This window comes from Polypterus senegalus, chromosome 16, assembly GCF_016835505.1.
Source record: "Polypterus senegalus isolate Bchr_013 chromosome 16, ASM1683550v1, whole genome shotgun sequence".
Lineage (NCBI taxonomy): Eukaryota > Metazoa > Chordata > Cladistia > Polypteriformes > Polypteridae > Polypterus > Polypterus senegalus.
Window position 1 is genome coordinate 101,863,316 of NC_053169.1, and position 72,089 is coordinate 101,935,404.

A 72,089-nucleotide genomic window follows, 5' to 3' on the forward strand; every position below is an offset into this window, starting at 1 on the left:
ATGGCTTTACCCTTAGGGATCCCTCTGGAGCTTCGGTATTTTGTGACTTCTTCTTGAAAGACACCGTCCACCACATCACTGATACTCCGCTTTACAACTGTGCCTGGCATTCAGTGAAGCGTCCGAGATTCCGGATTCAACAGTCAAGCAGCTTTGGATTTTTGATCAACAGCAATTCTCGATCCACCATCAGTAGCAGTCATGTGACACCCAAACCCACCACATACAAGCATGCAAATGAGATGTGAAAACACATGTTTCGGTTGAATGCAAAGCCAATTTGTTCTGCATCTCCTCTTTGTAACTTGAAAGAAAACGATGCTGGGCGATATTTGACAAGACCCTAACCATGATGTTTACCACTTTATGGGTGGTGAGACTGTGTCGATATACTTGGAGAAAACCAAAGGACTATGGGGTAATAGTACCACGAAGAGAGAGAGACCACCAAAGTAAACTGAGCCTCTTCTCTGTTCATCCCCGTTTTTCTTTTTGTCCCTTATGGGTCAGTTTTTTTTTGTTTTTTTTTTAAACTCCCAGCTCACTGGAAATGATGAGGAAAAAAATTATGTTGAGAATCAGACCTACGACCTATCAGATTACAAAAACTTCATCTCAGGACTTCACTGGTCTGCTTAAAAAAAGGTTTCGCCCTCCCTGGGCAGCCTAGCCCCAAACTCAAAAGGCAGGCCTTAACGTGGGGATCAGTCTTCAACAGTTCAAAAAATGCTTGGAATATTCAAAGTACACAAAAATACCCCTCAAGGGAACAGATAAGTGTAAACAGACCTCTAGCTTGAGAGGACAAAGTCACATAAAGAATCGAAATATAATAAACGAAACCAAAAAAAAGAAAAAATGGCAATGGGTGGTAAAAGGGTATTCTTAAAAGGCAACCCAAATTTACCAAATGCAAATACGATATGCAATTGCAACATCCATCAACTAAAGTAAAAATCAGTCACCAAAAATCCAATCAAAACGCACACGAGACTCGATCTGAACTCCTTAGCACTCCGTGAACCTCTGAGGGACGCGACTCCCCGGCCTGAACATAATTGGGGTGGATGGTCCATGCAGTGATGTCATAATGTGCCCCGCCTCCTGAGAGTTCCAAACGCAGGACACCAGGATAGTAGTCAGAAAACACAAATACTAAATAATATTGAACCACAACAATAATCACTAAGTACACGTTAAACGTAAGAAAAGACCAGAAAACTTCAGCTGGGGAATGTGGCTAATACGTCTGTTTCTGCTGCTTCACGCAGGACTTAGTTGGATTAATGCTATTGTAGAGTCGGGTCCTGGTCTGCGTGGCACTGCATGGCATCTCCAGCTGGAGACGTAGCCAAAATGGAACTTTACATCTGCAGAGTCTTTCCCTGGGCACATTGTGTATGCATTTTTGGAAAATGAACAATGGGCCTTAGATAAACTTTGACTCGGCTCCGCTTCACAAGGCTTGGCTTGTTTTGTTCCCATGTCACTGGAAGGCCGCCAGCCTCTGCTGGTTTGTGCCATCACATATTGCACCCCTGGAATCTTGGCAGGTTCAGCACATTTAAGGTGCGGCGTTTCTCATTTTTGTTTGTGATCAGACGTTCTGTTTGTTTTGTGTCACTGCACTGCCTTTTATTGAAATTTGTAAATGGATGGAAGATGGTGGTAGGACAAGCTGTGCTGCTTCTTGGTGTCCCTTATTTGTTTGTTTATTGGGGGGTGTTAGAGCCTTAAGGTTTGTAACACAATTAATCAAGAAGCCAAATATGCCTTAGACAGGATGTTTACCAGTCAGTTACAAGCTGAAGTATGTGGGAAGAAACCTGCATGAGCGCCATCACTGAGATAGATAGGAAAGGAACTTTTATTTAATCCTGCCAACCACAGTATCTCTCTCTCTAATCCTGCCAGCTATGCTCTCTATCTACCTATAACATTTATTTCTATAGCACTTTTTCATACAAATAATGTAGCTCAAAGTGCTGATGAAGAAAGAGGAAAAAAAAGGCAAAATCCATCCATCTATTATCCAGCCCCCTATATCCTAACTACAGGGTCATGGGGGTCTGCTGGAGCCAATCCCAGGGCGCAAGGCAGGAAACAAATCCTGGGCAGGGCGCCAGCCCACCACAGGGCACAGACACACAGCACACACTAGGGACAATTTAGAATCGCCAATACACCTAACCTGCATGTCTTTGGACTGTGGGAGGAAACCGGCACAGACACGGGGAGAACATGCAAACTCCACACAGGGAGGACCCGGGAAGCGAACCCTTAAGGGTCTCCTAACTGCGAGGCAGCAGCGCTACCCACTGCGCCACCATACTGCCCCAAAAGACAAAATAAGAATTAAAATAAGAGAAGACTAATTAACATGCAATAAAAGTAAGGTCCGATGACCAGGGAGGACGGAAAAAACTCCAGACTGCTGGAGAAAAAATAAAATCTGCAGGGGGTCCAGGCCACAAGACCACCCAGCCCCCTCTACCTAACATAAATGACCTCAATCAGTCATCATTGTATTCAGGGTTCTCATGGAAGGACTTGATGATGATGGTCATGTGGACTTCTGGCCTTTAATCCATCATTGTAGGGACATCACGGTGCTTTGATCAGGTGGTGGTGGCACAGAAAACCGGAAAGAACAGGAGAGAGTAGGGGTTAGGATGGATTATGGAGCCACCATGAATAGTAATGATAATTAATTGAATATTCAGAGCATCAGGATTAAACTAAGATGAAGCTATGAGAAAGCCATGTTAAAGTAATGAGTTTTTAGAAGTTTATTAAAGTGCTCCACCGGATTATCCTGGCAAATTCCTATCAGTAGACTCGCGTTCCAGATTTTAGGTGCCTAACAGCAGAAGGCCGCCTCACCACTTCTTTTAAGTTTATCTCTTGGAATTCTAAGCAGACACTCATTTGAAGATCTAAGGTTACGATTTGGAATATAAGGTGTCCGACTCTCCAATATATAAGATGGAGCAGATTATTTAAGGCTTTATAAACCATAAGCAGTATTTTAAAGTCAATTCTGAATGACACAGGTAACCAGTGTAGTGACATCAAAACTGGAGAGATGTGCTCGGATTTTCACTTCCTATTTAGGATTCTAGCAGCTCCATTCTGCACTCGTCGTAACTGATTGATGTCTTTTTTGGGTGGTCCTGAGAGGAGTGCGTTACAGTAATCTAGTCGACTAAAAACAAAAGCATCAACTCATTTCTCAGTATCTTTCAATGTTATAAGAGGTCTAACTTTTGTTATATTTCTTAAGTGAAACAATGCTGTCCTTGTGACCTGATTAATATGCAATTTAAAATTCATGTCTGAGTCAATAGTTACCCCTAAATTCTTTACCTCCGTCTTGACTTTTAATCCTAATGCATCAAGTTTATCTCTAATAACCTCATTATATCCATTATTGCTAATCACTGAAATTTCTGTTTTTCTTTATTTAGTTTGAGAAAATTACTATTCATCCATTCAGAAACACAAATAAGACATTGGGGTCAGTGAAACAACAGAGTCGGGGTCATCAGGCACTATTGATAAATACAGTTGTGTGTCATCAGCAGAGCTGTGGTAGCTCACGTTGTAACCTGAGATAATCTGACCTTACGGAAGCATGTAAATCGAAAAGAGCAGCGGACGCAGGATAGAGCCTTGTGGACCACCATATAGAATATCAGGGGTCTCTGAAGTATAATTACCACAACTTACAAAGAATTTTCTACCTGCCAGGTAGGATTCAAACCAATTTAAGACCCTGCCAGAGAGGCCCACCCACTGACTAAGGCGATTTCTAAGAATATTGTGATCAATGGTGTCAAATGCGGCACTCAGATCTCAGAGGATGAGAACAGATAAACGGCCTCCGTCTGCATTCACCCGCAAGTCATTTACTACTTTAACGAGTGCAGTTTCTGTTCTGTGATTTGTTCTGAAACAAGAATGAAACTTAGAAAGAATAGCAGGTTTATTGAGGTGGTCATTTAACTGCATAATGACTGCCTTCTCTAGAATTTTACTTAAGAAAGGCAGGTTAGAAATGGGGCTAAAATTGTCAAAGGCAGAGGGGTCGATTTTATTTTTCTTGAGCAGGGGTTTAATTACAGGAGTCTTAAGACAGTCTGGAACACCCCCGTATCTAATGACGAGTTTACGCCTGATACTTCTTTGAAAAAACATGTTGGTATTGGGGCAAGGACACAGGTGGAGGTTCTCAGTTGAGAAATTATTTTATGTAAATCAGGTAAATCTATCCTGGTGAAAGAATTTAATTTGTTTATAAATGACTACTGGGGCGTAAGATGATCAGTAATGGGGAGACGTTTCTAATATCATTCATTTTTTCATTAAAAATACTGTTTCTAATATCATTCATTTTTTCATTAAAAATACAGCAATAGCCCTATCTATCTATCTATCTATCTATCTATCTATCTATCTATCTATCTATCTATCTATCTATCTGTCGTCGGTTGAGGGTAAGGCAGGAGGCAATAAGAAATGCTGAGATGCCAACTGCGCTAACCCCACTTACTTGAATAATTAAGGGATTAAAATAGTAAGCATTTGATAGCGCATCAGAATAACAACGGCAAAGTTATCCATTGGCAGAGATTCTAAAGGCTGTCAGGAGCTCCATAGCGCGGGGGACTCGTCTTCCGAATGAGACGTCACCTTCCAGGAATGTGTTGCATTTATAGCTCCTGGATTGGAAAGGGTGGGATCGGTGAGTTGTGAGCACAAGAGAGACGGGCAAGTCAGCGATTGCACCCCCTTGTGTCCTGGGTTGGTAGTGCTTACCTCTGACGAGCATGTGTAGATGGGTAGATGAAAGGTGAACACTTCCACAATTTCACCCAACTTGACGCAATGCGAATTCAGCGGGGTTCAGTCATCGTGGTGTCACAGATGGCAACGTTCTGCATGCTGAGAATTTCCCTGCACTCTGAACACAGAACAATGATAGCCTGGTAAAGCTTTAATAAGGCCCCTCTAGCATGTGTGCCCATTTTTTACATAGCACCTTTCATGTCATGTTTCTATTCCTGTTGATTAGCACATCCCAGCTTCACCGGACTCTCTGCCTGGGACAGTAAAGACCCAGTGACTGATAAATTGCCCACCCAGATGACAAGTCATGACCTCGGCAGTGCCTTCCTGCTCAACAACATCTCTGTCTTTCTTTCTTTCTTTCTTTCTTTTTGTGTTTTCTCGTTTCCTTGCGGTACAATCTGCCTCACAATATGCCGCCGTTATTTTTAGCCTCGGATGCTAATTATAAGTTGAGATCATCAGCAGCGATTCAGGAAGCCACCTGGAATGACAGCAGCTGACATTTTTTTCCTAAGCCACTGAACGCTTGGCAACTGTTTCTCCGTCCTGGTAACCGTCTTGTTTCGGCTCCACTGTTTGACTTTGTTGAAATGAACATCGGCTTTTTATTCATACACTCGCCATGTTACCTTTTCAGTTTAAACCGCAGCAGCAGCAAAGCAAATTCTTTTTGTTCTTCATACACATCTGTTGCGTGGAGGTGCCAGCTGGACACTCTCATCGAGGATTTCGAGTAGCACGGATGGTACAGATGAGTTCTTGGGTGTTTTGTCTTCTCGTCTATGTGATATGGTGGCACAGCGGCTAACTTCACTGGCTTCAGATCGCTCACCCGACAGTACAGTGAGTGGTCAGTTTGGGTCTTCAGGCTACAAAACAAAAGACCAAACAGTGCAAGTGAGAATCTCTGGCCACTTTTAGAACATCTGGACGAGAACAGCCCAGTAGAGCTCGCCAATCTGGGCCACTTAATTCTTCTAAAATGACATCAAGTCGAGTTTTGAAGGTCCCTGAAGTCCTGCTGTCCGCCAGACTACTTGGTCACTCGTTCCTTGTCTCTGTGGTTTTCTGTCCTGACGTTTGTGTGAAATTTCCCCTTCACAAGTTTCCAACTGTGTCCCCGTGTTCTTGATAAACTCATTTTAAAGTCACCGTCTCGATCCGCTGCACTAACTCCCTTTATCATTTTAAACACTTCACTCAGGTCTCCTCTTCGTCACTGTGAAGGCTCAGCTCTTTTCACCTTTCCTCATAACTCACCCCCTGTAGTCCTCTAATCAGCCAAGTTGCTCTTCTCTGGACCTTCTCTTGTGCTGCTGTCTGGTGGGCCCAAAACTGCACCCAGGACTCCAGATGAGGCCTCACCAGTGTGTTATAAAGCTTGAGCAGGACCTCCTGTAAGGCGCTATATAACCTGGCAGTCTGTTAGCCTTCTTAATGGCTCCTGAACAGATTCTGTCAGATTCCAAATCCGAATCACTTTTAGATATTAAAAATAGCAGCGGCCCCAGCACTGCCCCCTGCTGGTCACCACTCTTAACGTCGCCCAATTCTGATGAGGTTCCTCACACCGTCTGCTTCCTGTGTCTGAGCCAATTCTGCCCCCTGAACTGCCACATCTTTTACTTTGATGCCCACCCACTCATGTGGCACCTTATGAAAAGCTTCCTGAAATTCCCAATAAATCGCATCATCGGCTCCACTTTGATCGTTCCCTTTGTTTCCGTCCTCATGCAATTCCAGCCTGTTAGTAAAACACGACCACCACCCAAATCTCCTGTTCTTGCCGTTCTGCTCCATCTCATCCCTCCTTTAGTTTTCTGTGATGCACGTTAAGCTTGCTGGCCTGAAGTTACTCTACTCAGATCTGGCCGGTCCCCCTTTTTTTATATAACAGTGTAATATTTGCCATTTTTCAGTCCTTTGGAATTTCCACCTTGTGCTGTACCTTTCTAAAGATGTGCGTCAAGCGTCTCCATCTGTCCTCCTGTACTCACTTCACTCCTCTTTGAGAAATGTTATCTCCTCGTTGTGATTTATTTGATCTCAGCCTATTTAATCCACACTACTCTTCTCTCTCTCTATCCGTTTCAAATCACTCAGGACCTCCTTAGTTAGACCCTTTCATCGCTAGGAGGTCATCCGCTTCCTCACATGTGAAGAACGCCCAAAGATGCAAGTTTGTGATTTCCACTAATTCCGACTATTTTAAACAACTGCTCGACCACAGGCTGACATGCCAATATCAGAAGATCCAAATTCAGTTTTGATCTTAAAAGCCTCCCAATGGCTCACATTAACTGCTAAGTTTGAAAGGGCAAAGTTCACATGACCCGGGATGGAGTTAATGAACGTCAAAATGAGAAGAAAAACCAAAGACATGCTGGTAGAAAATCAGGGTGGCCTGATTCTAACAGACACATGTCACGGAGGGCCTTAGGTAACTGCGGTCATGAAAGCTAAGCCGGTCAAGAGACTTCATCTCGTGATGGCAGCCACAACAGGCCGTGAGTCAGATGATTGTGCAAGTCGAACGTTTCTGCAGATAATGAGGATTATTGTTTGAGAGTGAACAGAAGAAACAACATGTCCCTGAGACCGGCCGAGGACATTCTGCAGCCAAGACTCAGACGCACTTTGTTCTGCCATTAGGGTCACAGGCTGGTCACACCGTCACCATGTCACCCTCTCTCTCTCGAGTGACTCTCATGGGCACAGTCTGGGTCACTTCACTCCTTCACGGATTTCCAGTTCAAGCTTGGCATCTCCTTTTGTTTGTTGTTTATAAACCGGGTTGTATGTAAAAAATAAAAGTAAGTTGGAAAATATCAGCAAAATACAAGCTAAGATCGCTCCTGTGACGGCTCAAATGGACGTCCTTTAGTCCACAGACGTGTAGAAGCCCTGAGATATCAAGAGATTGACGATACCAGTGTTAACTGGGAGAGGTTCCACAGACTGAGATCATTTGCTTTACGCCCCTGTAGAATCGTGTCATTATGTCTACCTTCTTTAGACTGAAGTGGTGATGGCAGCTTAAGAGTCGTCTTGTCATTGGATTGAAATTCCTTTGCATGGGTATGTCTGGGGGACCCGCGCCCTCTTTGGACAGGATCAACATTCAGGACAAATGTCTGTGAAGTCACTGTCACCATACAGACTCTGTGATTTTTACTGTGGATTTGCATGGAATAGGGTTGTTTTTGGGAAAATGACATTGGTAGATGGATGTGTCCACCAGGGTTACGCAGTGTCGTCATCTCAGAACTGATACACGGGTTGTACCCATTGTAGCCAAAGCTCTTAACAAGAAAACAATCATGGCGTTATCTGAGGTAATGCGGTGGGTCTGAAACTCCGTTCATCTCAGTTTACGGTGACCGGTGTCACCAAACCCACTTTGAGCAAATGGCGGACATCCATTCAGTTTTTGGAGGGCATATTTAAAGAGTTGTGCGAGAAAAGTCCTTCAGTCAGGGAGTCTTTCAGAGGTCGGGACAAAATGTCGTGAATGGATTGAACACCTGAAACGACAGTACATTCAGTGGCCATCGTGGTATGAGTCTGTTTGAAGAGGTCTGACGTCCGTCGCTTAGCGTGTGGACACGTTCTTCAACTGACTCCACTTTTTCAAGAACAGATGTTGCATTTTAAGAGGGATGATCTCAATGCCTAAGGAGTGTTTGGCTCACCATCTCCTTCCAGGTCCTGATTGATAGGTGGCACTGCAGTCCATGGCCTGAACAGGCAGCCCGCTAGAAGCCCCCTTCTCCACCTGCACTGCTGTAGTCGTCTTCTCAACTTTCTGACTTTTCTCATTTAGTCAACTTGACAAAGGAAAACCATGAATTCCCGGTGCCTGTCAGCTGAAACTCCAGTGCTGGGTGAAACCCCTGACACCCAACCCCCCACCCCTCCCTCCCCCCCAATCCTCTCTTTGACTTAAGTGGGACAAGCAAATGGAAACAGAGGGGCACCTCGGGTGGTATCCTAAGGACTTCAGGTCAGTTCCGAGAACTAAGGGCTGCTGCATCACATCTCTGTGATGCCAACTTACTGACCGCCTGTCAAAGGGCAAATGAGAGTCCATTCGGGCGAGTCCTGAAATGGGCTGGTGCTGCTGTGGACACCGATATGAGCAAACACTGAGTCGATGCATCTGCGTGCTCCACGTCTGGGTCTGGATGTAGGAGTGATTATATTATATCATTTTATATTATATACAAGCAAAATACCTGCGCTTTGCAGCGGAGAAGTTATACATATATATATACTTTGTATGTATATAATATATATATATATATATATATATATATATAAAAATTATACATACACACACATACATATACAATGATCCCTCTCTATATCACACTTCGACTTTCGCGACTTCACTCTATCGCGGATTTTAAATGTAAGCATATCTAAATATATATCACGGATTTTTCGCTGGTTCGCAGATTTCTGCGGACAATGGGTCTTTTAATTTAAAGTACACGCTTCCTCAGTTTGTTTGCCCAGTTGATTTCATACAAGGGACACTATTGGCGGATAGCTGAGAAGCTACCCAATCAGAGCACATATTACATATTAAATAAAACTCCTCAATGATATACGATATGCTTCCCGTGCAGTGCTTTGCACACTTAAATGCTCAAACAGCACGTATTGATTTTTCATTGTTTGCTTTTCTCTGTCTCTCTCACACTCTCTCTGACATCCTCTGCTCCTGACGCGCACTCCTTTGAAGAGGAAGATATGCTTGCATTCTTTTAATTGTGAGAAAGAACTGTCCTCTGTGTCTTGTCATGGAGCACAGTTTAAACTTTTGACTAAAGGGTGTTATTTCTTGTCTATAGGGCTCTAATAATGTTAAAAAATAAATGTATTTAGAAGGTCAAACAGGTTTTCTATGCTCTAACTGCAAAAATATTAGATTTATAAATAAAGAATCCTACTTCATGGAAATACATTTATTGCGGTAGAGTCTGGAACGGATTAATTGCAATAAACAAGGGTTTACTGTATAACTGTGCGGAGAATATTTATAAACAGTGTAGGAGAGTTTCTAAGGGCTTAAAATATATCAAAATAACCAAACAAACATATGGTTTCTACTTTGCGGATTTTCATCTATTGCGGGGGGGTCTGGAACGCAACCCCTGCGATCGAGGAGGGATTACTGTGTATATACATACACACATACTTAGATAGATGGATGTGTTATCTATCTATCTATCTATCTATCTATCTATCTATCTATCTATCTATCTATCTATCTATCTATATATATATATATATATATATATATATATATATATATATATATAAAAACTGTGTATGCTGTTAGCACTAGCAGTACCAGGTCGAGTACCAACAAAAGGTGTCGGCAGCCCAAACCTCATGAAATGATTGGCTTCAGTCAACATCGGTCAAACATACAAATTCTCTCGCAAAATGGATTGCTTTGGACTGTAAACCACTAACAGTGCTGGAGGATAGGGGCTTAGAAAATGTGCTACAGTTAGCGTCCGGTCATCCAACTTTTCAACTGCCGTGCCGAGAGACAATTTCAAGTAGAATTCAACAGCTTTATGATTTTATGAAAATTAGATGCATTACAGAAAGTGGACTTTGTGGCTCTTACTGGGGATCATTGGACTTCCGTGACCGTTAGTAATTCTAAATACATCTAATTACAAAATGTTCAATGATCACACTGTTTTAGCCTAATGTACAAAATAATTTTGGCTAAGGTTACTCAGAGTTTAAAGAGTAAGCTGGTCAAATTACCTTTTATGTTTCTGACTTATTTTTTTAAGAAGAAAAACTGCACTTTATGTTGACATTTTGGTTATTATTATTTAAAGACAATACTATTCTGAAAATCTACTTAAAGTAATTAAAATACCAGTTTATTTTTAAGTCCGCCCAATTTTAGCCAGGGATGATATTTTTGTTTCTGTTTTGAATTAAAATGCAGTTTAAATGCATTTTTTTTCCCAGAAATTAAAAGAGCTTCAGTTTACAATATTCATGTCCATGTCTATTATTTGATTCTGTCACCCACTAAAACCTTTTTAAATTAAAAAAAAATTTGCGCTTTGAGGCAAATTTACTTGTGCGATTACATGTGATGATTCAAGATTAATTAATTACAAAGCCTCTAATTAATTAGATTAATTTTTTTAATCGATTGCCACCTAATAATATATATATATATATATATATATATATATATATATATATATATATATATATATATATATATATATATATATATATATATATATATATATATAAAATATAATATGTGGATATGTGATATATATATATATATGTGTATATATGTACTTATATATATTGTGTGTGTGTGTGTGTGTGTGTGTATGTATGTATGTGTATATATATATATATATATATATATATATATATATATATATATATATATTGTGGACTTGGCCCGGACACAGACAGACGGACCTGTTGTAATCACCACCACACATTTTATTTTCACTATTTACAATAAATAAACTGGTCACACAGACCCAGTCATGTGCACAAACACCCCTCAATAACTCAGTCCTGCTTCCATGCCCTGAACCTGTGGCCCCCAAAGCAACCAGGAAGGTGGCCCCCACGTGATCCAGGGTGGGCTTTGACCCTCTTCCGGTCCCTCACGACATCCCAGCCGGGTCGCTGCCCCTGGCATCCCTGACAATATATATATATATATATATATATATATATATATATATATATATATATATAACACATATATATATATATATATATATATATATATATATATACACACACACACATATATATATATATATATATATATATATGTATGTATGTATGTATGTATATGTGTGTATATATATATATATGACAATGTCAATCATGTTACATTATTATTAAAATGTTTCCTTTTCTTTTTCATTACTTCTTTAACACACTACTTCTCCGCTGCAATGTAGGACCAACGGAGGTTGGGAGTTTCTAGAGCTTATCTTGACAGGAATGATCCCACGAGGCCAACGTGGAGTCGACATCACAGCAAGTGTGTGAAGATGTGGGAGCAAAACTGGAGGAGACACAGGAAGGACATGCAGACTCCCCACAAGCAATGATGGGCAGCAAGATTTGAACCGAGGATGTTGAATCTGTGTTACGTTATACATTCTGTAATCCACTCTTACAGCTGAGGGGCACAGATAGCCAACATCTACTCAAGCATCACTAAGCACAAGGTAGGAACCCACCCTGAAACTATCCATCCATCCATCCATTTTCCAAGCCGCTGAATCCGAACACAGGGATCTGCTGGAGCCACATGCAACATGCAAACTCCACGCACGGAGGATCCGGGAAGCGAACCCGGGTCTCCTAACTGCGAGGCAGCAGCACCCACTGTGCCGCCCTCCCTTGAACTATTATACTATATTCCATTATTTCTGTATCAGGCGCCGCCGTGACTGACAGCCTTTCCAGCTGCTCCGTGTATGACTTTATCTTTCTACCTTTTTTCTCTATTTCACTGATCACTCCTGAGACACTTTTTACTACTTTTTTACTTTTGTGAATTTCCCCTTGGGATTAATAAAGTATCTATCTATTATATTGAATTAAATTGTATTACTAGCTATGCTACTTGTCAAAGATGGGTTGACCTCTAAGTAATGTACACCTCCGTGCATTCAGTGTCAACGTTTGCAGTCCACCACATACAGGAATGTGTTTTATTCTACAGTATACGCATTAATAAAATGCCTTGCAAATGCCATTCCAACAGGTGGCACATCACAAACATTATCGCTGCCACACCAAATGGCACATGAGTCATGGCAGCCAAATGGACACACAGATCCTTTAATTAAGGTGCACATAATATTATATTTTAGATATTCATTTTCTCTTTCACTTTCTCAGTTTAGGGCCACAGCGAGCCAACTTCATTGAGATGAAGATGACAGCAGACCCTGGACAGAGACCCCTGCATTGTATTGTATATTATATTGTATATCACTCCTTTAATCAAACAGGCTCTATTTGGACGTGGACATAGAACCTCCTGCCCGGGGTTTGTTTCCTGCCTTGCGCCCTGTGCTGGCTGGGATTGGCTCCAGCAGACCCCCGCGATCCTGTAGTTAGGATATAGCGGGTTGGACAATGACTGACTGACTGGCTGACATAGAACCCCAGTCCAGCTGCATTGAATGCTTGGTTTATAATATAAATTCTCCATCCTTCCATTTTTCGGACATGTTGCAGGACACCTGGAGCCCACCCTGGCTGGGACATTTGTAATGAAACAAGTGAGTTTGGAAATGAAAGGGATGGAGGATTTAAATCACACCATTTCAAAATGGATCCTATCTTTTGCCAGCCACCTTACTTAGATGTCTAACTCTTTTCTAACGTAACTTTGTACTGTCGAGTGGAGTTCTTCGAGGATTGTCGTGACGCGCAAAGAGGATTCGCATGCAGTCGTTAGCCTTCATTTGCGGTTTTTGATTTTATTAAATTAAGGTGTGACCCCCCGATGTTCCTTCACGTTTTCTCCAGCGCACATCACGCTATCTCAGCTCGAGGGCCACACAGCGACTTGGCGATGACGAGTTGAGCCAAGGCACTCACTGATTATTTTGGGGAGTAGGGGCCTGAAGAAAACTTGGACATAAAACAGGATAAATCAATTCAAAGTAAATAAAAAGAACTTTTTATTTCTTACAGCTTTTATGTTTTTCTCAGACACAAACGAGCAAACATGCGTGAAACATTAAAATGCACTGAAAATCTTAAAAGACGCTACAACAACAAAACACGTGCGCTGATTCATTGAATCTGCACTGTGGCGACATCTTGTGGACAAAGTGATGTTTTACAGGAACTCAAAAGATGAAGCCATTTACAAATGGGGTGCATCGTAGGGTCGTTACGGTGCATTAAACAGAATTACATTAAAATCTCACCTGCATGTGCCAGTCTGAGGTTGCCACTCTCCGGCGTCATGATGACGGAGTAGAATCACTAAGCCTCAAAACGCCTGTCTTTGTTACATGAAAAATCTCATGCAATTTATATGATTTTGTTAAACCTCAAAAGCTGCTACCACTTCACCCACAGAGGTTTTCTCAAACTTGCCATTCTCATTGTAGCTTATTGCTGTATTTCTACTCTTTGCCACATGCTGTAGTAGTGTGGAAAAATAAAAATCAGTTATTGATCAAATCTGGTGTGCGTGACAAGGGCCACGAGAAGTCTGTCTTGCGACAAGTGCAGCTTCTGTTTTCTGTAACGAACAAGAAGTTACAAGTGCCCAACTGATGACCTTTAAAATTGTGTAACTACTGATCCAAACAAAATTATTGTAAAGATGTAATGTCTTGAAATTCTTGTGCAACTAAAGTCATAAGGTCAAATTTTGCGCTTAGCATTATAAAAGATTTAGGACACCGACACCTGGGCGGATGAAGGGCAGGTGTCCTAGGACTGTGCTTCTCTGTCATTCTTACCTTTGCCTGGTGTGTATTAATAAAATATTTTTTACTAACTTTAATTATATCTCTCTGTCTTCAGTCACAAGAAATGACACTAGAGAAAAAGTGTCCACAGTTTTCTGGCGCCACGTGGGGCAGGAGACGGCCGGCTGACTCCTCGAGCGGGACGATCTCAGCGATCTGTCTTCTTGAAGCAGACTGCCGCTACAGTGTACACCGGCAGCAGAGTAAGCAGCTCCGATAAAAGTTAGGACTGCCCTGTCCTGAGACGACTCCTGCGTGAGGAGTCCCCGGTCTCCTTCTGGTACAACCACGGTGACTGAGAAGGATTTTCCTGACAGAGCTGACTAACACCCAGGCTGGGGTAAGTAACCCGGAGGTTTCCGTAAAAAGATAAGCTGGGGGCGGGCTTGCTGTAGAGTATAAAAGTGACCGGGAATAGTAAATGGAAAAGAAATACCTTGTTTTAGGTCACTCCTGTTGGGAAAGATAGTATAGAACACTATCCTCTGGGAATTAAAAAAAGGGGGATTTAGGACGGGATCCGGTGCGTGGCACACCCATAAACCCGGACAAATCTATTGGACAGAGGATAGAGCATAGAATAGAAGAATAACAGGTTAAAAAACAAGGGAGTAATAAAAAGTACGTACTAGAAATAAATATTTGCTTTCACCGTGCACTGTGACAGTAACGTAGGAAATAGTGTAGTATACTTCCCCTGGGAATATTAAAGGGAACGTTGGGGCGGGTGAGTGGCACACTCAGCATTCCAATAGTTCATCGGACAGGGGACGAGTAGGACAAGGATAGAAAGATAAATCTGGCACAGGGCTCGGGGGGGAAAAGCAAAGGAAAAAATGGGAATACATAACAGCAAGCCTGCCAACCGGCGCCCCGGGGTTCGAAGTCTTTTATGCTGGAAGGATTGTTTTCGGAGGATCAGCAGACGCCGCACAAAAAAGGGTCACCTAGAAAGTTAATAGAGAAAACACAGGATTGGATTTTAAAAGGGCATGTAAAAAATGGAATAAGCAGAGCGGTGGACATTAGAAGGGACAGAAGACGCAAGTGAAATTCAGGAAATTAGAAAAATATTATGTAGAAATGCACAAGGGTGTTGTATGTAGAAGTGTATGAGGATGTTGTAATAGAGGTATGTGTTATGTATGACAGATGGGAGTTGGTTATTAAAGATTGTAATTTAAAGGCAGTACAGAAATGAATTATTGGCTGCAGAAAGTTAGAACTAGAAAAAAAAAAAAGACCCGTTATATCCCACACTTGTTCCTCCACCACCTCCAGCGCCCACCGCACCAGAATTAAAAGATGATCCCTTGGGGTCTGGTTTCTTTGAAGAATATCATTATGATCCCTCATTACACACTGATCCGGGAATGACAAAAGTAACGTAATGGGTTCGGCAGGTGGGTTTCACGATCCTAGAACCTCCATTTCACAACGCACTAGAAGTCAAACCCTATTCCTTCAGCCCCCTAATCAAAACACCACCTTTCAATCCCCTTAAAGTCCCCAAACCCACAGGCCCCTTATTGGAATGCCCCCTGATTGAGATCCCAGAACCCCCCCGACATGATTCAATGCAACCTGCAGGAGCTAATAACCCCACTACTGTAATGATACATCGTAACTGAGACATTCAAGAGCTGAAGGACGTTGTGTCCGAATTGCCTGATCCCAAAGTCATCGGTGTGTTTAAAAAATTCATAGAACAATTACAGCAGCTGTATGATATGTATAAGCCTAATGCCGCAGAATGGACTCAGGTGCTGTGGAGAAAGCTTGGCACCACATGGGAGACTGTCAATCATGGACAGCATAACGGAAACCCGTGGCAGTGGAACGAGGCGTTGCCTCGGGGCCGGGATGAAGGTCCCTTTATTACGCAATGGGAACATGTTAAAATAATATTAAGGACAAGTATAAGAAAGGCAGAGACTGGTCTCTTATCTCGGCTGCCAAACAGAAAAAAAAGAGACAGTAGATGAATGGGCACACTGAATTTAAGAGTTAATGGCAACACACTCCGGCCTTGAAAATCCAGACAACCGAACTAAAACTGCAGTTCCTCTTTTGTTTCCGGACTTAGAAGCGACATTCAAAACAAGGTATCCTGTATTAGATGAGAGGCTGCCGCGTTTGAGGAAGTAAAACGTCACGCAGCGCATGCTGAACAACAGAGCAAGCAGAAAGAGTCAGACACCCAGACAAAGCTGATTGCAGCACAAATGAACTATTACACTGGTGGGGCCACTCCCGGCAGAAGTCGTGGACGTGGAGGATTTTTCCGGGGACAAGGGTGTGGACGGGGACAAGGTAGCGGATATATGTTACCTAATCCAAGTGGATCATCCACTCAGCTGCCTCCCCTCCAGATCCAAACGCTACACCATATGCTTGTTACGGGTGTGGTGAAATGGGACACTTCTGCCGCAATTGCCCTCACAAGTGCCCACCCCCTCCTCCACCACCTGAACAATTTGATGTTTCATGGACATAGGAATCCGCAGGGATCCCCAGCCCTTCTCTTCAACTACCTTTGCTCACCCATAATTCAGAGACTGATCCATTATTGACTTTGCTGGCTGGTGAATGGCACTGAAACTGTTTTCCTCGTGGACACAGGAGCCACGCTCAGCCCTTTCGCTGAAGGAGGTCCCTGCCTCAAGAGATTCTTCGAGTTCAGCTGCATTCCAGTGATTCCACTTTAACACACTGATTTCTTTTAAATCAGCTCTGTCCAGTTAACCTCTTAGGAAGGGATCTCATGACAAAACTTTCTCTCTCCATTTCAATGAAATGTTTCCCCACACACCATCCTTCTTAAAGCCCTTCACTCATTTCCCTCCTGCTTGTTTCCCAATCTCCAAGCCCCTGACACCCTATTGCACTGCCCAATATTTCCCTATAGAAGTAGACACCCCCTGGCTAGAATCTTTTCTTTCATCAGGTACCTGCCCGAAACCCTTCACATCCCCTGCATTTTCATTTCCCCACAAAAGCTGCTGCATTTGTACATCTTACATATTCACAGAATATTTTTACCTCATATTTCTTTAGCTAAATCAAGCACTGTCCATTGGGTGGAAATCGGATCATGGGTAGAACAATGTCTTAATAGAACAGACTGGGTACATGTTGCTTCAGGTGTTTTGCATACCTCAGACCATTTAATAACTAAAGTTGTGCTTCAAACTGATTTTTTAGTACATCGTACATTATGCTGCACTTCCCTTTCTGCGTTGTCATTGCAAACTACTTCCCTTCTTGGCTCTTAGCGCTTCCTGACTCTTTGTGGTCTCAGGGTAAAAATGATTATGGAAGGATAGCCCATTGTGAGCCTCTGGTGATCTACCCTAAATCTTCTTTCCGTCCGCACGTGCCCAGTATCCTCTGTCTCCTGAAGCAGAGGCTGGCATCTCCGCCGTACATTCCGATCTTGTGAAGCGTGCGATTATTCCAATTAAATATTCTCCAGTTAATTCTCCCATTTTACCTGTAAAAAAGGCTGACGGTTCATGGCGTTTTGTTCAAGACTTACGACAAGTGAATGCTGCAATCTTTCCTAGAGCTCCTATTGTACCTAATCCTTCCACTATTCTTTCTGCAATCCCTCCCTCTGCTCGTTATTTTTCAGTAATTGATTTAGCCAATGCTTTTTTCTCTATCCCCGTACACCCTGACTCGCAATTCTGGTTTGCTTTTACTTTTCGAAGCCGCCGTTGGACATGGACTGTCATGCCTCAGGGATATACTGAAGCCCCTTGTGTGTATGGACAAGCGCTTGCTCAAAATTTAGAAGGGTTCTGGCCAGACCGAGGTAGTACATTAATACAGTATGTAGATGATATTATGTTATGCAGTGCTACTGAAGAAGATTGTGCAAGACACTAAAAACTACTGCAGTTTCTGGGGGACAATGGACATAAAGTTTCAAAGGCTAAATTGCAATTAATTCAAACAACTGTACAATATTTAGGTCATGACATCACAAATGGAATAAGAGCTCTCTCTAGCGATCGCATTAACACCATTCAAAATCTTCCCAGACCTGTCACAAAACAACAGGTTATGTCTGTATTGGGCATTCTGGGTTACTGCCGCAATGGATTTTGAATTTCACTGAAAGAGCACAGCCGTTACAAAATTTAGCAAACACCCCTGGCCTTCCTCTTTCTGGTCAGGTGCAATGGTCCGAGCAGGCTGAGAAGGCTCTCTGTGACTTAAAAAATGCACTTTCGGTGGCACCAGCCTTGGGCCTTCGGACTTTTCTCGTCCCTTTACTCTGTTCGTGGGCGAAAAGGGGGATATATGAATGCAGTTTTAACACAATTACATGGGGATAAACAAAGGCCAATAGCTTATTTTTCGAAAAAATTGGATCCTGTGGCCGCAGCACTTCCGCCTTGCCTTAGGGCTGTGGCTGCCACAACAGAAGCTGTGCTAGCCAGTACAGATATAGTGCTCATGAGCCCCCTAACAGTAAAGGTGCCTCACGCTGTACATTCCATTTTAGTACAGGCTAAGACCTCCCATCTCACTACTGCTAGGGCAATACACTAATTGCCATACAGAAATAACAAAGGTTGTAAAGCCTCGAGTAGATCTACAAGAAACACCTTTAGAAATTGGAGAAAATATTTTTGTAGACGGATGTTCTTTGCGATTGGAAAACGGAGCACCCTCAACTAGTTACGCAGTGGTCCAAGGGGACCGCCTGCTGGAAGCAAATCGAATTTCATCAAGTTTAAGTGCACAAGCAGCTGAATTAATAGCGCTCACCCGAGCATGTCAGCTGTCCGAAGGAAAAATCATAACAATTTATACAGATTCCAGATATGCCTTTGGAGTCTGCCATGATCATGGGGCATTATGGAAATTGAGGGATTTAAGACCAGTACTGGCAAGCCCATCCAACATCAAAAGTTAATCGAATCCCTCTTGGAAGCCATAACTAAACCATCAAAACTAGCGATTGTTAAATGTCAAGCTCACACAGGAAAACAGGACCTTGTCAGCAAAGGAAATGAATTGGCAGATTACTTTGCTAAAGAGGCTGCATACAGTAACACACCAATCTCTTTATTCCAACAGAGAAATGACAAGGACCCCGATAATCAAATTATTTCTTTACAGAGTGCAGCCACGGACATTGAAAAGAAAAAGTGGTCCAAAGAAGGATCCCTCTCTGATGGAGTCTGGACTCATCAGCAAACTAACAAACCTTTTCTCCCAAAAGCTTCTTTTCCAGGTATGGCAAAAATAGCCCATGGCCTCGACCATGCTGGGAAAGATGCCATGGTTCAAGATGTTGAAAAACATTGGGAAGCTGTAGGCTTCTCTACATATGCAGAGCAATTCTGTAGACGCTGTGCATTATGTCAAAGGTTTAATGTAGGAAAAGGCACTCAGGTAAGTCCCGCCGTTACTCCTAACCCAATGGGTCCGTTTGAACACCTCCAAATGGATTTTATTGAACTAACACCGTCTAAAGGTTACCGATATTGCCTTGTGATTGTCGATGTGTTCTCCCGATGGGTAGAAGCTTTCCCTTCAAAACGCAATGATGCCAAAACGGTTGCTAAAGCACTAATTAAAGAAATTATTCCAAGATGGGGCATCCCGCAAAAGCTACAGACAGATAATGGTACTCACTTTGTGAATTCCATAATAAATGAATTGACTACCTGGCTACAGATCAATGTACATCATTACTGCAAATACCATCCACAAAGTGGGGTATTGTGGAACGATGCAATGGCACCCTAAAAGCTAAGCTTGCAAAAATTTGTGAACAAACCAATTTATCCTGGCCAGATGCTTTACCCCTGGCTTTAATGGGATTGAGGGGCGGACACACCGGCAATTGGGGCTATCGCCGTTTGAAATCCTGACCGGACGACCCATGCCCGTTGGCATGGTTATAGGAAATGTGAACCTGCATACTGTGGACAATGATCTTCTCTCTAGTCTTACAGGCCTCCGAGCGTCCCTGAAGGAAGTCCACGAGCAGGTTAATCAGGCTTGGAGAACCAGCCCTCCATCTAAGGACTCGCCGATTCCCTTGGGCACCTGGATCCTGGTTCGAGACACCCGGAGGAAACATTGGCATCAGCCTAGGTGGAAGGACCGTTCCAAGTTCTTTTGTCCACACCACACGCTGTAAAGGTTGAAGGATTGCCCGCCTGGATTCACGCCGCACTGCAAAAGATGGCACCCATAATATACATACTCTTGTTGTTTTTTCTTCCATTATCCACTTCACGGGTGACACTGACTTTCCAGGTTGAGGAAACTGCCTCATACCAGGTTGACTTTTGTGCAATTGTTCTGGAGTGATGTGTTTGCAAACACAGGACCAAATGACTGGGGTTATGAACCCTGGCAGGCTACTCAGTATGGCCTAAAGACTCGATTCTCTATTTTAAAGGGACATGCCTCTCATGAGTGTGCTAAGAATCAGTGTAACCCATTAATCATTACTCTAAAGAATCCTTCTTTGCATGATTCAGGAACTTATGTCTTAGCTGCATATGCAAGTGGTCATGATCCCCGAGGACTCTTTCAAATTAAGGTCAAGACACCTGCTCCCTCTCCTCTGTCCCCCTTTCCTACTTAGTTTTTGACTACTGCATCCATAGCGAGGAAAAACCCTAGTCCAGGCTTTGAATCTAACCACCTTAACAAGCACGTTCTCAGTAGAAACTGGTTATGGAGACCAGAATAGATGGTTACTTATATTATAACCAGCAGCGTTTCCTTAATTTTACTAGAAATGCTATAGAAGGTATTCATGAACAATTAGATCGTACCTCCCTAATGACTTGGCAAAATCGTTTACTTGCTGAGAAAGGTGGAGTATGTGCTATGTTTGGTGATGCTTGTTGTACATATATCCCTAATAATACTGCACCTGATGGGTCCATTACTCGAGCACTAGCCAGCCTAACATCTCTTTCCAATGAACTTGCCACTAACTCAGGCATTTCTGACCCTTGGGATCGATGGTTCATGTCCACCTTTGGGTCATGGGGCCAAAGGCTAAAATCAGTATTTATTTCTTTGGCAGTAGTATTCATTGTCCTTTTACTTATCGGATGTTGCATTGTTCCTCTTATTCGCTATATAATATCCAAATATTTCACTGCTTCTATAGCCAAGGCCTATATGCTACACGAGGAACATATGCTCCAAATTGCCTCTTCAGTTTCCTCATCCCTTTCCCCCTCTCCTCCTCCTTCCCCATCCCTTACCTCCACCTTCTGAATTTTCTTCACTCTTTGTCATGCCCAGATTGATAAAAAGGGGGGAATGTGGAAAAATAAAAATCAGTTATTGATCAAATCTGGTGTGCGTGACAAGGGCCACGAGAAGTCTGTCTTGCGACAAGTGCAGCTTCTGTTTTCTGTAACGAACAAGAAGTTACAAGTGCCCAACTGATGACCTTTAAAATTGTGTAACTACTGATCCAAACAAAATTATTGTAAAGATGTAATGTCTTGAAATTCTTGTGCAACTAAAGTCATAAGGTCAAATTTTGCTTAGCATTATAAAAGATTTAGGACACCGACACCTGGGCAGATGAAGGGCAGGTGTCCTAGGACTGTGCTTCTCTGTCATTCTTACCTTTGCCTGGTGTGTATTAATAAAATATTTTTACTAACTTTAATTATATCTCTCTGTCTTCAGTCACAAGAAATGACACTAGAGAAAAGTGTCCACAGTAGACAGCCTTGATATTCAGACCTAGCTTCCTAAAGCCACTGCAGAATGACAAAGCTAAACTCCTGCCATAAAAGTGACTTATTTTTTCCAATCCGTGACTCTCAAGACTATTTCATACAACATCAGTTACTTCAGCACCCCCTTTAAAACGTTTCTTCTTAATTCTCTTCAGATGCATTTGTTCCAATAACATGATGTGTATATAAAACAACCTGTGAAGCTCTGTATTTCAATTTCAGATATTAAAAAAGAAATTTTGATTTACAGCGATTACAAAGTCTTTCATTATTAATGTCCAAAAATATATACAAAACATTAAGGCAATTATAACAAATGATAAGGTGGCAACGCTGAACTGATTTAAAGTCCCTTGAATGGAGGTAGAACTTTTTTCTTTTGTTTGTGCATTTTTAAGTAGCAGAAGGAGGTTTGTATCCAACTGTACTGTATTTTTAAATAAAGTTCACCTTACAAAGAAATAAAACAGAGTAACGGTGAACTTAATGTTGAAGCAGTAATTACCCTGCGAGTGTTGTCATATTCTACAGCATAATTCTATCACAAATGTGCAAGAAGCAGTGCAGAGGAAGGTTATTTCAACAAACACCAAGTGCTGAGTGTACAATTCACTAAAAGTAATGTCAAAATCAAAAGAATCTGGTTCACTGCCACTGCTGCGGTGTAGCAAACAGGTTACAGGTCCAGCAGATGGCAGCATTTAGTCCTGTCTCTCCATTTCCTAAATTACAGGTGTGAGATGCTGACTTTAGAATTAAGAGTTACTAGCACTATTCTTTTAAATCTGCGATAGAGAGTGGTGTGTAGTTTTAGGATGAGACCGTGTTCTTCGTGTAAGTCACTGGCATGCTTACATGATCTTCCATTATGAAACACATACAACTTGATTTACAATACAAAAATAAATCGGGTACTTAAGGCCTAACAGACCCATGGCACCTGCCAACCCACATATACAGAATAAAATGTAAAAAAAATGCCAAATGGCACTTTCTGAAATAAATAAAATTCTATATACAGTACATCTTTACAAATTATTTACATTAACGCATTCCAAGAATCAGTTTGCTTTTTGTATTGTAATTTTTCTCCATTTCATCCAAGACTCTTGCTTGAAGATTTGCTGCTTGCAGTCGCTTTTTTAGTTCTTCACATTTATCTTTACTGTGAGTAATGTTGTCCCTGGCACCTTCCAACATTTGATTCTCTTTTCTGTCTGCTGCAAAGTGAACTTTCTTCTTGCCAATGGAGTTAGTCACATATTCATCTGGAACAGGGAGGAAAAAATAAATAAATACATAAAGCACTGCTGAAACAGGCACATGCTTACAAATAGAGTACTAATAACAGATATCTACCACGAAAACTACTTAGCAGAGCAAATCTAAAGTAAGAGTTTTATTGACACATCACTGCAACCATCTGATGTTTTAATGGTAAGAGTTGGCAAAGTTAACAAGAAGAAAGTCAGATGCTGGGGAGGGAGAAAGGAGCAAGGCTGCAGTGTCAAAATGTCTAAAATTCATTAAAATACATGCAAAAAATTACTGAAGGATTAGGTAAAACAAAGTTTAATATATTTACAAACAAAAAAGATACGCTTTTATTAGAGTTGTTTTATAGAAAGATGTTCAGGAAATATATACAAGTAAAACAAATGATCAATTTAAAATTAATTCTTAATAGGGCACATTCCAGAAAATGTGCGACAAACTGAATATACAAAGATATGAAATGAGCAGTAATAAAATCATAAAGCTGAAAAGCTCGCTCGGAGGACACAAGGTTATCTGTTTGAGGGTTCCAAAGGCCTCCTCTTCAGTTTCGTACCTATCACATTAGAAAAGGCAGGCGTCAAAAATGGCCGCTGTTTTAAAAGCGTGTAGTTCTTCATCAAGTTCTCAGCCCTGTTTTGAAAGTAAAACAAAAATGTGTAAAGTTTAAAATCAGAATAGAAAAATAAATAAAATAAAAACCCAACCCACAAGACAGAAAAATGAATCCACTTCAGACAAAGCTACATTGCTAAATAAGGTCCTTAGCTGAACTACTTTGCTAGTCCATAAAGGGGAATTGAGCTTTCATTTTGTGATATATATATATATAAAAAGCGCTACCAACAGCTTCATGTTTATTGAAGATCTTCCCCACATAGTGTTTATTGTAAACATTAAGAGTGGATTTAAAAAAAGTGTTACTCCCTTATTTGGCAAGTACAAAATTATTATTTCACATAGCAGATACCACAAAACAAGCAATACAGGCTACTGCATTCAAGAGGTTTATACTTCAAGTATAAAAGGAATTTAATTTGAAGCAGGAAAAAAAAAAAAAAGTGTATTGCACTGTACAAGTCAAATTTACACTATGGAATTGTACATTAAAATTCAGTTCAAGTGAATTTGTTTACTGCTGTGTCTTTATTCCCCACAGACTGCATAGCAATATTTCAAAAAAGTAAACTAGGGTAATCAATGCCTTTGGTACCAGTTAACATGCAGTATATACATTTATTCGAAATAAGGCAGAAATCCTTAACTATTGTACTGGTCACATCCTTGGAACCACACAGAACCAAATCGATATACGCAGAAATACCAACTCCAGTAAAAATCATACCTTTCAAGTTTATCCTCACATAGCCTTTCTCGAAGGCAAAGCTCATGCTCCCTCTCTGAAAAAGATACATAATTTGATAAATGAACACAGTCATTAAAATGTGCTTGGGACAGGTCTATCACCAGGACTATAAGAGGCCGTGGTGTTGGCAACATTGTAAAATATTTCAGAGCGTATGCAAACAAAATGTGGCAAGAAAACAGCAAGATTATTGAAAATCTTAATTGCACTTTAATTTTTGTAGAAACCTTGGCAGATTTGCACAAATATAGTAATTGTTGGAAACTTATTTTGCTATTATAATGCAAGGTCTCAACATGGCCTTTATGAAGCAATTCAGTTATTAAAAAAAAAAAAAAAAAAGTATTTGTGCATTTTAATTTCAACTTTGTTGCGAGCGGGGGAAGAGAAATGAAGATTACGAGTAGTAAAATTAAAGAACACAGATAATCCTGTCCCCTGATTTCACCCAAGAGAAAACAAAAGTTTAAGTGTCAAGAGGACATTACACTGAAGTACTGTCATTTGAGATGCATGGTGGAATACACACTTCTGCCAATAGAGTGGTGCACTGAAGGTACTCTTCTAAAATTAAAGTGAAGAGATTTACTCTTTCCAAACCGGTACTTTAAACTGCAGGGTTACGTAAAGTCAGAGCCAATCTTGACAGCCCTTATACCCATGATCGTTGTAAAAATACAGGGTCAAAAAATGGGCAGAAACAAATAATTTATCTGAAATTAAAAGTTGGCAATAGGGGCAAAACACAAAAAGTAAATTAACCCATGGAGAAGACAAAAGGTCGTGTGATTTACAGCATATGCAAATTATATGTAAATGAGAGAGAGAGAGAGAGAGAGACACACATGGGTTTAACACACCCATTAGTATAAAGCTGAAAGCTTCCTTAAAGCTAGAGAAGGAAAAATATCACTAGAAACTTTAAATCAAGAAATGGCAGAGCATTTGCTTAAACCCCCAACTCACGTTCAAGCCTTTCCTCTCGCTCTTTCAATGCTTGTTCTCTTTCCTGCAACTGTTGCTCTTTAAGTTTTAGTTCTGAGGCAGAAGATTCTGATGGCAGAGGTTTCTCATAGTCTGATGATTTTCTCCTGGTCTTCTCATAATTTTTCTGTTCATCTGCAACAATTCCTGCTATCAGTGAATTCTGGATGATGGCTTCAACTGAAGGTCTCAGGTAATCCTGTAGAAAGAACAAAATGTTCAAGTATTTGGTTGATAAAAAAAAAAAAGTAGCTATACAAACTAACCTTTAAATTCAGCATTCGCGTAATTAGAGTATTCAATCCCTCAGAATATCTGTACGGAATGCGTCGGAATTTTCCCTCCCTTATCTTTTCAGCCAAGTCTTTTTGATTATAAGCTGTAAATGGAGGCCTACAAAAAAAAAAAATAAATGGATATGCAAGTATTCTAATGTTGAACAAGAAAAGATTCCGATTCAGAGTTCAAAGACAGAAATGAAAACTGGGAATTTAGTATGTCCAAAGATTAATAGGATGACAGATAAAGGCATACAAGCAAAACTGGTAACCAAGGGTTGCTACACAGGTACCTTGAAAAAATGTCAGTATACATTTAATATGACAGACTGGTCTGTTAGATGGATTTCTCTTTAATTCAGGCTCTTGGACAGTGTGGCGTAGCACTTAAAACTTTAAAGCAAAACTTTGGGGCAGGGGCAGAGGACTTTAAAATTCAAAGCTTAGACCAGAAGTTCTCAATGTTCAGTCCTCTGATGCCACCGTTTGCAGGTTGTTGTTCCAACCAAATTTCTTAGTTAATGATTGTTATCTTTAATTGATCACATTGTTTAATTAGATGGCCTGTGTTTTCCCCATTTCTCTTGCATTTAGAAAAGTGCAAAACTGTCAGGTTTACACTTACAGGAAAAGACTTTTTTCCTTGTGGGTTTTTTTTTTTAATTCGCTTTTCTGCAGAGTTTGTTTTAATCTTACCTAAATACATTAAATTAATATTGAGCATAACAGACAATAGCACAAATGACTATGAATTGGGCAGCTACTTCAGTGTTATCCACTTGTGCTTATTAGTAAATAATGGTCTAAATAAATCAGAAAAAAAATATTGTCCATTAGAATACATTTAAATTCTTGCTTCCTTAGGGCTGAATGTTCAGAACCAACATTTTAGATAAAAAGGTCAAGGCATAAAACACACACACACAGATTGCAAGGATAAAACACCATAAACATCCTCTTCATTGACAAGCATTACAGAGACTCGTTAAATAAAACTGACCATGTAAAATTGCAAATGAGTTAAGGGCATGTAAAACTAGAACTATTTATTGAACTGTATTTTGAAATAAGACTATATGCTAATTTTGTGTAAATCTGTACACATTTAGTATTGTCCAAATCATATTTTTACATAAAAAAAGATCTAAAAATGGTTCAACTGCTAAATACATACGACAATGCACACAGCTCATACAGCAAGCAGCCAAGTGACCAAATATCCGACTTCTCATTGTATGACATCCGATTGATTTGTTCCTGTAAAAAGAAAATAGACAAGCAGAAGTAATTACATTAATAATAAACAAGCATAAGGTAAAAAACACAATGTTTTCACGTTAAAGGTTCTATAACACATTTTACAGACAGTCTTCCCATAGCTCAATTTAAAATACACTCTGCTAAAACACGTTTTTCAGTTACACAATTTTGTTCCTGGATCAGATAATTTTCTGTTCCAACCAACGGTTGATGCAAATTAAAAAAAGAAACCCCCATGCAAACCTATACATTTAAGCAAAGTCCTCTGTCTCTTTGCAAAGGATTATTCCTTATCCAGCATGAGATGGGCACCCCATCACGTTACTGCCCACCTGATAAAGTACTTGAATGATGCATCTACCCTGTGCTTCCAATGTCGCAAAATTGGCTTTACAATTGCCATGGAGGAAAACTTTAGATTCATTTAATTACAGATTACCTGTGTTACCAAATCATACTCACGGGAGACATGTAGTATGGAGTTCCCACAAATGTTTTTGCAAAACTGGTATCATGATTAAGAATCCTGGCTAGTCCAAAATCTCCTAGTTTGACGTTCTGTTTGTAGTCAAGAAAGATATTAGCTGGCTTCAGATCTCTATGAAGGACGACATGGCCTCCATCACTCCTTCTGTGGCACTCTTTCAATGCCATACTTAATTGAGCTAGAACCTTAATGATAAACTCTTCATCTAAATATTTCCTTTATTAAAAAAAAAAAAAAAATGATGTTAGTAATGATTTACAAATTACATTTATAACATACAGAATGCAGTATTTATAAATTACTGTGCCATTAGTCTAACAGGGTTAATACTGTGTGGAAACAACTAAACAGACTAACAGAACTTCACTCTGTGCAGGAAATCAAGTGGAAAGACAAGTAGGCCAGTGCCATGTTTGTGTGCAGCACTGAACTTATAAAATGACCATTCACCTTGAAAGAAACAAGAGAGCTTAAAACTAAGCACTTTGTCTTGTGCGGTCGCATTCACTTCAGCATAAAGGATTTTTAATTTTTTTTCTGGTGTTGGCAGATGTATATTGTATTAGTTCACGACAACATTTTAAAATTATGAAAATTCTTAAGTCCATTTCTAGTGAATGGCTCTCCTAAATAGCACTATTTCTTTTGTTAAAAACCAAAAGGCTTTTTATAATCAATCTGTTAAACACTAAACTATTTTCAGCAAGACAGCAAAATACTGTAGAACAAGTATTAGGCCCACATGCACCACACAATCTACTCACCAGTTTTGTTTCAAAACATCTACTACTGTGGCTTTACCATTTATAGCAACCAAAAATAAATTAGGTGGAGAATTAGTGAACGAAACCAGTCCCCATCAACAGCTTTACTCACACGCGAGATACAGTTCTCAAACAAACTCAATCTACCAAATAACTGAATATGTAGTCCTACAGACTTGCAGGTTTATTTAAACAGTCCCATGCGAGTAAAGCGTGAATATACCCTGAATGCTCCTTCATGTCCTGGACTGGGTTTTGCCAGGATAGGCTCTAGTTCACCATGACCCTAAGAGCATTCACACATGGTGCCACAGTAGTAATATTTTGCATGCTGGTTGGACATACAAGAAAGAATTTCACTGTACGCCATACAATGTAACAATACTGCTACAAAAAATAAATAACACTGCTTTATAGCCAAATTTAAGACAACAAAGCACATTCTTGTAAAGAGGAAATACATTTGTTTAATCATACAAACCTCTCTTTAATACATCTGGTAATGAGACTGGCAAGGTCTCCTCCTTCACAATGCTCCATTACAATATAAAGCGTCGTATTTGTCCTGTCAATGATACGGTCATAATAGCGAACTATATTGGGATGGCGGAGCTCACGTAGTAGGTTAACTTCTGAGACCAGCATTTGCTTCTCCGATTCAGTCATTGTGCCGTAGTCCAGTTCCTTCCAGACCAGAATCTTTAGATTTTGGGATAGGAATTAAATATAAAATTTAGTATCTTATTTATATGGCACAACACAGAAAAAAAAATGAATTCCAGCATGTAAAATTTATGCACATTACATAGCCATTCTTGTTTTTCTTAGACCATTTCACGTATGCTTTCAATTACAGTTTAGTCTTTTGGCATATGACAAAATGAAGATTGTCAAATATTGAAAGCAAACACACATCTAAGATTATAAATAAGAACAAACATAAGCGGTACATACACACACACGCGCAAATAAGTAATAAATCATTGCAACATATGCTGTAAGCCGTGCAATGCCATACCAAAGCCAGCGAGGCAAATCATTGTAAATGAGGTACACAACACTCAGTGGACTATAAACTTTAAAAAATGCAGTGAAAAAATTCAGATGAGCAAAGATCACCAGTTTTCTTTACAATTAGCTTCTTGAACTTAAACCAGTTTCTGCCAGTAGAGGAACATTTCAAATAATCAATGATTCTCACTTTGTGTTCACTTTTCATGTTTCAATATGCTAATTAATGTTATTACCAAAAACTTTTAAATGCCTTTTAATCAAATGTCAAGAGGTTGTAGTGTTTAAAATTTACACCAGACTAATTAAAATAAATTTCTTTAGTCCGAGGTGCAGGCATTAGTAGTAGTAAATATTAAATGCATTTTTTTCCACCAACTTAGCCAACTGTTTTAACTGAACACAGAAAAGCACTGCCCTAATTACACTCATCTTTATGCCATAGTGGCTGCTGTATTGAATAAGAAAAAGAAGAAAACTCTTAGATTAAAAGTAGTAAGAAAAAATTTCTGCAATTTTTCAAATCTGAAGAGATTTTCTGAAAATTGAAGGAAATTTAGAAATTGAGACAAAATGTGAGCCTGGTGGTTTAATCAAGTTAAATAAATGCAAGGATAAAACCCAATATCAAGAACAACCACCCTTCTTAAAACACACACAAAAATTTACACCAAAAGGTGGGTTGGGAAATTACAGCCAAAAAAAAAAAAAAAAAACTTCAGGGTTAGTTTGTCTAAATTTTGGCTTGTCTTGCCATTTCATAGCTAGACCTTTGAATTAAAATGAAATGCAAGCAAGCACTCAGATTTCAACTCAGTTTCTTTTCTAGAAAGATTACTGTAAGCTGCTAAAGGCCTTCTGTAAAATGTCATTTATCCACCTTGGGTCAAATAAAGTTCTATATAGCTATCTAAACAGTTCTGGAGAGCACTTTTCAAATCTACTGAATCCAATTCAAGGGCCACATTTGCAAGGGAGGGTAGTACCCTGAAAGCCCTGGTCACTGTTCTGTCACATTGCCTACTTAAGCACTTTCTCAAACTGGGACCAATTTACAGTCACTGGTTAACCTGGTGGGAGGAAAAAAAACACTCATGCAAAAACCATACTGTCGAGCTATGAGCCAGAACCCAGGAACCCGATTTCTTGAGGTTTTTAGTACTATATGTAGAAAAGATGATGGCTGAACGTGTAATGACTCAGTAAACAAGCTTTATCACTTAAAGTACATAGCGTGTAGTCGTTGCAAGACGACAAACCTTAAACTGCGTATTAGCACCGGCAGTCCATCTAAAGTGTGGTAACCCAGAAATATCGAGCAGGTCTGGTGTGTATATGAGTTCTACACATACAGCCTGTCAGAGTAACGAATGGAGGAGATAATTACTTTAAAGAGTATACTTCACGTGCATTGAAGCTCTGTTCACCATATACTGTACAAGGCAAGTGAGGTTTTCTCTGATAATGCAGGTAGACGAGACGCAGATGTAAATTAAAATCCCGCTGCGCCTGTGCAAGACGGAGAAGAGTCAAGGGACATCGCCAGCTGTTAACAGTCAATTACTGTATGTCGAAAGAGAACTTAACGGTTAACCTCAGGACGAAACAGACGCCAGTGAACGAAATACGGCACAGATCTGCAAGGGAGATCACGAGTACCGGTAACGTCAAGTGCTTCCTGGTGGTGTCAAAAAGGGGAAAGAGGCTAACCAAGTGAGAGATCAGCCCCTCGATTCCGTGCGCAGTGAAGGAGAGACTAATTCTCCGCGTTTTCGTTTTTAAAATGCTTGTTCTTTCCACACTTTGCATTTAATTGCAATGCAGAGATTCACCTAAGGTGACAGGTTGTAGAGTTTAAAATTACAGTTAAACCCTGGAAAACAAGGACAGCAATTACAAGACCAACGATCATTAAAACCCCTTTGGGCACAACGTACAAAAACATCACATACGGTGGGTACAGAAGATCGCGCAGCGGTTGCAGCCTGAACAATTCTGAATGAATAAGATTCTGTAAAGCGACTGCTGCTACTGTACCTTGAAGGACACACTTGCGCCATTATTTGCGTTAACAAAAGCCAATTAAAAGCCATATACCACCTTGCCATCCGACTTTCGACGTATCTTTTGACACTTTCCGTAAGAACCAGAGCCGATAGTGAACAGGACTTCATAATCTTCAACCCGAGATGGCATTTCCTTAACCCGTTTCCAGAAGAACCAACCGAAAAATATTAAACAGCCTTTCTCGGCGTTTATCGCCCAGAAAACTCCTACTGTCCTCAAAACGTTGCCTCAGGTTTATGCTTTTCGGCTCAACGTTTCTTCTAAAGTTTCTCCCATGGATACACAACACGGCAACTCGGCCGGGCACGCCAAACTTTAAAAGTGGTGCCTCGAATGCTCAGTTCTCATTGGCTGGCTAAAGGATCAAACACTCCGCGGATTGGCTGAAAGCGGCAGCGGGCAGACGCCTCTCGCTGTTTCTAGGCAATGAGAGACCGCGAAATGAGAGCGGGCTTTTAAAGGCGAGGATCCTGTTAAAGGCGAAGGTTGCCGCTCTTCATTGTTTTTTGCCGACGGTGTGATTAAACAAACGTAAGTAGGTTACGTAGCCATGTTTGTTTACTTTACAGGAAGTCATTACAGATATTGTGCACGAACGAACGAACTAATCAGAGCAATGGTTGGCTTCGGGGTATTTGTGAGTTTTTCATTGAAGTCCAAACGGCGTGCCGTCGGGGAGTTGCGTGTGAATCGATAAAGGCTCGGACTTGTCTGGTTTCGCCACATTTTTCTGTTTAAGTCTCTGGCTGCAACATGAGAGCGGCTTACTTCTTTTACTACTGCATTCACAGAAAACAAAACCTCTCGTTAATTACAGGTTTTGCTGTGCAAACTGCATTTTCAATATTTCCTTTAATTCCCAGTCTAAGATGCGTCTATTTTAAACAAATGTAATAATCGTGGTGGCACGATAAAGAGTAATCGGAGTGATGGCCTTGGCCGTTGTAATCAAGTTCACCGTAAAGAGAAGGTTTTATTGTACACGATATAATAACATGTATTCCAACAGCACGTTTTCATACGAACAGTGTAATTTTACAAGATATCTTAGGGGAAAAAACAAATTAAAAGTGGACAATGGAAACGATTAAATGGCATTCCAAAATTAGTAATTAAGAATAAATGAAAACGCAAGTCGTAGAATTGAGCTGGAATTTTACCTACAGACTGATGGTCGCAGTACATTACCAAGAACCGAGAAAACGACAATGAATGAACCACTAAACGTTGAATCATTCATTTTCTAAATCTGGGATTAATAAAGTTTACAGTATCTAGTCTAATTTCAACCGTTGTTTAACCATGACAGTGTCTTCATGTTGGATTCAACTCGCCGGTAAGACCACCTGACACTCCATCCGTTTAGGGTCAATCTTGATAACTTTGCCTACGTTTTCCCCAATTAATGAACAGCCAAAATGTAAGCATCCCATAATTTTATACAGTTTCTAAAAAATAAAGTTTACTTTGCCATGTCTTTGGGTTCAGTTTTGGGCCACTTTTGACCACTTTTAATCAATTTGGAATATCATTTTGGGTAGTGTGTTTGTGCACAACCCATCGTAAAAATCCTTTTTGCTCAGAAATGTTAAGACTTTTAGTAAAGTGACCAAAGTTTAGAAAAAAAATCTTTATTGTTTCACATTTTTTTTGTGCAGCTGCTATACATTTTGAAGGCTTCAAAGTTTTTCAGGTTGGTACTTCCCCACCATTGACCTGATCGGATTTTACTCTCCATTGATGGTAGTGCTGACTGCACTAACAGCGAGGAGGCTGGGGTTCACATCCCTGGACATCCCAGAGTGGAGTTTTTCTTGTTCTCCCTGTACCCACATTGGTTACCTCCGGGTAAACCAGTTTCCTCACACGAGCTTGAGACTTGCAGGTTAGGTGGATTTGTAGTTCCACATTGGCCTGTGTGTGTGTGTCCTTATGATCACCCTCTTATACACTGGTACTGTGTCTAGGGATCGTTTCTGCCTTGTACCCTTTGCTTGTTGGGGTAGATTCAAGCTTATGCCGCTGCTTTGCTCGGGATGTAGTGGGTTTGGAAATTTTAACAAATGGGTTTTTGTTTACTTTCTGGAGGGTTTTTTAGTTGGTAAAACTGTTAGTTGAAAAATGTGAGGGCATTTAGTAAAATTCCAACCTTGAAAAAAAGCAAAACACTTTCCACTTGTCACATTTTTGTAATACTGCTGTATATTTTGAACTCTGCCATGTCCTTCAGGTCAGTTTTAACCCATCATATACTTTGGTGGACTTTGGTCTTTATTCAGGGGGTTTCTTTGTTCACAGTCCATACAAACATTCAGCCCGGCATCACTGTCCGCTCAGAACTCTGAAGGGCTTTAGTGAAGTGACCTGAATTAACAAAAAGAAAAGCCTTTTCCAAATGTCATATTTTGGTACAGCTGCTACATATTTTGAAAACTGCCATGTTCTTTGGGTTAGTTTTGATTTGATTTTCTGCTGCTTTTATAGTGCTTTGTTTATTCACAACCCATAAAAACATCCTGAAGGTCTTCTGTTCTAAGAGTTCACTTTATCAGTACTCAGGCTAAAATGGTCACTCATTATAAAGTCGATGTGGGTTAAAAACCCTGAAGTCAGGCCATGTTAAAGATCACTAAACATTTAAATTCTTAAAGATATCAGTCTTTAATATGTGTTTACAAAATGTGAAATTGTGTGCCACCGAGCATTAAGATTCTCCTTTATAATGTCAGATGCTAGCTTTAACACTGGCTGGTTAAGGGTGAAAGGCAGTCCTGAAACAACAAAGTAGATATTCCAGGGACATCAGAAACCTCTTCCTTTGTGTCGTCTTGTATAACACTGAGTGTCCTGTCATCATACCGATTAGTTTAAAGATCTTCTGGCTTACTGGTCTCTCCTGGCCACTCCAATTCTAAGTGGAAACACGGGTATCCTTCATTTTGCCTCTCGTGTTAAGTGTCCTTGGAGTCTCGCGTCACTCTGTACCTTGCTGCAGTGTCTCTGGACCTTTTATTACTGTCCCCTAGCAGACCCCATCATCTCACTTTGGAATTCAGAAGTAGTGTTTCATTCAAAGTGTAGGTCTCTGTTTAATATTCTATGATTATTTCATCCTCTTTATTTGCATGGTGAAATCCTTGTTTACTAACTTTTATATATTGTGGTAGTTTGTTAGTAATGTGGAAGAATAATTTTAGGATAACATAGCATTCATCTTAAATAAATAGCATAAAGGGTTAATAGGTTAAATAAAAAAAGTAAAGGATTCCTAGCTAGCTGCATTTGGTGAATAACAGAAATCGGTGAAAATCATTAATACCTAAAGATAAATCACATAAATCAATGACAGCTAATAAAATCAATAGAGAACACAGAAAATCAAGTCAAATAACATGTATCAAAGTTATTTTTCCTAAACCAAATCTTATATTTCAATGTACATTTTGTTTTTCACTTGACCTTTATTTGGTTTCCCACATTTTTTAACCCTTTGCTATTTCTTTAAGATAAATGCTATGTTACCCAAAAATTATTCTTCCACAGTAATTGCCTTAACGCTGTAGATTTTGGAGACCATTTTCTTTTAAATGCAGTGTATTCATTAGATGGGCCTGCCTTCTTCATAGCTGCATCATCTTGACTTGCATCACTAAAGCTGGAATTTATGATTTTGTTGGAAACTATGCAAAATCTCATCACTCCTGTTTAAACATCTTTGATATCTCTAAACCAATTGATTTTGATGGAGGTGAGTCAGGTGTCCTAAATGTAGCTCTGTGGAATATGTGAAGCTTTATGGAGATGGCATTATAACCATGACAGTCAACCATAGTTAACAGCAAAATGCAAGTGAACCGTAGGGTGAAATGCAAGAGGCCTTTCTGGATCCTGCAGGCTTAAAACTCCACAGTGTGATTGTCAAAAAGGGTGGCAGAAGAGTGCTGCACCAGCATCCACAGGACTGAACTGACTGGACAAGGACATTTGCCATGGGCTTCCACCGCAGATCAAGCTTCAGTGCTGACCACTGTGTGCTTTAAAAAATAATATAAAAGGTGTTTTTTTTTTCTTTTTTTCCTTCTCATGCTATAGTCACTGTTTCTGCAGAAATAGTACAAACTACTTCTAAAGACAACTGTTAACGGAGTTAGAGATGTCAGTTTATTGTATTTCAAGCATGCCAACAAAACTAAATGCTTTGTTATAATAAATGCTACATAACTGTGTTACAGGTCTAGGCAAGCAGAGCACTGAGATAAAATGATCATCCTATTGATCTGAGCATGGAAATGTACAATCGAAGGGCGTAAATATGTCAGGATTTTAAAGAAACAACTTCACCTCCTTCAGACTATGAAACTGAAAGCACCTTTTGATTAGAATTTTATATTGTCAATGGGTAATCTTGGATGTTTTCAATATTAGCATGTTTCATTTGTGCATGTTATGCTGTTATATTTGCACAAGTGAAGGTTTGGATACACATGCATTAGGTTACATTTAGTGTACATACAGTATATCTGATGATTATGACCTCCCACAAGTGTCTCTTTTGTCAGTGGTGTAATACTGCTAAGTATACTGTACAGGACGGGATGAAATATTACATGTCTTTACGCCTACCCCGATTTCCTGGTGGTGTTATGTACTTAAAATGTTTGTTTAAAAATGGCCCATAAATTTATTTACTGCCAATTTAACAATAAACCTATCTATTTTTATTACGTTTTAAATGGCAATTATTCACATGCTAGTTGCATTTTATAAGTCTTATACTAAGAGGTAAATTTAGAGTTGTATGCAATAAAATATATTTTTTGTTTTCATATTCTTTAGCCAAGGATAATGTTGAGAAATTAATGTTACTAACAAGGAAAAAAGCATGCTACTGCTTTAGTATTCCCAGAAAGACACATGACAGGTTTTTTTTATGTTTTTAGCAAGATCATTTTTGTCTTTCTAGTTTTCTCAAATTCTGAACCTTTTACAGCCTACATAAAGTAATAACTGCTATGTATGTATTGACTTTTTTTTTTTTGTTTTTCAATATGTGCGATTTTAAATATGTGATTTAAAATTTTAGTATAAAATACAGTAGTGGTGACTTCATAGAAAATTGGCATTTCTAAAAGGGTCTTGATGAGAATTGCGAGACAGCAAGTTTCACCTTCTTCCCACTAGAAGACACATCCTTAATTATGGTACATCAATGTTGTATTGCGTGTTTTTCACAGATAATAATGGACTCTCAAATCCAGAACTGTAATACATGAAAGATTTAATGGAGCACTAAAGTAACCTATCATTTGCAGGGAACTTGTCTGAATTATTGTTGTACATTTTTTCTCATGTGAAATCAGTTTTTGCTATAATCTCCAAGGGAACCTCTTCATTCATTAGTGGTGAAATGAATATAAACATAAGCTCATTAAGATTTTTCTTTCAGTTAGGTATTGTGCAAGAGATTGTCATGAAATGGAAAAATTCTGAGGATATTTTAAGAGGTTAAAACAGACAAGCAGTAAACGTTGTATAGCAGTGTTAAGTAAAATGACAAAGTACAGTATGTTAAATATCATGGCATTAAATAGCCATTGTCCTTATTGGCCTTGACATTACAATGAAATCTCCAGTTTATTTCTTTATGTGACATTTTTACATAATTACATTTTCCTGAAGTATCTTTTTATTTATTTTGTGTCACATTGATGATGTCGTTGAGCCTGCAGCTTGGCAGCTCCAGTGACTTGGCACAATTCCCAGCCTGATTCCCTGTATGTGTGGTGTTGTTGTGTTTTTTTTTTGGTGGAGATACTGCAGTTTCTTCCTGTGTGGTAAAACCAGTCATATTCGGGTTGGGGCTTTTCATAGTTTTATATCCATATTATATGAACATCAAACAAGCTTATCAATAAGTATCCAGTCTTTATTGTTTGAAATTAAAAGTGAAATATTAGTCATGTCAACCAGAAAACACATTTCCCTTGTTGATATATGGTATAAACTATCTTACAGCTTAAAACAAACTCCATGTTTTTTTATTTGTATTCAATTAAGTTCATAAAGTCTGATATTTCGTTGTTTAGTTTGCACAGGAAACTAAGTGTGAAGAACAACAACATCCTTAAATACGTTTCAACACAATTTCCTTCCACATGTCGATTTTTCTGAGCTCTCATAAACACGTTTTCGGGTTGTCCTTCTAAACCAAACAAAATTTTGACTTCTAACTGCAATGTATTGGTGTGACTTCTCTTAAACACATATATATATATTTTTTTAGTCAAGTTTATTATTTGCTTGTAGTACAATGACATTCATACCTGGATAAACAATACTTACCATGCAGCATATATTCTAAATTATATGGTTTGTTTTTGCAAGTACTCTGTGTTTATGCACAACAGTTATGTTACAGCATTTCAGTTATATTGGTACATGAATGGAAACCATATCTGGTGACCGTGTCGATGGTCCTGTACCTTTGCCAGAAAAGAGGAATGAGAAAAGCTGCTGTGCAGGGTGCCTGAGATCTTTAGTTATACTGTTTGTCTTCGTAAGCCAATGGTTCTCAGAGTGGTCCGTGAGTATATGCCCGGTGGTCTCTGTACTGACCTAGTCCTACTTCTTAGAAGAAATTCTTTCTGATTAGGCCAAATGAAATGGTTGTAAGACACTGATCATGGATCACCTGGTGCGACTTTCTTGCAGATAATATCATCTTTTACATCTACATCACTGCTTTCCTGCTCTGATCCAGTATGGTTGTAGTGATCTCCCACTTTCTTAGAAAACATTTCTTCAAACTTCATGTCTCTCACATATGATCTAACTCCTTCACTTTTTGGGACTTCAATCTACCTTCACATCCTCCTCAGCAGTTAACCCCTGGCTACAACATTTCCGTAATTCCACCTTCAAGGCCTTTTTTTTTTTTTTTTTCTTTAAATGGATCATTGACTAAAATCTGGAGCTTTAAAATCCAGCAAGGTTTGAATGCTAGTCTTAAGCTGCAGACTGTCCTTCCAGGCAGGCAGAGTCGAGCACCTGGTAGGCAAGAGATTTAAGTAGAGAAGACACCAGGTAAGAGGCAAGGATGTGTGAGTAAAGCTAACAAAAAGGAGCCAGGATCGTAAGTGACAGAGTTGCAATATGAGAATTAGCTTGCAACTCCAAAAGAGACTAAGGAGCAGTGCTAGTGTGACAGAATTCTGTTTGGGCAGCGTTCCAAGAAAGACAACAAGACAAAGGCATAAGAGTGGGAATGGTGAAGGCACTTAAATTAATTTGAAATCAGCAGACCTAACTAACGAAGCGCCTTCACCTGCTTGAATATCACATTTGCTTCTGAAATATTTAGCCTATTTACATCTTCTGTTTTCGCCAGGTGAGGCCAGGCATTGTCATGCACCATGAGGAACCCAGGACCCACTGTGCCAGCATAGGGTCTGACCGTGGGTCCAAGGATTTCATCCCGATGTCTAATGGCAGTCAAGGTGCCGTTGTCTAGCCTGTAGAGGTCTGTGCGTCCCTCCATGGAGATGCCTCCCCAGACTGACCATCACTGACCCACCAGGTCAGGCTTAACAACGTTACAGTCAGCATAATGTTCTCCACGGCTTCTCCAGACCCTTTCACGTCTGTCACATGTGCTCAGGGTAAATCTGCTCTCATCTGTGAAAAGCTCAGGGTGCCTGTGGTGAACCTGCCAATTCTGGTATTCTATGGCAAATGCCAATCGAACTCCACAGTGCTGGGTGGGCAATGAGCACAGGGCCCACTAGAGGACATTGGCCCTCCGGCCACCCTAATGAAGTCTGTTTCTGATTATTTGGTCAGTGACATTCACACCAGTGGCCAGCCTGCCTTCTGGAGGACATTTTGTATGCTCTGGCAGTGCTCATCCTGTCCCTCCTTGCCCAAAGGGGTAGATAGCGGGGGGTCCTGCTGATGGGTTAAGGACCTTCTACGGCCCCCCTGTCTAGCTTTCCTAGAGTAACTGCCTGTCTGTCTCCTGGGATCTCCTCCATGCCCTTGAGACTGTGCTGGGAGTCACAGCAAACCTTCTGGCAATGGCACATGGTATTGATGTGCCATCCTGAAGAAGCTGGACCACCTGTGCCACCAACCTCTGTAGGGCCCAGGTATTGCCTTATGCCACCAGTAGCGACACTGACCGTAGACAAATGCAAAACAAGTGAAAAAACAGATGAAGAGGGAAAAATGTCAGTGGCTTCCACCTATGAAGCCATTCATTCCTGTTTTGGGGATTGTCTCATTGTTGGCCCTCTACTGCACCAAAGCAGCAGAAACTGATGAACAAGCCCCTCTGCTACTTAACTGACCTGATCAATAGCCCAGAAATTTCATTGACTTGATGCTATACTCAGATTAAAAAGTGTTCCTTTAGTTTTTTTGAGCAGTATATTTTAAGTTCAGTAATAATGTCTCTGTTTTCTCTTAATCAGAATCACTTTTATTGGCCCAGTATGCACGCATACAAGGAATTTGACTCAGCCTTTGGTGATTCTCTGAGTAAAAGCTACATAATTGACATAATACCTGAGATAAAAGGGCAACACAGAGAATGTAAATATATATGCACCTCCGTTCAAGAAATGTTGAAATAAACACTGAAAAACCAGTATTAACAATATGTAAAGAGTATTGCAAAGACCCTGGGAGGCCTGGGGGTGTGGAGTGCCCAGCCTGATTAAGCTGAATAAACCATGTGTAGCTTTACAAGTATCTGTTCAGTAGTCTTCCTTTATTTCACACACTGTCTATTGATAGAGATCTCAAAACATATACAAATACAGGAACTGTTCAGACTTTCAGTCTTCTCTCGTACAAAAGCCTCATTATAGCCGTGTGTTTTCTTTACTGTAATCAGCAATACTCTGCCCAGTTTCATTGGTGCTTGTGTAATTAAACTGGTCACTGTATGATCTGCACGTTCCACTTCACTGACTTTCTATTTAAGCTTCACTGTTGTTGGCTTGATAAAACCATCTGGCCACTTCCCTTTTTAGCACATTTTCTAGAAAAAATAGGCTTATATTAATGAAATTCCCATCAATATGCACATATTACACCTCTTGAACCAGGTAAGCAATTTTGAAGATTTCTTTTTTTCACTGGATGATGGAAAGAGGTGGGCTTTGTACAAACCTATTTTTATAAAGAGGAAATTTCCTAATGCCTTTATATTCTTAAAGGGAGTGTTATGGATTTCACAGCCAGCAAACACTGGTTGGACTCTGGGTCTATAACTGGATCAAAACAAGTTAGGAGCCAGATCCAGGATGTTCTTATTTGATTAGTCACAAATAATCTTTTGACTCATTTTTGGATCTGTGACTGCGTTCACTGAATGACTGACTGACCTTAAGTCACATCCATCCATCTTCTGTACTAGCTTATTCCATTCATGGTCATGGAGCACGAAGTTAATCCTGACAGCATTGAGCACAAGAACAAGCCCTGTACAGAGTTTAGGGTACAGTCGCACGTGAACACATTAACTATTTAATCTGACATACATATGTTTGGGATGTAGAAGGAAAATGTTAGTATCTGGAGACCTAAGGGGAGAACATCTAAAACCTATATGGCCTTGTTTTAGTGGTAGAGTCCTAGGGTGAACCTATTATCCCTTTATATTCTTTATTGTGTAGAACTTAAATGAATGCCTGCGATCACATACTTTTTAGACACTTTAGGTACTATAGTTCAGCATCCCCCCCAACTCCCTGTTTTACATTTGTAAACCCAGGCAATTACATAGAGTACCAGAATGGACAGAAGAGAAAAAGTTGTACATTTATTTATGTATTATAGATAATATGCCCAACATATTAGCAGAGTTCAAATGAGTGTTGTCAAAATTAATAATACAACCTGGATAATCCGTTCATCTTACTTAGTATACCTGTTGTCTCTGCCTTCAGGTCTTGTCTGTATTGACCCTTAATCCAGCATGCCATCTGCATAGGGCTAGGCCTTTCTGAATATGGCTGTTGAGAGAGATGGTCTTCTCCTCCTTCATGGACAGACAAATGAGCAAAGAGACTTTGCCTGTTGCTCATCTTTTAATTTAAGGAAATCCTGTGGCTTTTTGATGCATATTTTGAGCACCAGCACCATTCTAACCCATGCTTTCCTCTTTGGGGTGGAAGGGGTGTCATCAATTTTACTTGTCCTGTCTGTTTCAGGCTATGCCAGCCTGTTAATGGGTTTTCATTTCAGTCTACCAGGCTAGGTGACCAGTCAGTTTCTGAGATTTTATCATTACTAGTTTTAACCTGTAGCAAGTTCTAAAGTGTTACTATTTTTTCTAAGTACATATTTTTATCATCATATTATTACACTGTCCTTGTGACAACCCTGGTTAGGATTTGAACGCAGGACTTTAGAGATATGAGACGACAGCACTTATCATTGTATGAATGTCCTGCACCTGTATGACATTTTCAATTAATACGGTTGTTGAGATGCAGCACTGATTATACTGTTTCTCTGAGTCAGTGGGCAAGAGATCCAGCAATGTTTCCTCCAAACTGAGTGGCCACCGAAGTGTTTTTTTTTTTTTTTTTGAGGTGCCGTAGAATGTTTAATTTCCCTTTCAGTACATTCAAGATCTTCTCAAACAACATCTCAATTGCAGGCACAAAAAAAGTAACATTTGAAGAAATTCACACAGCCAGGTCACAGAGTGTGACATTAAAGTAAAACTAATTTCTGTACTTTTTAACTATAGGTGAGAATATTAAGATATTCAGGTAAAACCCAACGGTAAATTTAATTGTATTTTTATAATGGAAGCTTTATATTCTAATTTAAACAAACAGTAGTGATAAAGCAAACTATTGTTTCATATGATATATGCTGATGACTACAACAGCAAAAAACCGTATGAAACAAAACACTATTACTGGCCATTATATACAGTACCTGTACAGCACAAATGTCCTTTTGGTTCCATTGAACTGACAACTGCCAGATCTTCCTTTGGCCACAGGGTGGCAGTAATTTATAACGTAAACGGAGACAAAGCAGGAAATCCTCGTGCATGTTGTTTAGTATTGTAGTATTGTTTAGTAGAAAACGTGCACGGTGGGAGCCTTCCATTCAGAAATTAATATTGTAGTTCATCTGCGAGCTCTTCTACAAGCAAGCGTTCACTGAGACTTAAAGAAGGAACAGAATCCTCTGCTTTCATTGCCTTGTGTTATAAAAACGTGTGTTAGCTCTGTGCTTGAAAAGTGGGCTGCAAATGACATTCATTTTGAATCCTTTATATTTATCATTGAACTATTTCATAATACATTTTTTCATTGAATTTTCTATAATCTTTATCAGAAAAGTAATATGAATAAAAAGTTTGTCTTTTTGTTTTAATTATCATTTAATTTGTTATTTAACAAAATTCATCTGATTGTTTATCCATAGATATTACTTGTGATATTCTGTGGAAAACTTACCTAATATCCGGCTCTAAAACAGTTCCACTCCAATACCCTTTTTGGTTTTAATGGAAGCTCTGACGCTGTCGATCCATCTGCTTGAATACTGCGAGAAATATAGCTTCTAATGCCTGATATAATTAAATCTGTATGTTTTTATTTTAGTTTTGGATACTATTGACCAAAGCATTGTACTACACACAGCCTGAAAAAGTAGTTGGACGGTCAGGGTGGGTTATATTGCACTTACCAAATACTTTCAGAATGTGACTGATGGCAGCACTTAGTAATTCCTGTCAGGACTTGGTGTTTTGTCAAATTTATTTTATCATTGTTCATTATCTGCTGATATTAGCAGTTGCCATTTAGAAAAATGGCATTTCTTATTCTATGAATTCCAGTGAAAAGACAACTTTCTGGCACAGTGGAGTTACGGATCCATTTTCGTGGATTCGATTTCCATGCCAGTTGTTATCTGTGTGGAGTTTGCTTATTTTCTCTGTGTCTTCCAGATGGTCATTTCATTCCAAAGACACACATGCTAGTTAGACTGGCACAGCTACATTGGCTCTGTGTGAGTGAGTGGGCTCTGTTATGGATTGTTTCCCTGTACAGGATTAATTCCTGCCTTATGTCTGATGCTACCAGGAGGGGCTGTAGGTCCTCATGGCCTGCCTTTAATTAGGTTATCTTGTGGTAAGATGGTGACGGCTAAACCAAATGATACACGTTATGTAATTTTCATCATTTCATTAAAGCAGTTAATTTTCCATAAACTAATTTTAAAATATTTCTTTTGAGGGTGCATTTCAGTAGCTAGCAAGTCCATACTAACTACACTTCCTGTATGTCAAACATCTCAGCCTTTGGTTTGGCAGATTCCACATAACAATCCAGAGACTTTTTTTAAAAAAAGTTTTGTTTTGTCACATTTTTACACTTATGACTGGCCTTTGTCAGTTTAAAAGTGTTTGAAAATTGAGGTGTGTTTAAAATGAAAACTGTAGAAAATCTGGCAGATTAATTGTTAGGGAGCCGAACTGGCGGTTGTAATGTTAAACCTGCACATATCAGTGTAATTGTAATTGTCAAATGGGATTACTGCAGCCAGGATTATAACTAAAATTCAGACGTATGACCAGTGTTTGTTGTAGATCCTTCAACTATGGTCCACATTTAAATCCATGACGTTGGCAATGAACTCTTCTTAGTATTGTCACACACCAATGTATTTATAGCTTTTATATATTTTCTGAGCAGCAGTAAATATAGCAATTGAAATTTTAATATGATAAAATTATTTGTCCTTGGGGGAAATTTTGCATTTTACTGAGCTTATTAAAAATAAATATATATGCAGTAGAACCACAATTATCTGAGGTAGAATTGGCCGACATTACCTCAGATAACTTACAACTTGCATAAAATGGCTGTGGTCACTTCAGATTCAAACTTACGGATATAAAAGATTTTGCCAATTTATATAGTACAGTATCAATTTTAAGCCTCTTTTCATACATTTAGGAGTGTTTAAATCGGTACTAAAATATTGACTCTGGTATCGATACCAGCTTGCGGAACTTGGTGCCAGTGTAGTGAAACCCAGGCTGTCTAACACTGGTATCCCTGGTGCACTGCCCAATTGTGTCGCACTACCTACTGCTTCCCTCTTGATAACTGTGAAGTCCCATTCACATTGAAGCAATATGTGTCTGTGTGTGTGTGTGTGTGTGTGTGTGTGTGTATATATATATATATATATATATATATATATATATATATATATATATATATATACATATATATATATATATATATATATATATATATATATATATATATATATATATATATATATATATATATATATATATATATATAATATACACACACACACACACAAGATATTATGTCGTCTTTTGAGGGTAAATCAGGAGTCCATGAATTGTTGGGGCGCCAACTTAAAATTATAAGTAGATTTAAAGTAACAAGCGCTTAATGGCACAGTAAACGAAAAAAGCAAAATATAACCATTGGCTTTATCTTAAGGGCACTGGAGAGCGGACAGGCTTCAGAGATGGATCTCCGTAGCGTGGATGGCTCACCTCCTCCTTCCTGGAGCACCTTACTTTTATAGCTTGTGGACCAGAAGTGGCGAGGTCATTTGCCCTCAGTGGGTGTCTTCTTGGAGCTTTGGGTGACACAAGAAATTGAATTGTTGGATATTTCATCCCTGGTTTCCCAAGGTAGTAGTGCTTCTCTCTGACGTGCATGCATGACATGGCATGACATATTAGCCAAGCCCCCAGTGGGTGGAACCAGCTGTGAGGTCTTGGACCTGGGAGAGGGCATCGACATTGGTATGGAGGGAGCCTCACTGGTGCTATACCATGAATTTGTAGGGCTGGATGCTCACAAACCAATGGGTGACCTGTGGGTTTGAGCCCTACTGGAGTGGGGTGTGGTCATTCACAATTGAACTCCTGTCCCATGAGCGAGCACTTTTTATTGTGATCACACTCCCTGGTGTCCCAGGCTGGTAGTGCCTACTCTGACAAGCTCAGAAGGTGACCCTGTGATGTGCATGCATGGCAATAGATGTATATGGCTAGATAAAGAGGTATAAAGAGATATAAATCGATGATTTACAGTATAATGCAGGTTCATTGTTTGTCCTGGATGTCTTTGTGGTACAAAATAATGAAAAGCAATTGCAGCTGGTCCAATACATATATTCCTAAATAATTTTCTTATTACTTTTCCATTTAGTGTTTTTGAGGGTGCCACATAGTGACATCTTGCCCACTAACATCCAGATAAGTTATGGTGTTACAATTTGCAGCTTTCATTACCAAGGCTCCTGATGGTTCATTTATCTTCTTTGCACCTGGATAGTAAAAGCTTTGCCAGCAGAAGAATCTGTCAAAATACTCATTACAGTGTCTTTTCACATTTAAGCTTGTAGTCTTTTATAAAACCACTTAGCTAAAGGAAATGACACTGTTCCCACTCTGTCTTTATGAAACAGCTGGATGAATAAGCAAAACTGGATGACCATCTGCAGTCTATGATGCATTTACTTCATTCCCATGCTGGCAGAGTAGTGGAGTTAAAGCGAACAGAAAAGTATAGGCTTTGTCTGCACAATAAATGATATCACAGTGTAAATGGCAGTTAATACCTAGCAGGTGTGGCTATCCCATTTTAAAAAGTTTTAATATTCCAAAAAGGTGTTTTTAAATAATTTTCTCACATCATGTAAATCAATGGTCATGGACAGGTTGACAGACAAGATTAGACAGGAGTCCTCGTGGTCTGTTTGCTGACGATATTATCTGTAGTGAGAGTAGGGAGCAGGTTGAGGAGACGCTGGAGATATGAGAGGAGAGGAGTGAAGGTCAGTAGGACCACCCAGGACAGAATACATGTGTGTGTGTGTGAATGAGAGGGAGGTCAGTGGAATGGTGAGGATGAGGGGAGTAGAGTGGGTGAAGGTGGAGGAGTTAAAAACTTGGGATCAACAGTACACAGTAATAGGGATTGTGGAAGAGAGGAGAAAAAGGGAGTGCAGGCTGAAGAGTGTCAGGAGTGATTTGTGACAGACGGGTATCAGCAAGAGTGAAAGGGAAGGTCTACAGGACGGTAGTGAGACCAGCTGTGTTCTATGGGTTGGAGACGGTGGCACAGGAGACAGAGCTAGAGGTGGCAGAGTTAAAGATGCTAAGATTTGCATTGGGTGTGACTAGGATGGATTGGATTAGGAACAAGGACATTAGAGGGTCAGCTTATGTTGGGAGACAAAGACAGAGAGGTGAGATTGCATTGGTTTGGACATGAGGAGAGATGAGGGGTATATTGGGAGAAGGGTGTTAAGGATACAGCTGCCAGGGAAGAGGAAAAGAGGAAGGCCTAAGTTAAGGTTTATGGATGTGGTGAAAGAGGACAGACAGGTGATGGGTGTGACAGAACAAGATGATGAGGACAGAAAGATATGGAAGAAGATAATCCGCTGTGGTGACCCCTAACAGGAGCAGCCGAAAAAAGTTTAAATCAAAATGGAAACTGATGGATTTACCCTTACCTTGATGTTTTACTATCCTGGTCTTGTCCATTTGTACTTGGGTCATAGTTTGAAATCCTTGAGTTGAGCAACTAAGTATTTCACTGCATATTGTACTGTATATGTAATTTGTATGTGATCAGTAAAGTTTGATTTGAAATGTAAGGTGCATAGTGTGTGTGTTTTTGGTTTGTTTTTTTTTTTTTTTAACAAAGAAATTGCAGTTAACGTTTCTGGTGGAGTTATTGACAGACTAACAGAAGTCACAGACCTCTAATGTTGATTCCGGGTGTCTTGGAGTAAACGTTTGCTTTTATGTGCTCTCGTCTCTTTCTGTTGACACATTAAAATTCATGCAGTTTATAGATGCAAGAAAATAGCAACATCCTGCAAGATGGGCCTTTTGTCTTTCCACTTGAGGAGGGGTCATTATTAAAAAGTGAAATGTGTAGCCTATTTTAAGCCTGATGCATTGTGCAGTATGTTACTATCTAATAATCAGGCTTTTTATGAGAGTGAAGCTTTTATTAGGCTTCTTATTTAGAACAAAGAGTTCTGCTTGTTGTTCTGCTTTAATGCGTTATTGAGCGTAATCAGCTGTGTTGTTTATTTGATTATATATAATTACAGATCCAGTATTTTCTCCCTTTCCTGACAGAAAAGTAAACTGCACTGGAGGTTCTGGAATTAGCGGAGGAAGACATGTGAAATGATAACTGACTGCCCTATAATTCACGGGTGCAGTGGATCCAAACATCATTTCAGGAAATGTCTTTGTAATTGGCTTTTAATGCAGAAGGTCATAGAAAACATTTCTGGCTTACCTCTGTTAGTATCTGTGCTTTATTGTCATAGGCTGAGTTCTCAGATTGTGGATTACTAGTTTAAAGAAATGGAATGTAAGCTTTAATCCCAAGAAAAATTGAGTTATTTGGAATGTGGCTTAAGTAACCAGTAATAGCTCCGTTATTTTTAGCTGAGGCTTGCATCATAGGTAGCGTTGTCTGTTAGCCTGATTCTGGAAGTGACTTATGAAGTGGTGTGAATGATTGCCTCTGAACTGCAAGAGGAAATAAAAGTGAAGGGGACAGATAATGAGAATGGAGAAAATGAGAGGCAGAAAGGCAGCAGCTTTGCTAAGGCCCAAATGGGGCAGATCGACATTTGTATTTGTACTAGTCATGGTACTGTCGAAGACCGACAGGTAATAAAATAATTCAAAAATATTTACTGTCTCTTCACTTAGGTGTACTTTCAGTGCCTTCCCTCTGTATTCAAGTATGTCTGAACCTCTGCCTTTCTCGTGCATGTTCTCAGACTGTCGTTATTTTCGAGTTGCCTTTCTCTCCTCCTGTCTGGTTGTATTCCTCCCATCTTACAACTTTCCTCTTCTTTGTGCGTCTCACACATGCACTTCCTCTTTTGTCACATCACCAAAGCCAAACTGGCCAATCCAATCCGATTGCTCTGACAGACTGGACACACAGACCTTAGCGGTTTTATTATATAGTACATAGAGGTCCTTTAATAAAACCCTCCTTTGTTATGTTTGCTTAATAGTCTTTGGTTTTTGTTTTATGAAAGATGGTACCAGGTTTCTAGATCATGGACGATGTGCACAGGTGTGGCTGCATGGATGTACTGTGTGTGTGTGTGTGTGTGTGTGTGTGTGTGTGTGTGTGTGTGTGTGTGTGTGTGTGTGTGTGTGTGTGTGTACACGTGTACTCGGGATATACTTACTCAGTTTCCACCTACTTCTATTAGTTGTTGTAATGTTGATGGCAGCCTAAGTAGGTTAGTTCAGTCTTCCGTATTCCCAAAAAATGGTCTCCATATCTAGATGTGTAAACCTTCTCCGTGATTCTTGGTTCTGCTTTCACAGAATTATGCTCAGTTTACCATTGACCTTTGGTCTCCAGTGCCTGTACACTTACGTCAAGCTATGTGTCTGAAAAAAAACACAGACCTACACCTGTTTAGAACTGACAGAAAACCTACCACAGTATTCAGGCTGGTGGGTATGAATCCTTCATTACATACAGTATATCGAGGGTCTCCAACCTTTTCCCCCTGAGAGCTACTTTTACAAAATGAAAATGGCCGAGAGCTCCTCATGTTTTCTAATGTTTATTCTCATAGCTTATTTCAACCCAAACAAACTGAATAAGCTTATTTTGCCTGAACAGTTACAAAATGTTAATGTCCACAACTCATATTTTGTATTAAAACATCACAAAAAATATTTAGATCATCTGCAAGTACAAGTTGTATGTCTGTATGCATTTTCTAGTGTATTTTACACTATTGAATGCTGTCAAAATTTCAAATCCACAGATATGACTTCTTCATTTGTCATTTTGTCACATGTCCAGTTGCATGTGTGATGTGTTTTTGAGTTAGTCAGATGACTGGCACTGAGGTGTATGATGGAGTGTAACCATTTTGGTTCACTCTTCTGGAGTCATTTAAATGTTTGTCTGTCAGTCTTATTGTGAACTTTGAGTTCATGACATTTATGTCCGACTCACAGAGGTATGGAGACCCAAACAAAGCAGACATTTTCAGAGCTGCTTGGTGAAGATTCTTCTAGTTCTCTGGCTCTACTAAGCTCCAGAAATGCTGAAAATGCTGTTGAGACTTTAACTGCACGTTATTTGGAAGGCTTACTAATATATAATATAAATAATCCAATGTCTGTATGTCTGTCCACTTTTCACAAGAGAACTACTTCACGGATTTAGATCAGGTTTTTTTCTATAATTTGCTTGAACATTCCGGTTGATTTTGCAACTTCTCTCATTTCCCTATGTGTTGGAGTTCGCTTGCCGTACCGATTTTATTTGCGCGAATCTAAGAAACACGCAGCCGGCTGGGGGGTGGGGCCTTCCTCACTCACTCGTCAGCTTCAGGGTGTGTTCCTTAACTCCACTTAGCTAGCGAACGAGAGAACGATTGAATTTAACTTTGTTTGATATTTAAAATAAAGTGTTACTTTGGTCTTGATGAGTTTTAAGTCCGGATGTTCTCTTAAGTATATGCCAAATTGGAAAAAAGATTTCAGTTCAGATTGTGGATCGTGATTTTGTGTTAAAAGGATCGTGATTTTGATTTTTTTTTTTTTTGGAAAGATCGCCCAACCCCTAATTTGAGTGATCAAGTTTTCAGATTTATGTAGGCTTCATTAACCCTTTGGCGAGCTACTTGGAAAGGGGTGGCAAGCTGCCGGTAACTCTCGAGCGACGTGTTGAAGACCCCTGCAGTACATGGACCACTTTAGTAACTTTAGTAACAAGAACTTCTCCTGCTTTAGACCCTTTCCTTACAGAAAGTCCTGAATCTACAGTCATACTTTGGGATAGTTTTTTTTTAGCAGCCTCCAAGCTGGTTTCCTTCTCAGCAGGACTGCGCTTTAGAGCAGCTTCCTGAACAGTGGGTAGAGCTGGCCACTGTGGTTAACCTGCAGCTTTCAGCAAATGTTATAAATAGAAGTCATTATTTCCCACATATTGAGATAATACTATAATCCATCACAAGTATTAGAAAACATCCACCTTTTATTAAGACCTAGAACATATCAATAATCTAGTAGGTGCCAAGCCTGTTTTACTTTTCTGTAATACAGATATTTGTTTATGCAGAACAGTCCTTTATTTGTTGACTGCATACATTACTTTGAATTTGCATAACAAAAAGTGTTACTATAGCTTTCTTTTTCCTCTCTTGTTTCAATGCTATTGTATTCCTCTACATATTATTTATGGAAACACTTCTTTGCTCAGACAAAGGGTTGTCTTTGTTTTCGTTTAATGCTGTGACCGTGTTGGGGTTAACCCTGTCAGATCTTTATCATTTAAACATGCAAACATGCAAAACTTTAGACAGGTGTGCTTCTATGGAGAGCTTTCATCTTAGTATGGAAAGATTTAAATTAATAAAAAGTGATATATGTCACATGGCAACTTCACCATATAACTGAATGCAATTAACATTAATTATGTGGATATGTGAAGTTCAATGTTAAACTAGAGACTGTTTAATGTGTATTCTAGGTAGTGTTAGAATTTACTGCATGTATTATTCATACTGTATATTAAAGAAATTTGAGTAATTAACATGATCAATTATCAGCTTAAACAACTTCACTTGGTAAAATACATTATTTCTTAAACATCCTTTAATTATTGATTATATGTATTCTACATTATTTATTGTATAGAGCAACATGTGATGGATGGCAGCACATCAGGGAGTGTTGTTCCCTCACAGTGTAGAGAGACCTCAGTTCACCCTCCGGCTGGAACACCTTAATTGTAACAATAGCAAAGTGTCCTGTGTTCATGTAGCTTACTTTCAGAGACTCCAGGATCTAGTCTAAAGCCACGGTCCTGTTGGCTGAAAGTGCAAAATGTGAAGGGGGTTGTTCTCTTGAAAGAACTAGTGGTTGTTAGTTAGGACCCAGTTTGTTCTGAGGAATAAGGTTACAGAATTGAGTGAAACCGTTGGCATCCAGTCTGGAGGCACTGTGGCAGACCATTAGGGTGGCAGGTAAGAAGATTTAGTTGGGTGTTAGTGTTCTGGGTCATTAACTTCTAGTCTGTGGAGGGAACAGACAGATGTGGTGGGTTTTTATTTTGGCATCTGTGACCACACCCACTCGTCCCCCCGTTACTTTAATCTCCATAACCCTGACCAAATGATGGTGATCCCTGCATTGACTTGATCCAGTTTAACGACTAAGTGAACCCTGAACTGAAATGGAGTCTCATCTTGGTTGTTTTCCTAGCTTGCTCCTGTTTCAGCTAGGATCAGCTGTGTTCCAGAAACCGTGAATTGAACAATGTAGGTTTTGATGGATAGAAGATTAAAAATAACATTTATGATTCATTGTAATACAATTTTTATAATATAAGGGTGTAGTGATTATCATTACTGCTTCAAGGATTTCATTATCCTGGTTTCAAATCTCATGCTTAGTTATTGTCTGTATGAAGTCTGCAGGTTCCTCCATTGTCTGTGTGGGTGTGTTTTTTTTTTTTGTGTACCCTTGTCTTCCTTCATCCCAAACACATATTGGCAGCTCCACTTTGCTCAGTCGTGGGGGGGAATAGTATTGTAAGCCCTGTCCTAGGGCTGGTTCCTGCTTTATTCATGAAACCCTGCAAAGCAGAATTGAATTAAGCAGGTTTGAAAATGTGCAATAGTTATGAAAGTTAAAGGTTCCTTGATCGAAAGAGACTTCAGAAGAGCTCAGAAAAAGGTGTTGATGCTGACCAGGCTGGAAGATGTTACAAAACCATTTCTAAAATGTTTGGGCTCCACCAGTACACTGTTAGGCAGATTGTGTACAAATGGAAGAAATTCAACACCTCTGTTACACTCCCCAGGAGTGATTGCTCCAAAAGCAAGTCGCAAAGAACTCCGGGGTAACATGTAAGGATCTAAAAGACTCTCTTGCATTGACTAACATCATTGTTCAGAAGATCACTGAACAATAGTGTGCATGGCAGGTTTGCAAGGAGAAAGCTGGTGCTCCTCAAGAAGAACATTTGTGCTCATTTAAAGTTTGCTAAAAACCACTTGGAGAAGCCAGAAGGCTTTTGAAAAACTGTTTTGTGGACTGATGAGTCCAAAAGAGAACTTTTTGGCTTGAATGAGAAGCCTTATACAGTATTTGAAGAAAAGCAAATGCGTCATAAGGAACTATATAATTTATGAAGCACAGAGATGTAAATATCATGCTTTAGACCTGCTCTGCTGCCTCTGGACCAGGGTGGATTGTCCTCATTGATGGAACTACAGATTCTGAGTTGTACCAGAGTAATCTGTCCATGAAGTAAAGCTCAAGAGAAAGTGGGTCATGCAGCAAGACAACGACCCTAATCACTCAAGTCATTCTACCAAAGAATAGTTAAAGCAGAAGAAATGTCCTGTTTTGGAACGACTTATTCAATGTCCTCATCTTAATCCTGTTCAAATGTTTTGGAACGACCTGAATGAAGCAGTTGATTCAAGGAAATCCATCAACATCCCTGTCTTGAAGTAGTTTTGCAAGAAAGAATGACTAAACTTTCTTCAAGTTGATGTGTAGGGCTGGAAATGTGTGATTAAAGTTATTGCTGCACTAGGGCATCGCACCAATTACTGAATGTAGCACAAATATATAACACTGGATCATTTTCTTTAATAAATAATTTAACAAGTACACCGTTTTGTGCCATTTGTTTAACTGTGTTCTCTTAGGTCTGATTTTTATGACTTAATGTAAAAATCTGACCATCTTTCAAGTCATATATATGTAAAAGCAGAGAACATCTATAGGGTTCACAAACATTTTAGCACCACCGTACATTACTGAGAGCATGGCCATGGATTAAAAAAAACTAGAGGACACAATGTAAAGAAAGAAATGAGGAGGAAGAGGAGAAGGAGAAGACTTGCTTTATGTTATGCCGCAGTTGTGTCTTGGGTGCAGGCCTAGAACACAAAATACGAATCTATTTGTCAAGAATCTGCTGTTTTTCAGTACAGGATCATGACCTGACCAAAGTGTGGGTGTGTGTATATTTTGTAGTTTTTCTGTTAAAAAGGCTACCTGTATGTATTTTTCTAAATTTAACAAAGGACTCAAAAGAGGGAAAGCTCACCTGCCATGGTGAGACTTGCTTAAACTTCTCAAACAAAACATTGTCAAAGAGCAAAAGGATAAAGAAGGTAAGCAATATTAAGGAAGAGCAAACCAATACAGTAGGAACACCAAACTGTATGATATTGTAGTACAGACCTTGGTCAAAAACAAAATTTCAGAAGAGAAAATTGTTTTAAACCTAGGAGGAGAGCATGAGGTGTAAGAAGTCCATTACAGAGACATGATCCATTGTAAGGCAAATGAGAACAGATATTAGAGTGCCTCTGTAGCACTGGGAAATGCTACCCAATAGAATGGAAATGTGGGACCTAAGGGTAAACCTGAATTATTTAAAAATGATTTGTTCTACATATTTCCTTTTTTATTGTGATAAGGGAAAAAAAGACTCAACATTTAATTTGTTGTGCTCCAGGCTGACTGGAATAGAGCAAAACTTCTAGAGCTCATTAACAAGAGAAATTTATTAAACCATAAACCACACCTTATTGTTGGTGCCAGAAGGGAAAAAGATACTTTTCAGACTGAATTGTGGAAGGTGTTCAAATTTCACCCAAGTATGAAGAAAAAAAAAAAACTTCTTATTTGCTTTGAAAAATATCTTTGTTACAAGTCAAACCACCATTTTCGATCAGGTTCAGTTGTCTTCAGCATTTTGTTGTGTGCGCAGGATGCCACTCATTCCCATAATAGAACGCAATGTACGCACAGCAGTTCATAAATTAACAGTACATGAATATTTTTGGAGGTAAAAATATATTGCCTCCTTCAATTTAATTTTATGGGAACGGACAGGAATGTAGTTGAATCTTTCTGTTAGATAGATAGATAGATACTTTATTAATCCCAAGAGGAAATTCCCATACTCCAGCAGCAGCATACTGATAAAAAAACAATATTAAATTAAAGAGTGATAACAATGCAGGTATAACAGACAATAACTTTGTATAATGTTAACGTCCACCCCCCTGGGTGGAAGTGAAGAGTCACATAGTGTGGGGTCTCCTCAGTCTGTCAGTGGAGCAGGACGGTGACATCAGTCTGTCGCTGAAACTGCTCCTCTGTCTGGAGATGATCCTGTTAAGTGGATGCAGTGGATTCTCCATGATTGACAGGAGTCTGCTCAGCGCCCGTTGCTCTGCCACGGATGTTAAACTGTCCAGCTCCATGCCTACAATAGAGCCTGCCTTCCTCACCAGTTTGTCCAGGCGTGAGGCGTCCTTCTTCTTTATGCTGCCTCCCAGCACACCACCGTGTAGAAGAGGGCGCTCGCCACAACCGTCTAATAGAACATCTGCAGCATCTTATTACAGATGTTGAAGGATGCCAGCCTTCTAAGGAAGTATAGTCGGCTCTGTCCTCTCTTGCACAGAACATCTGTATTGGCAGTCCAGTCCAGTTTATCATCCAGCTGCACTCCCAGGTATTTCTAGGTCTGCACCCTCTGCACAGTCACCTCTGATGATCACAGGGTCCATGAGGGGCCTGGGCCTCCTAAAATCCTCCACCAGCTCTTTGGTCTTGCTGGTGTTCAGGTGTAAGTGGTTTGAGTCGCACCATTTAACAAAGTCCTTGATTAGGTTCCTGTACTCCTCCTCCTGCCCACTCCTGATGCAGCCCACGATAGCGGTGTCGTCAGCGAACTTTTGCATGTGGCAGGACTCCGAGTTGTATTGGAACTTTATAGAAAGTCTATAGTATATACTATAGTATTGTTAACCTAATCCAGAAATTTGATTTTGCTGCACTAAACCTAGAACTCTATTTGGGGTTCATTCCTTTTCTAAGCCTTTGAATCATTTTCAGAGAGCAGGAGTGTTTAAACTCTGTTGGGGTCTAGTCCATTGTGTCAGTTTTTGACCCCAGAAGGAGTTACATCACTAAGCTCACTTTCTATTAAGGGGCCTGGCTCTCAGGACATCTTTTACCAGGAACGGGTCACCATCAAACCCTCGTAGGGATTGCTATCTATCATTTCCATGACAGACTAGTACTGTTATGTTGTGTTGTGTGTGGGTGTGTTTTTTGTTTAAACTAATCCAACTTTACCACTTTTTAATTGTGTGTGTGTGTCTACACCCATAGAATTATTTTATGAGGCAAAGAAGATCTTCAATTTCCCTTCTGGGCTAATAGTCCAGGAGAAGAACAATTTCATAGTGCTTGCATCTACATAAATTATTTAGATGTGTTTTTTTTTTTTATTATTAATGCTTTGTGTTTTTGTAGAATTCTAACTTATTAATAATAATATATTTTTTTATATTCCTATAAAGTATTTTGAATGAACATTCAAAGGAAAATGCACAAGGCTCCTTGTGTGTAAATAAATGTCCAATAACAAGCAGTTGGAGATGGCACAAGAAACCCATCCATCCATTATCCAACCCGCTATATCCTAACTACAGGGTCACAGGAGTCCGCTGGAGCCAATCCCAGCCAACGCAGGGCGCAAGGCCACCGCAGAACACGCACACACTCGGGACAATTTAGCATCTCTAATCAACCTAACCTGCATGTCTTTGGACTGTGGGAGGAAACCCACGCAGACACGGGGAGAACATGCAAACTAAACGCAAGGAAGGACCCGGGAAGCGAACCCAGACGAGTTACCCACTGTGCCGCCAGGCACAAGAAACATCTTCACATAATTTAAGGATTTTCTCAGGTAACATTCACTGGTTCATATGATAAAAATGCAGAATAGACGGGTAGAACAGCAGTGGCAGTGGGCCTGCATGTGGTGATTATTTTTATAATTATGTTTTCCAACATCCCCCCCTTATAGTTTGTCCACTTGACTACTGCCACATCTGTGACTCGGCACATGTTCTGCAGTTTACACTTTCAAGCCCCCAACTATCTTCCTTATTGCTGGAAGCTTCAAGCTCAAGTTCTAAAACTGTCCTCTGCATTCATTGTTTTTCATACTGCTACTAATTCTTCATAAAGTGTTCAGATCTCCTCATTTTCTGCACACCTTACTTATGTGTGTGTGTGTTGATTTAATTTTAAATGAGTAAATCTGTGATTTTTTTGCCCATCCATTGTCATTGGTGGATATCGAGTGTAAAAGTGAAAGTATGATTTTAGAAATGTTTGCAAATCTTTGAATAAGAGACTTTCAATACAAGTCTTCATACTCATAATTTGATAACTTGTAGAAGCCCCTTTGACTGCAATCACATCTTTCAGTCTTGTTGGGTATTTCGCGACAGGCTTTGCACGCTTAGATTTGGGCAGTTTTTCCTGGCAGATCCTCTCAAGCTCCTTTTGTTTGGACAGGAAGCGTCTAAACTGGCATCTTCAGGTCTCTCCACGCATGTTCTGTGACTTTTTCCACTTTCCTTGCCACTGAGAAGCACCCCGACAGCATGATGATGCCACCACCATGCTTCATCTTGGGGATGGTAATCGGCTTGAGATGTCCAGTCAAATCAGTTTGCCACAAGTGGACTCCAATCAACTTCTGGACACGTCTCAAGGTGAATTAAAGCAAACGGGATGCACTAAGGGACCAGTTGGAGTGCCACAGCAAAGGTTTTGTATACTTCTATAAATTAGAGATTTCAGCTTTTGATTTTTATAATTTACACGCCTTTCTAAAAGTCTGAACACTTTGAATCCACCGTATTTATGTATGGGCTGTGTGTGTGTTAAACTGCTGTACTACACATGTACACTTGCATGTCTCTCTCAGTAAATCGCTAGTTTTATTAAACTCACCCAGTTATGTGATGACTGCAACACATCAGACATATTGATACTCGTGCACAGTAGTTCTCTTTTTGAGTGGCCTTATTATCCAAAGATCAAAACTGTACCTGATCTCCTGGCGCAGGCACTAATGGTTCTGAATGGATGTGAGAGAAATGTCACTCAGCAGGACAGTTTGTCTTCAATAATGCTGCTTACTTTCTGGAAACCGTCTGTGAAAAATACCCCTGCGCCCTAACTAAAGGGAGTTGTGGTCCGTTAATGTCAAAATGACAAATTGATTGTTTTTCTGTATGAACTGTATAGTACATTGCAGTATTTGTTGTTGTGTATTATTTTAGCAATAAAATGAAGAAACATGAAAGTGGAAATAAAAGCAGTGCTCTGTTGCCAAATCACCATTTTAATTTTGTTTGACAGTGCACTGCCAGCTCTGTCAAATAAAATATGCTTCCTAAGGGCTTACATTTCTATTAGCAATATTACTTTTCTTCCCATGCACAAAATGGTGTAGAGAACTGTGGGAAAGTAATGCTTGTGTACATGTCCATTTCTGTCGTCTTACAGCAGCCATTTTCAGGACTCCTATTATATACTAAATTAAAATGATCATGGAGCCCACCACTAACTACAGAGGAGAACAGCGACCCAATGGCTTGACTTTTCTAGCAGCCATCTAAAAGCAGAGGGAAAGGCACACTTTGTGTATAAAAATTCACATTTATGGTCTGCTATTTAAAAGCCATGTCCGTTGAGTTTCTGCATCTTGTACAAACCACCAAAGTGCTACCTTGTTTGCCTCAGAACCTTTTATTCTGGCTAGCTGTGTTTTATTTTTGTTGATAATTCTCCAAACAGGCAATGAAAGAATTTCTATCAAAGGACTGCTTTTGTAATTTAGATGCACACTCATAAGAATGACTTTATTATTCAAATTATTATAAATTGGAAGATATTGTATTTGTGGTATCTGCCACTAAACTTACTTGAATCCATCCATCCATTATCCAACCCGCTATATCCTAACTACAGGGTCACGGGGTCTGCTGGAGCCAATCAAAGCCAACACAGGGCACAAGGCAGGAAACAAACACCGGGCAGGGTGCCAGCCCACCGCAGGGCACACACAAACACACCCACACACTCGGGACAATTTAGAATCGCCAATCTACCTAACCTGCATGTTTTTAGACTGCGGGAGGAAACCCACGTAGACACGGGGAGAACATGCAAACTCCACGCAGGGAGGACCCGGGAAGCAAACCCAGACGGGTCTCCTAACTATGAGGCAGCAGTGCTACCCACTGCACCACCCTGCTGCCCTTTTACTTGAATCCATTCAACTTAAAAAATTGTATGGTGTTTACTTTTTGTTCGATTTAGATATTTAAAATTATCATTCCATAATTTACAGCAGTTATTTTTTTTTTCTCATGTGACCTTTTTTTTTGTTGTATTTGCCTTTTTTCCTCTTTCACGTTCAACATTATATGACAGATTTGTTGCATTGATATCATTCCCTTGATTGTGTTTGTGTCTGCTTTCAACTGATAAGTTCCTCAGAGTAAACATATTTTCCTTATCATGATTAATATTATTCTGGGGTTTATCTTTCTTTCTTTAGAAAACGCATTTTACCTAGTGTTTCTAACATTATATAATATATAAAATATTAGGGTGATTCACAAACCAATGCAAGAAGCTGTTGTTTGTAAATCGCTCCTCCACAAGGCCTGTTTTAATCCATTTAGGACAGCTTGCTTACCTGGGAAATTTCATCTTGATTTTGAGTCATTTAAAGGTTGCTTCTTTCAGAATTTTAATTTGTATTGTTGGTCCATATGTACTTTTGTACTGGGATCTGAACTGGCTAGGTGATGTGAAATGACCAGCCTGGACACGGACAAACACTGAGACAGCCAAGTCCAAAACACTTTTTTCCCTCAATGTACACACAGCACCCCATATTGACAGAGAAAAAAGAATTTTTGAAATTGTTGCAGATTTATTAAAAAAGAGCTATTATCATGCAGTTAGTAAGTAAAACATAATTAATTACTGGTTCTCATTTTACACATTCATTTTCTTGACTTCAATGCGAGTGGCCAACAGCCACAACTTCGCCCAGGAGCTCCAGATGCAAGGCATTAGGCAGCCAGGCTTAAACAAATATGAATCTACATGTATCCTGGTCTAATGAGCACGATGAATGTCTAGTGCGGTCATTAAATGTTTCATTTTCTGTTGATATTAACCTATAGCATACATTTAAAAAAAAAAGGGTCTATAAGCGATTTAAAGGAAAATCGCTGAAAGGCAACTCAAGTCGAATGATAATTAGTGGTTTACAGCAGAATTATGAAATCAGTTCTGTTTTTATCTTGGAGCTAATTAGGCCAATAAACATGTGGGCCACGATATAGGAATGGCACATTGTCAGGTGGAGATAGGCCAGTAACAGTACAGTATATGCTGTGACAGTCTTATAAAAGTAGATTTGAAACTAATGAGGCTGATAAACATGAGGCCAAGGACACTGCATGCTAATTACACTTCGCTTCTCTGTGAAGTACAAATAATATAGCAAAAATCTGTCCAGTACCTGTGTTACATTCTGTTTAAATAGGCTTCAACGTATCGCCACCTCACTGGCACCATGATCATCAATACTGTATTAATAGTGAAACAGTGTGTGAACAGTTGCAGTTAAATGTTGTATTTGCGTTTTACAATTACTATTTTTGCTTTTCTTTCGTTACTGGTAGTGTTTAGGGCTACAAGTAACACCTTGTGTGTGTTTTATTTTTGAATCTGTAAAGCAGATTTGCACAGGTTTCTAGATTGACACTTTTGTTTAAAGCCACTGCATTTATTTAAGATTCATTTCAAGTGCTAGTTGAAATCCTTTTTAAATTACATCGCTTCTCTCAATTATCAGACTGTGATCTTGAAATTCACCAATAATGCACATTTTTCTTTGAAATTTAAAACCATACTTTTTGTCTGCACAGTGTACAGTGACATCAGTCTGCCTGTCTGTGTCATATTTTGTTACTTTAGTGAAGCTCCTTTGTTAAAACTCTGAGTTCTTAAATGGTTATTTTCTCAGCTAGTAGCTACATTAAATGTAGTAGTTGAGTCTTCGTATCGTCGCATGTGGATAATTTAAAACTGCCGTGCCCACGTCCTGTTTATAGACCACAGCTCACATCACCACCGATTACCAGGCTGCTATACTTTGAGTTTCATGCCACCTTCTGCTGTAGGATTTTGGACGTCTTGACTGGTAAGCACCAGAAAATCCAGATGAGTAGCATAGCTGCCTTAACCTTACAAAACCATTTAGTTATTTATTCTGGATATGTAGAAATTCATTTGTATGAAAAGTAAATCTAAGTAAGTGGGGTGTATCTGTGCCTTCTACTCATAGCATGGTGTTCATGTAAAATTTCACATCTGTCCTGTTCGGGGCCATGAGGAGCCAAAGTCTATCCTGGCAGCACTGGGCACAATGCAGGATGGAATGCTGCTTCATTATAGGACATGACCACATACAGAACCAATTTAAAATCGGCAGAAAAACTGGAGTTCCCAAATAAAAACGCACACAGACATGGGGAGAATTTGCAAACTCCACACGGACAGTGGCCTGGCATGGATGATAAACCCTAGACAATGGATGCCTAACTTGTGACAATCAGTTGTGTGCCAATGTTGTGCTTTTATGCATAACTTACAACTGAAACGGAGTGCTGATTTTATTTGAATAAAAAAAATGTTCTGCCTTTTGTTGTCCCTTTTTCTTTAACGGTAGTTTCTAGGAACTGATTAACGTTAAGGTTAAATGGATTAGAAGCCAGTGTTAGGCGGTGTTGAAGCACATTCTCTGGTTTTGCTCTGTGCCCTTTAACTCTCCCAGATGAACTCGGAGTCGTCTGTTACTAGCAGAGGTCATGTTGCTGACTTCATACGGTCTCGCTGTGTGTTGGTTGCTGTCTTGTTTCTGACTGGTCAGCTACTCCACATCCAGTGTGACGACTGTCTTGTGTGTGCAGCCACAAAGCTGGGAGGCGTATTCATTTCAATATAAACTCCCGTCTTGGCGCTTAGCACGTCCCTTGTATTACAATTCTGTATTACCTCTACGGTTATGAGGTTTAAGATCTTAGAGTCTTTTCTAAATAACTCCTGATGCACCTGAATAAACACAGCTAGATTATTACAGCAGATGAGTGATTGGGTAACTGGGCTACAAGTGTGACGTATTTTCCTTAATTTAGTATGGCGGGACTCGTGTTGTCTTTATGATCCTATGTAGACTTCTGTCCTGTAGATTTAATGTGCTCGAGCAGGATGTTCCACACACCCATATTTTAAAGTCACTTTTAGGATTGAAGAATGTGTGCTACTTGAAATTTTTTTTGTCCAGGAATATTTTGGAAGTGGTCAGCAGGCGCTTGGAAGTCTGACTGGGGTGACTTTTGGGCCTCTCTGTAGAGACATGTTAGGCTCCAATACATCCTGATAGATTTAGAAAGTTTCAGATCTGCTTTAGTCCTCCCATTCTGAACTACCAGAGGCCTCTGGGAAGACAATAAAGCTGTCGGCTAAAGGCCATGACACATTAAGTGAATTGTCAAGTGATTTTCACTCGTAGCGTTCATTTATATAATCTTGGAGCATCAGAGGCAGTCGGCAGCATGCTCCCACGAAACCAGACGAGTAATGTGACATGCCCAGTGACTCACTCCGACAAAATGAAACTTGTTTGATTGAAGTCCTAGGTTCAGGCTCTGTGTGCATGAGCGCTGACAACCAGAATGCTGACTTGGAAGTACAATGTATGTACAGGCAGTCCCCAAGTTACGCACATCTGACCTACAACTTACGAATGAGGACGTAGCTGCGTACGTGTTGATGACGGGTGCCTTCCTGCTGTGATAGCGTGGACAGTATAGCGCTGTGCAGAAGAGCTCATCTTAACCTTTTGTCTTCACCCTTCAACAGTGTCTCTGAAACAGAAATCTGATGCAAGTGCTGGTGATACAGTAAAGAAGAGAAAAGCCATCACCATTGAAAATAAAGTAGAAATAATAAAAAGGTCTGAAAGCGGTGACACTCCATCATTCATTGGCAGAGCCCTTGGTTACAGACGGTCAAAAATAAGATTTTTTAAAATAATGGACCTGTTCCAACTTGCATACACATTCAACTTAAGTACAAACCTACAGTCCCTATCTCATACGTAACCCGGGCACTGCCTGTAATGCTGTGTCATGTTTTGGATTTGCAAGAAGAAGAAAAGCTCATTTGTCTGAAGTTTTGTGTTTTTAAGCACCCCAACAGAATGGAGGGGGTTAAGGGGTAAGATTTCAGCTGAACTGTCCATTCCTGTTAATCTTTTATACAGCGCCGACTCCATCAGGCAGCGCATTGTTGGCTCTAACAAAAATGGGCACGCACAACTGTGCTGAAAGGTTGGCATGCAGTCCATAAATGTGACATGACCAGCAGTTTTTTGACATGTAGCAACACACTGAGCAACTCCAGTCGGTATCTCGAACACACCCTGTGACTAGAGGTCACATAATGTGACATCGGCATAAATCAGAGTCCCCTTAGAGGCCACTGATAGAATACTGTGCTCCGGAGTATTGAGTATTTAAACCAATCTGAATTTGGTAGTGGACTCCATTGTTGAGGATCAGCAGTGGGCTGGTGCCCTGCCCGGGATTTGTTCCTGCCTTGTGCCCTGTGTTGGTTAGGATTGGCTCCAGCAGACCCCCATGACCCTTTAGTTAGGATATAACGGGTTGGATAATGGATGGATGGACTCCATTGTTGAGGATGACAGAGATAGGCTGGATGTCTTCTGAATTAATTAATTGATCTTTTTTGGTTGTGTACAACTCTAAATGTAGAGTACGGATGTCAAACTCCAGGCCTGGAGGGCCGCAGTGGCTGCAGGTTTTCTTTCTAACCCTTTTCCTAACCAGTGTCCAGTTTTCACTGCTAATTAACTTCTTTTCCCTCTATTTTAATAGCCCTGTTTTTAAGGATTATGTCTTCAGAATTTATTCCTTTCTTCATTAAATGACAGCCAAACAGAAATGAGACATGAAACGAGCCAACAAATGACCAGCTAAACTGGGGGCTTCAACCTCCAACCAGTTCTTGAATGAGAAGCTGATTCTTGCTGTTAATTAAACCCGTTATTCAATCCCATGGCTTGTTGCTGCTCTCTTTTTGCCACAGCAGACATTTCCAGAACTGTTGATATTCTGTCCTAAAATGTTTTAGTAACCTGAGGGTTCAACCTTACTGAGCCCTTCATCTTTATTTTCAGATTTTGTTTGGTGGGTACAGGTGAGCTGGTTATGTCTCATTACTGTCCGACTGCTAATTAAGGAAAAAACAACTAAGGGGCCCGAGAGTCAAGCTAATTAAAGCTAAGGCTAAAGACGTTTATTAGCCTCAAAAACTGGTCACTAATGAAGAAGATGGTTAGAATGAAAACCTGCAGCCACTGTGGCCCTCCAGGACTGGAGTTGGACACCCCAGTATTAGAGAGTGCCTGTTCCCTAAAAACACTTGTATGTACTTTTGTGGTATCGGCTGACCCAAGGATGTGCCAAATTAGCTTCATTTCATAATGGATACTTTTGCTGTTGATATAAAATGGCATTTTGTGATAATTCTCTTTTAATTTTAAAGTAAACTACATAATCGCATCAGCATCTCGAGTAACTATTTATTTTAAACTATGAATTATGCAAGTTCAGCAAATTGTATCGGCAACAGTATATCTGCATACAGAAAGAGAGGACATCTTACCTTTTGCAGCTTTCTATTATTATCTGATTAATTCTTTCATCTGTTGGTACACTGTGGTCTAGGTTGGTTTAATCGAAACTGAAGCCATTTCTCTAGCTCACCCTCCACAGATGATGTTATCAGAGTATTATATTACAACATTTATCATTTCCTGCTGTAGTTAGTGTAAGTTTTTGAACGTTTGCTGCCGTAAGGAGGGAGGTGACGTTGCTGCAGTGTAAAGCCATTTTATAAATTCGGAGGATGAAACTCCAATGAGTTGCTCTCGGTAAACTGGTCATGTAATTTTGGGATTTTTTTGTAGTTTTTGTTTAAAAAGCCCAACTTGAAATGCATGGTACAATTATGCAACATTGCATTGATGGCCTAACAGACAGCTAGGCGGTGTGGCATAGTGGTTAAGACTTTGAACTTCAGTCCCTAAGGTTATGGGCTGAGATCCTGCTGCTGACACTGTTTAAGTAATTGTATCTCAAATGTTGTAAGTTGGATAATGGCATCAGTCGAATAAGTAAATGATTTGTATAATGATTTGCACATTTGTTTATGAATATTGACCGTTTTTGGCCAGAGGCCCCCGAGGTTTTCAGCATTCACTCACTGTAAAATAATCCATATTTGAAGTCTTCATTGACGTTATTATTCTTATCAGTGCCCCTTTTCCTTTGACCGAACCGTTTTTTATCTTTGTTTTGTTTAACACTAGTTGGAAAGGAGCCTGATATGAATGTGTCTACAGCCACAGTAACAGACATAACTTGTTTAGCTTTCTTCCATTCAGCATCTGGCCGAACTCATTCCAGTGAAGAGTTAAATTTGCTTTTGCGTGTTCCATTTTTCTGATCATTCTGTACTGTGACAATAGCAAAAACCTTTTACAGCCACACCTACAAAGCAAGATGGCTTTCCATTCAACCTCGAATCAGGATCATTTCATTTGATGGATTTCATGTTGATATTATGATGTTTGAGTTTTAAGCTATTTTTCTGCAGGTCTTTGGAATATGAAGAATATTAAAAATAAGCGACTTCAGCTTTGCCCTCAGACCAGGTACATTTATTAACTCAACTTTGTGGTACTTAAGATGTTCTTGGCTGTACTAGAACTGACCATAAGTCCTCTCTTCATCTGCAATGCCCAGTACCAGTAAAGTCAAAATATAGAATGTGTACCCAAAGTGCCCAACCTAAAGTCTGAGGTTAAGAACCATTCATATCTTGTGTTGCTATTTAAATGAAGTTGTAAAGAAGCTTGTGCTATATTAAAACATATCTTCATCTTCTTCTTCTTCTTCTTTCTGCTGCTCTCGTTCGGGATTGCCACAGCGGATCATCTCTGCATATTGATTTGGCAAAATTTTACACCGGATGCCCTTCCTGACGTGACCCTCCCCATTTATCCAGGCATGGGACTGGCATGAAGAAGCACACTGGTTTGTGCATCCCCTGTGGCTGGGTTGCTATTTTCGAATATATATACAGCATAATTGCTAATGCCCAATCTGTGAGTGTTACATGGCAAACATACAGTAGATGGAGGGTGTCAGACTGCTCAGCCGGGCCCATGAGGAATCTTTACCTTCTGTTTGGTGCAGAGCACTGACTCCTCATTGGCCAGGGTATCTTCTGTGATCACATGGGCCAGGGCCAACAATGCCTTGTAAAATGATTACAGGAAGTTATTCCTCTTTGTTTGTCATTCACAAGTGTGAGTATAGCAATCCGAGAATGGAGAAGTAGGGTTGAGGCAGCCAGAGGTCTGTAAATCTTTTACAACTAAAAACCTAATAAAGGAAGTCATTGTAAAATGTGCAAAAATTTATAACCACAGATGCACAAAAGTCCGTGATGTCACAAAGCAAATATCAAAGGTTAAAGGCCAAAAAAATGGAGGATACAAAAAAAAAAAAAGAAAAATCATAAGAAACAAACTTTACTAACTCCATGACTGGTGCTTCAGGAAACTGGACAGTCTTCTGAAACAATCAGGCCTTTAGAGGTCATGAAAACTTGAGAGAAATGGCCATTTCCAAGGTGTGGGCATAAATGCAGTAGGCAGTCCGTGAACAAAGGCACGGACGAAGGGAAAGCATGACAGCATGGGGAATTGTTGGTTACACGTGGGCTGCCTTAGCACTGCCTTACACAGCAGAGTTTACAGATCCCCAAGCTGCTGAGTTACTAGAAGTTAAAGTTAGCAAATGACTCTGCAAAAGACACGCAGTAAGCATTTTTTGACAGTGTTAGCAGGAGTAGAGGAAGTTATGCTTTCTATCAAGCTGTATGGAAATGCGTGCATATGCCTTAAGTGATTAATTATTGCTTCAATTTTGGAAAAGGGACTTAATTAGACTTTGATTTTTTTTCCTGCCTTTCCCAGTGATTTAGGATTCTTAGCCATTAGATTTACATCAGGGTAACTAAACTGCACCTCTTTTAATGAAACAGAATGCCACAATTTATTAATAAACATAAGGATTTTGTAAAAATACGATTTTCTTGTATACAGTATATCTCTGCTTGAAAGACTGCCTACCAAACCAACAAAGTTTGTTTGAAGGTTTTCTGTTTTCCTCTAAAGTTCGCTTGATTGTTTTAAAATGAATGCGATTTTAATGCTCTCTGTGTCCTTTGTTCTTCTACACAGATGTGAATAATGGAGAGGTTTGAATTCAAAAACTTGTAAAACTATCGGTTTGTCTCAAATCCAAATCAAGTTATATGTGTCACATACAAATTATATATACAATTAAGTATGTAGTGAAGTGCTTAGTCTCTCAACTCCAATGACTTTAAGAAGAATATAAAGGCACAATAACAATAATACATGATATTATAAATATTTAAAAATCATTAATAGAATTAGAAATATCTGATAAATAATAAGCTGGCACCCTGCCCAGGGTTTGTTTCCTGCCTTGCGCCCTGTGTTGGCTGGGATTGGCTCCAGCAGACCCCTGTGACCCCGTAGTTAGGATATAGCGGGTTGGATAATGGATGGATGGATGATAAATAATAACTGCATGAATAGTTTAATTTAAGAGCGTCAACAACAGAGCATCATAGAATTCTAGCCACTTTCCTTATTTAACATGTGCATGGACGGTGGACAGAAGCTCCTCCTCAGTCTCTCTGAACTGGACTTTAGGCAGAGGTAGCATTTATGTGACCGCAGCACAGGAAAGAGGCTGGTGCCATGGATAATCCTTTTCTTGGCTCCTGTCCAACATCACTTTGTATTGATGTCCTGGATGTTCTGTAACATACATGGTGATGAGTTCAGCTGAAGGCTCCAGTTTCTTCATAGCCTTGCGGCCCCGTGGCTTGCTGTTTCCAAACCAGGCAGTAGTATTTCCTGTCTGAATACTTTACATGGTGGATCTATAGAAGTTCTTTACTATTTGGGAGAGCAGGCTGAAATCCGAGAGGCGTATGAAGTAGTAAATACATTGTTGTGCCTTTTTCTTCAAGGTGTCTTATCTGCTTGGACCAGGTCAGGTCCTCTGTGTTGTAGACATCAAGGTATATGAAACTGCACATACACTCCACCAGAGTGCTATTAATGCTTAAGGGGATGGTAGTGTCTCTGTCATTTTCTCCCAAAGTCCACAGTCTGCTCCTTTATCTTGTAGACATTCGGGAGAAGACTGCTGTCTGGATAGTGACAGTCCACTTCAAGTTTGCTCATTGTTCTTGGATATTAGGCCTACCAGAGCTGTGTCACTGGCAAACTTGACAACATTGATGTTAGTCGTGAAACCCTGGAGTTGTATTTGTAGAATTAGTACAATAGAGGGCCCAGAGCACAGCCCTGTGGAGTACCTTTTGTTAATAGTGTGGCCACTTTACTCAAACTAACTGGGGTCTGCCTGTCCGGAAGTTAATAATCCATCTGCTCAGATGCAGGTCCTTGAGATTGCTAACTATTTTAGAGGATTTTACTGAGTTTAATGCAGAGCTTTATTAGCATTTGCACATAATTCCCTCTCTTGTTGTCCATGCTGACCAGTACTGTATGTAGGATCAAAGTGATGGCATCCTCTGTGGATCCATTGGAGTGATATGCAGACAGCAATGGATCTGACACTATTATTACTGAACCTACTTATTACTGAGCCTTCTTACACAATAACAGCAAATCGTGAGAATATAAAGTAATCTTTGGCTATCTTTTATTAGCTGTTTAGAATTCTAATTTACTTTAACGCAGATAAAGCAGTTTAATGATACCTAGACTTTCAGTCTTCGATGGAGTGGCATTGTGATCCAGGTTCAAAGAAGGAGAACCTTTGCTTACATTAGAGTAGATTTTTGTCTGTCTTTACCAAGTGTTCTTTTGTCCATGTCCATGGCGTAGTATTCCACAGCTTGGTACCTGGACTTTTTCCTTCTGCTGTATGCTGTCAATATGACATGACATGTATCGTAGTTCCATTGGATTCCAGAAGAAATTATCATTTTCCTCAGCTGCCTTAATAAATAGCTGCATTGTTTGCATTTTTTGTAGATGTATTGTGTAGGGTTGGCTATCCACACTGATATCAATTTTATTTTGACTGAATTAGTGTGCACTGATATATTTTGATGTGGTGGCTATTTTAGAAATAACTTAACCATGCCTAGAGAACATTAATATATTGTGACAAATTTCAGTAACTCTTTATTTGAAGGGTGTTTACATAGTGACTTCATGACATATGCATGAGCATGGAATGACATTTAAGAAGAAATACAGTACTTGATTAGTAATAAACTGTTAACATCAGTATTTGGAAAATGGGAACAAAATGTCATTGCTGTCTCTCTTTTTGTTTTTTAGCATTTTAAATTCACAGCACTGCACTCATTCAAAATTCACCCTAATTTAACTAACCTATGTATCGCCACATTAGAGTCCACACATTTTGTATTTGGGGGGGGGCTCCTTGTTTTAATACAATGCAATGGCATCTACTTTAAAAAACTGTTTGTGTGTTATGAATCTCCATGTTGACACCCCTCAACTAAACTGTTAGCCAAATGTATCCCCCTATTGGACATTTTAAAATAATCTTGAATTAGTCAAAATTTAAAGATGCATCGGGAAGACTCGTGTCTTTCTTTAATTCTACAAGCTACATGTTTTCTTCAGTTGCTCACAGGTACCAGTCATGCTAATCAGTCTTGAAGATGTGTCCTCACAGCTACTTCAAGTCGGCCGCTTTGCCCACACTCACACTTTGGTATTGCAGACTGTTTGGAAAATTCCAACAATTGCTCGCTTTCTTTGCTGGGTGAGGTGTGTTGCAAACTTTATCCACTGTAGCAGTACAGCTAGCCACGTGATTGAAGAGAAACAACATTTATTGAACTTGCTAATACGCAACCTGGTGATTGATGAGGTCATGCAATGGAGCAGTGCTTTGAAAATGCTAGAAAGGTTTCTAGAACAGTGGCCCGTCTTCTCAGCAGCTCTGTATATAGGCAGCGAGGTTTCAACAGATCTGCCACGGCTGCCAGTCATTTTAATGCATGATTGTCATGCAGAAATCTGCTGCCCTGGATGTTCACCTGTCGCAAATTAGGGATACTTTCTCCATAAGCCTGAAAAACGTAGCAATGCTTTGCTTAAGATCTTCGTAAAGCGTAGATACAATAACTTCACTCAATAGCTTTCTGGTTGGTATAGCATACTGCAGTTCAAAAACCTGCATCGTTTGGCAAAAGCTCTCGTTTTCAGCAATGGCATAGGGTCTCTTATCTTTACATATAAAAACTTCTATCGATTGGGCATGATGTGAATTAAACGGAAGCTTGAAGCTAAATGCCGTCTCCAGTGTTGATTTAGACTCTTCTTGGGATGTCGACTGAGACCATGTTTATGGGTGATGCCTGACAAACGATTTCTCAGATTAGGTGTGTTAGAACAATCCATTAAAGTCTGAGTTGCACAGCTTACATATGGCTTTGCTTTTTCCCCAGTTGTTCTTTACCAATGCACTGTTTGAATCTGCGTTAAGTCCACACATCTGATTTAAGTGTTGAAGATGCTGATTTCAGTTAAAGGGGACATGCCATTTTATGTGGGGTGGTAAAGTTCTTTTTCCATTGAAAGCATTAACAGGCACATTAGTGACATCTACTGGATAGGATGCCAAAAATGAAGATGACCAAAAACCTATATATAGTCATTAAAAAGAATAGAGATTCATAAGATTGATCTTGAGACTTTAACAATCGATATTGAATCGTTTAAGTGAAAAACAACTATTAATGAGAAAATTTATATTTTTGCCCAGGCTTAGTAGTGTTTGGTTTCATTAAAGTTCAAGCAGTTGTCTAATCTGGGTCCTTGGTATTTAAAGCTACTAACTCTCAAGTTGTTCTCCATTGAGAATCGGTAGTTGTACTGGTTCAGCATTCTTCCTAAAAATCAATGAGCAGCTGTTTGGTCTTCCTCACATTTAATGGGAGGTTCTGCTCCTAGCACCACCTCTGTATCCTCTTGCTCTCTTTCTTAAAATTTGACATACTGTTGTCCTTCCTCTGATGGTACCGTAGTAAAACAGACATGGAGTATGGCTGCCAGAAATGCATTGTTTTCCAAAGAAATTAGGTTGCAGCAAAGAGTCCCTTAGTTGCTTCCTGTGATGGAGTGGGTAGGTCATAGAGTAACTGGTTAAAGGCCAGAAGAAGTCTTTCAGGCTGACAAATAAAAACCAAAAGATCTAACTTGGGATATGGGGAACCTGTCACTGAGTTCAGATATCTGCTAGGCTCAGTCCTTATAGGAAAATGTGATCAGAAATACTGATAGTCTTACAACTGTCAGGGATCATTGTGGACTAGTGGTGCCCTAAAACTTTGAAGAGACTCTTGTTTGTCCCTGCCTGCAGAAGCACTTGAGCGGTTCATGCTTCTTTTTCTTTTGGAGCTAATTTTCAGTTGAACTGATTCCAATTTGATAGGAAGGGGACCCATATGTGAACTGACCCTTAAAATGTGAACCTATGCTGTTTGTTTGCCACATAATCTCTTGGCAGCATTGGGAGATTATGAGATTATTGCTTGCAGATGAACAATTACCCAATCCAAACTGGTATTGTATGTCATCTTACATCAAATCTACACCTTTCTTGATCAGCCTGGTTCATATGTCCGAGCACTAGTTTTGGATTTTTTTCAGCGTTCAATACCATACAGCCTCATATACTGATTGATTGGGAAATTGAACATTATGAATGTAAACCCATTTATTACACCAGCGTTTCTCAACCTTTAAGTATTTGCGACCCGAGTTTTCATAACAGTTTTAATCACCCCCCCCCCAACATGAATACCAATTTGTTCTTTTTTAATTAATGATATATCATAGATGTATATTTTATTATACCTACTTTAATTTTATCGACATTTGTCTAACTCAATATTTATTTTTCTAGTATCAGAATGTAGTTTAAGTTAATTTGTTTTAGTTTCAATAGATGTATTTTTCAAATTTTCGATTCTTGTTTTCTTTTTTTCCACATCTTCGCGCCCCCCTTTATGTTACTTCGCACCCCCCTAGGGGGTCCCGGCCCACAGTTTGAGAACAACTGTATTAGACACTAGATTCAGAACATTCTTTTAAATTGTTTACAGACAGTTAAAGTTCAGGACACTTTTTTCAATAGTCATTCATTCAAACACAGGAAGTCCGCAGGGGTATGTGTGTCTTATCACCATTACTGTTTACTCTGTACGCGAGTGACCTGAGACAGAACAATGACCGCTGCTCCATTA

At 39.7% G+C, this 72,089-nt stretch overlaps 1 protein-coding gene across 1 annotated transcript; it reads right to left on the minus strand.

Moving 5' to 3' along the window:
• Window positions 1–22,015: 22,015 nt before the first annotated feature.
• On the minus strand, window positions 22,016–32,020 carry nek2 (NIMA-related kinase 2). The gene is made up of 9 exons (XM_039738737.1): window positions 31,643–32,020; window positions 29,013–29,230; window positions 27,743–27,983; window positions 27,195–27,277; window positions 26,009–26,135; window positions 25,725–25,941; window positions 24,738–24,792; window positions 23,949–24,025; window positions 22,016–23,385 (listed from the first exon to the last, which is right to left on the minus strand). The coding sequence occupies exons 1-9, from the start codon at window positions 31,736–31,738 to the stop codon at window positions 23,162–23,164; spliced, it is 1,338 nt and encodes a 445-aa protein (XP_039594671.1). The 5' UTR covers window positions 31,739–32,020; the 3' UTR covers window positions 22,016–23,161.
• Between the last annotated feature and the right edge of the window lie 40,069 nt (window positions 32,021–72,089).

Bases quoted from the DNA above. Each gene is read 5' to 3' on its own strand.
- nek2 (XM_039738737.1), bottom strand. From the start codon at position 31,738: ATGCCATCTCGGGTTGAAGATTATGAAGTCCTGTTCACTATCGGCTCT. The intron at 27,278-27,742 runs GTGAGTATGATT...TTCTTTTTACAG, and splicing joins CTCCATACTACATGTCTCCC to GAACAAATCAATCGGATGTC. The intron at 24,793-25,724 runs GTGAGTTGGGGG...TATCTTTTTCAG, and splicing joins GCGAGAGGAAAGGCTTGAAC to AGAGGGAGCATGAGCTTTGC.